The 71,223-nt window shown below is 39.4% G+C and overlaps 4 protein-coding genes, 1 long non-coding RNA gene and 2 other non-coding genes across 12 annotated transcripts; 4 read left to right on the top strand and 3 right to left on the bottom strand.

Annotated features, from left to right (window-relative positions):
• The first annotated feature begins 18,942 nt into the window (after positions 1-18,942).
• On the top strand, positions 18,943-19,759 carry LOC129755848 (uncharacterized). 2 transcript variants are annotated; one of them, XR_008739336.1, is made up of 3 exons: positions 18,943-19,309; positions 19,378-19,554; positions 19,610-19,759. It is a non-coding gene; the product is annotated as an uncharacterized LOC129755848 (long non-coding RNA). The 2 variants fall into 2 exon arrangements; XR_008739335.1 differs by having other exon boundaries at positions 19,375-19,554.
• Positions 19,760-22,836: 3,077 nt separating this feature from the next.
• LOC129755847 (uncharacterized) lies at positions 22,837-23,870 on the top strand. The gene is made up of 3 exons (XM_055752540.1): positions 22,837-23,009; positions 23,120-23,553; positions 23,619-23,870. The coding sequence occupies exons 1-3, from the start codon at positions 22,985-22,987 to the stop codon at positions 23,817-23,819; spliced, it is 660 nt and encodes a 219-aa protein (XP_055608515.1). The 5' UTR covers positions 22,837-22,984; the 3' UTR covers positions 23,820-23,870.
• Positions 23,871-24,358: 488 nt separating this feature from the next.
• LOC129755842 (D-amino-acid oxidase-like) lies at positions 24,359-26,177 on the top strand. Its single transcript, XM_055752533.1, has 4 exons — positions 24,359-25,098; positions 25,163-25,372; positions 25,431-25,924; positions 26,012-26,177. The coding sequence occupies exons 1-4, from the start codon at positions 24,908-24,910 to the stop codon at positions 26,173-26,175; spliced, it is 1,059 nt and encodes a 352-aa protein (XP_055608508.1). The 5' UTR covers positions 24,359-24,907; the 3' UTR covers positions 26,176-26,177.
• Positions 26,178-26,467: 290 nt separating this feature from the next.
• On the top strand, positions 26,468-35,623 carry LOC129755843 (D-aspartate oxidase-like). The gene is made up of 4 exons (XM_055752534.1): positions 26,468-26,807; positions 34,142-34,657; positions 34,716-34,915; positions 35,316-35,623. The coding sequence occupies exons 1-4, from the start codon at positions 26,617-26,619 to the stop codon at positions 35,450-35,452; spliced, it is 1,044 nt and encodes a 347-aa protein (XP_055608509.1). The 5' UTR covers positions 26,468-26,616; the 3' UTR covers positions 35,453-35,623.
• Positions 35,514-54,402, bottom strand: LOC129755841 (protein polybromo-1). Of its 5 annotated transcripts, none has more exons than XM_055752528.1 (13): positions 54,263-54,402; positions 53,100-54,138; positions 52,622-52,848; positions 51,909-52,501; positions 51,712-51,847; positions 47,473-48,165; positions 43,449-44,173; positions 43,209-43,381; positions 42,962-43,134; positions 42,658-42,717; positions 40,781-41,194; positions 40,110-40,644; positions 35,514-36,019 (listed from the first exon to the last, which is right to left on the bottom strand). In XM_055752528.1, exons 2-13 carry the CDS (start codon positions 54,130-54,132, stop codon positions 35,718-35,720), a joined length of 5,064 nt encoding a protein of 1,687 aa, XP_055608503.1. In that variant the 5' UTR covers positions 54,133-54,138; positions 54,263-54,402; the 3' UTR covers positions 35,514-35,717. The 5 variants fall into 5 exon arrangements, with proteins under 5 accessions (XP_055608503.1, XP_055608505.1, XP_055608506.1 ...); XM_055752530.1 differs by having other exon boundaries at positions 40,140-40,644; XM_055752531.1 differs by having other exon boundaries at positions 47,473-48,135.
• Positions 44,351-44,423, bottom strand: Trnaf-gaa (transfer RNA phenylalanine (anticodon GAA)). The gene has a single exon. It is a non-coding gene; the product is annotated as a tRNA-Phe (tRNA).
• Positions 48,223-48,294, bottom strand: Trnae-uuc (transfer RNA glutamic acid (anticodon UUC)). The gene has a single exon. It is a non-coding gene; the product is annotated as a tRNA-Glu (tRNA).
• Positions 54,403-71,223: the final 16,821 nt, after the last annotated feature.

Raw genomic sequence — 71,223 nt, 5'->3', positions numbered from 1 at the left:
TCCGATAGGTGTTGTTGTTGTTTGTTGCTATTTTCTTTCGTAAATTTTCCCTTGGCACTTTAGCACCTGTCAAATCAGGAGCTGGTCGGTATTCATATTTGACTCCTGGCTCGCTTTTTTAACACCCAGGAGCAAGATAACACCTGGTTTGAAACCTTGCGGTGCGCCGTCGAAGTGTCAAAATGGAGTGTTATTATAGCTTTGACACCTGCCCGCTGCTGATACTCTTAGAGTAGCTCACATGCGGCAAGCGAAAAAAACGAGATCTCGTATTTGGTCCACAATGTGTTATTAACATAATTCATTTTTAGTTTCATAACTCTTTTTGAATGATAACAAATGAGGTTAAAATAACTTCATACAAAAGAATCTTTACTTTGGTTGAAGTCTCATTTTTTATTTTGCATTCTAATCATAAATTCATTGTAAACACAAGTTAAACTAGCATTGATATGAGTGCTTTATATTTTTAAATAAGCTAAGACATCTTATATGATTTTGTTAATGAGTTTAATTGTAAGAATTGCAGAATGCTTCTAATTTTTATTTCAATTTTCCATGTTTTACATGTTGATTCGTAAAAAAAATCGGTCCGTTTAATTCCAAGTTATGTCTGTTTGAGTTTGGCAGACCTTTAGTCCTTAAGTTAAGCTTTTCCCGTTGCTAAGATTGCCCGGTTTTATCAGGATTTGCCCGGATATTTAGAACGAAATTAAACAATGCTCCGACCCGGCCCGGTTGCCCAGATTTTGTTGAAAAATGCCCAGATTTCTTCCCTTTATTTGCAAAAATAATCAAAAAACTGAAATCTAAATGAGTAACTATTTTTATTTATATTTGGGTTCGAAAACGAAAATTTTCAGACAAGTTATGTCAAAATAAACATTTTATGGAAGTCTAAAATACAGTTTTGAAAATTCAAAAGAACATAAACTAAGACAAGTTTTAAGTTTTTATAGAAATTCAGCGTCCGCTGGTATTTTGAAACGGTTTTAATGCTTGGGGACTTGGACTTTGAATAACGTAAAACTGCAGTGTTGTAGCTAAATATTATATAAAAACATTTTTGAGTTACAACGAGGTTTCTAAAACAATCAATTTTGTAAACATCGGTTGAGCAACAAAAAAGATATAGCGGTTTTTAGCGATGAGTGTCAAATTGACACTCAAGAAGTAATAAGGAAGTTTTTTTCTGGGCTTCAGGGTGCGTTCATAAAAATAAGATGCAAAATTGAAGGTTTCAAGAGTTAATTGAAGGTCCCCGAAGATTTTGTTTTATTTGGATGCACCCGAATAATGTTACAAGCCGCTAAACTTCCAATAGTGTCTTTATAACACTCAAGAGTGGATTATGGCTAAACGGTGTGAATTTTATAAGAATAATTAAAACGTTGCAAAATCGTGATCCGCATTAATTTAAAGTACTGTGAAAAATCGAACCCAAATGCATTGATTTTAACATTTTCCAAACAAACATGCATCAGTTAAAAAAAATGAAAGAAATTTCCTGTTGCTTGCATCATTTTTAAACCGTCTTCACATAACTACATAACCAAACTGGCAAATCAAAATATTTATTTTAAAAACAAATCAAAATTAAGACAGTTTGTGGAGTTCATATAACTTTTGCATGAGAACCGGTGTCCGTATCCATCGAATCGTTATGAATTTTTCCTATTTCCTCTGAATCGACTGTTGCCTGATGAAGCCACCAACTAGTAGGTAATATGGGAGGAAAAACCTCACCACAACCATCAGGAAGGAAGGATATGCATACGGAAATCAGGAACAAACACATGCCTAACCCAAAGCTAAACACGAAACAAAATATATTCCTAGACTAGACTGGACTAGACTAGTTGGTGGTGTTGATGAAAAAAAAAAACCCGAGTCCCGAATAGATTGCCTACTAGGCCACTAGAACAGTTGGATGGATTAATGTTGACGAGATGTGTTGACGACTGACGTACCTGTTACGGTGGGCAATAATGACTGGCATCCGTTGTCGTCGCTATGGCGGCGGCACGCGATCACTATTATAAAGGCAGGACTTTCTGGGTGCCTCCTTCAGCCGTTAGCCGTTAGCCAAACATCCACCCACTAGTCCTGCTTACCCAAAGTGGGAGAGGACAACACACTAATACCAACACACCCAGCTTTTCCGAAGGTTGGGTGGATTTTTTTTGGTTCTTTATGAACCCAGCAGGCGGGCGGGTGGCTCGGCTCAGCTGTCAGTGGGAAAATGTGTCCGGCTAGGAGATTTTTTTTTCTTTTGTCTCCTCAGTGAAACACGAGGGCTTTTGGTAAGAGTTCAGTATGGATGACTTTGGTTTTTGGCTCGTTATGCATGTACTTTTGGAGTGTTTTGTGCACTTAGCTTTTTACCACTATTACCGAACCAGAACCTGTGGAGGCATTGTAGTTTCTGGAATGGCAACAAAGGATAATAGCGGAAAATTCGATTCACGTTTGGCACTGGTGTGCGTGTAGATGGAAATGGACTCCTCGCAGCACAGACACAAATATATGGGTAGCAACACTTGACACTCGGTATGGCCTACTCCGTCGGGACCAAACGGCGGCTCCTTCTGGCTTCCGATACTAATACCAAAGCGCGGTCTACTTCAGGATGCTTCAGGGAACTCTCGAACGAAACTTGCTTTAGAATCAAAAGTGTATTACATCAAATTTTCACTTTACTCTTGTTTCAAACTGGGACCGCCACTGGGATGTTAATCTTCTCAGAGTCTCGACACCTTTTCCTTCGGCCAAACTTGACCTTTCGATTTGCTCCCAAGAGGTAAAAGAAGGTAGACAGTAATATTCAACTTTAATCAATCACTGAACATTGTCAAAACCCACGTCAGCAGCATCAAAGCTGCCAGGAAGAATCTTCAATGAAAAATACCGTCCTTGAGGTTTAACTCCGTTGCAATCCAGGAAGTCACAAAATGCTGACACTGGGGTCAGCGAAAAATTAAATAAACCAAACGAAAACTGAACCCAAAACAATTTACTAAATCATCCACACGATTTGTTGTCTTCGCCTCTTGCTTTCCGACATACGTGGATGTTCTTGCCCAAAACACTTGACGATTCGGTTTCCCAAACTCATTCATAATCTTTCGGGGAGGCAAGAAAACACCTGTCCGTAGACTCAACAACACCTTGCTCGTTCGCTATGACAAATTATATCCGACAATCCCCAACAACGGCAGCGCCACGGTATTTTCGGAAAAATCCTTGAGACATGGAGCCAGTACATGACCTCGACAGAACTTGTGTGGTTTTTCCCTTATATTTGTACCTTGTACGTTCCCACAGGTAGGAGGGATTCAAACTATCCAAGAAATCACATCCCCCCTTACTGCCCCAAAAAAAAACACTCCTACCACCACTTAACCGAATTGTCAAACGGAAAACGCAACAATGTTACAAAAGAGAGAAAACCGATATTCACATTCTTAGTATCGCGGTTGTCCCCCGAACCAGGACACGGGCCATCGGAAGGCCAACTCAAAAACGAAAAAACGAGGAAAACTGAAAGGAAAAATCCTTGTTCAAGAACACGGTTTTCGTGTGGCAAAACGCGACGGAAACTCCCCGGAACACGACACGATTAACTAACTAGTAGTGACAGTAGCTGTTCATGGTACGGAATGCTGGCACCGACTGAGTTGAGTGTTCGTATGGAAACCGGAGATTTTCACATTCCCACTACTAGGTCGTATTATGGGGAGCACCTGTTTTCACGACTTGCTGTGTAACAGACGTTACGTGAGCGAACGTGAGCAACTGGGAGAGAATCTTCCTCCGCGGAGGAATCATAATTAAATGGAATGCTACTACCAGCAATCAAGCAACTAGCACCAGCAGGAGATGAGCGACGGGAGCGAGTTCTTTGCCCGCAAGCATCCAGAATTGATTGGGGAGAAGATGGAGATGGAGCTAGCTAGAACATCAGCTGCTGATGGATGATGCTCCCCCTCAAGCTGAACTGGAAGATGAAAGTGGGACGTTCAGCAGCAAACACATTTCGAACAGTTAGTCGATCTTAACCCTTTGTGTCAAGTTCTAAATTCTGCATAAAACTGAAATGTAAACTATTTATACCTACACACTAATTTTCCAAATTACAGGAAAATAGTTCGAAATGACACTTGAACTGTCAAAAACATGAGTTTCCCTGGACTACGGAGAGTTAGCTAACCGAATCTCGTGACAATCACTTGATCCTGAAATTCGGAAAATTCTTTTTCGAGTGTTTAGGTAGTTGATCAAATTCAGGAAAGGGATCCTTCACGTGTGTTTTCTAACTTATAGTATACTTATAGTATACTTATAGTATACCGCTTCTTATTAAAATTAAGAAATGATTTAAAAAAAATAAATGTTTTGATAGTTTCTGCGTAATTCAATTCGAATTTCAATGTAAACATCTAAAGAAAACAGCCCTGAGCCTACAGGATAGTCCCGAAATTTCCTGCAAATCACAGGAGAAAGCCGTAGCAAGCCGACACAGATTTTTTTTGCTGGTCTGGTCATATTTATAATTGGAAATTGGTTTGTTCATTTTTCTTGAGCCTCATTTATTTACATTTTTAAAACCAAATGAAATAATATCTGCCAGTGGGTTTGGTCACTTTTGGCCAAGTTTGGACATCATGCTCCACCTAAAATAAAAATAAAATTATTAGTTAATTTATGAAACACTTTATCTGTTCAAAAAATTTACATTTGGTTTAAACACTTTATCGCTGGAATATAGAAGAAATAAAATTCGATTTCTCCACCGTTGCATAAACGAGAAACAAACAAACACTTTTCGCGCGCAACGAAAAATAACTAGCAAAAACAAAATCAAATTCGAGTTTGACAGATCGATTACTGGTTTTTCAGCAATGAAAATAAAAGGCTTTCTGCAATGAGTTGGCACGTCCTTTGACTCTTCTGTTCAATTCATCGTTACATTCGGGATTATTCCCGTTTGTTTGGAAATTGTCGCGAGTTACTGCCATCCACAAAAAGGGATCCAAAAATATTGCAGAAAATTACAGGGGTGTAGCAATATTATCTGCTTTGCAATTTTTTTTTTTTTGAGAAGTTGGTTTATCATCGGCTATATCCAGCGGTAGAGAATAGAATTTCGCCCCATCAGCACGGATTCTTCAGAAAAAGATCGGTGGTCACAAATCTTTGCGAGTTCACCACTCGCGTATTAGATTGGATGGTCAAGGGATTCCAAGTGGACTGCATCTACACCGACATGTCGAAGGCCTTTGTAGCAGAAATCAACGAAATTTTGGATGCATCGGCGCGAATTGATATTGTAGGAAACACCCTACCTTGGATCGAGTCTTATTTGGTGAATAGACAACACCCTTTCAAACGTCTTCCGGAGTACCTCAAAGCAGTCCCTTGGGACCTTTGCTTTTCATTCTTCTAATGAACAATTTGCGGGACTCTCTTTCGGATGCTTTCGTACTGATTTACGCAGATGATGTGAAATTATTTGTAGAATAGAAGATTGTAGAAAACTTTTGAAATGAAGAGTTACTCACTCATTTTATATTCTTTGAGGAAGAATATTTAAGAATTGAAAGATTATAGACGGATAGAAGATTAGAATAAGGTGAAAGATGTTGAAAATGAGCGGAAGGGTAGTTTTAATTTGAAAAACATTTCATCACATTTCATCGTTTTGTTCCTTGCAGTGGTAGATTTGAGATAGATTTGTAGCTACCACCACACAATAGTAGGCTTAGCGTGGTTCGTCCCACAAGTGGAAGATTTGCAGTACGAACGAACCGTCTATAATCTTTCAATTCCTAAATATTCTTCCTCAAAGAATATAAAATTGACCGATATAGCCGATAAAATAATTTCATAATATTGTAGAAAACTTCAGAACGATTTGAATGTGTTCTCTGAGAACCAACATGAAACTAAATAATTCAAAATGCGTAGCAATATCTCTTACAAGAAGCAGTACACTGATCCAGTTTACGTATTCCCTAAGTGGCGAAAGTATTGCAAGAGTTACCTGTGTTAAGGATTTAGGCATCAGATTCTGGATTGAGTTTCAGGGATCACATCAGCAGTGTAGTAGCAGATGGGCTTGTTTTGTTCGGAGTCGTGAGACGTTTCGCTGGGGAATTGAAGGACCCGTATACCATCAAAAGCTTATACGTTAGCTTAGTTAGTTAGAGGAGAGGTCAAGTGTTATAACTACCATCCTCTGGCCCTGTGATATTAGTTGATTGAATACAAATTTGTGTGCTTTGGTTCAAGTGTCACTTAAGACTGACTTTATTCAAAACTTTCTTTTTGTTCCTCACAACGATCGGCGGGCCTTATGCTGTATATTTCTGCAATGCTCAGCATAATCGCTGTCGCCCGTTCGCTGCCCGGGTGGCGTGACTACATTTATGCTGAGCAAAGTGTTTATTTTACTTACTGCGCTGCGCGGTTCTACTTTACAGGGCCGTACTCCACTACACAGGCCTCAAACCTTAAGGCGGAGAGGTTTGTGTGGTCAACCTCGAGTCTTTATGATAAGAGGTCGGGTCTCGAGTCGTAAGAGGAGGGATCTGGCCCTTTATCAACAAGAGGAGGGATACAAGTGGTCACCTCGAGTCATTACGAGGAGAGGTCAGATTTCAAGTCGTTAGAGGAGAGATCGGGCCTTGAATCGTGCAGAGGAGAGGTAAACCTCGAGTCGATGCGAGGAGAGGTCGGATCTCGAGTCGTTAGAGGAGAGATTAGGCCTCAAGTCGCGAAGAGGAGAGGTTTGTGTGGGAATCTCGAGTCATTGCGAGGAGATGTCGGTTCTCAAGTCGTTAGAGGAGAGTTCAGGCGTCGAGTCGTAAGGATGAGAGGTTTTGCTGAAAGTGGTCTCGTTAATGAGTATTGCCTTGGAGCGCATTAGCGCGAATAGACCTCCCACTATAGAAGCATAGTGTACTAAACAGTTCGAGGTGGGAACTAGGTCTGCGGCCCCAGGTGGAGTTTAGGGAGTAGGGGGTATACACGTGTAGCATCCTGAGAATTCAATTTCTTTTCTTTTCAGTTTCGGATCTGCCGTCACACATCTTGCCGAACACAACTCGTTTACACAACATTCCTTCAAAAACTGACGCTGCTCGCGCAATGCTTATTCTTCGTCGTTCAGTTCAGGTAGAAGAACTCTTGCTCTTTTTGCTCTCTCTCAACACTATATGCACACGAAGATTTCATTTGAGACTCTCTCTTTACTTGATCGGAAATGATTGAACGTCCAGTGTGTGCGTGTGTAAAACCAAACCGATTTTACATCCACTATAAAGAGTGCTGAGAGTTATGTTGTGAAGCGTTTCTGCACTGAAACTGATTAACATTTATTTTTTCTCCCATTATTTAATTCGTTCGCCTTATACTCTACATGTCCTTCCTCCCCTACTCTTTATAGAGAGACTACGTTTAAATAATTTAAAAATGTCCTATAGAACAATCTCTTCAAACTTTTTGGATCCCTTTGCATCCTAATTAGGATTTTGATATGACAGATTTATCGGTCAAACATAATTTTCTACGTTTTACCTAAAGACCTTCCAAGTTCTGCCCTTCTGTAGTCCTTGTAGCCGGACCTGGGTCCTTGATGTCATTTGAATATTCTCCATTGACTAAACTGTATCTAAAATATCGAAGACGTAGATGCACCGGAATATTACTGCACTGATTCATTCAGGTTACAGTTTTTCTTTCTGTTCCACAAAGGGTTTAAACATTAATTTTTGAGTTCAAGATGCTCTGAAGTAGTGATATTTTCTATCACTGCCTTAAAAACTGCTGAAAGTTTCGCATTCTCCATTTTCATGCATTTTGTCATTTATATTCTATTTTTTACTTCACATTCTTTTTTAATCAGGCTTTTCATAAAAAAAATAAAGTTTATCAGGTTATCAGAATGAAGTTTAAAAAATTAGGCATATCCTGAAAAAACCACAAAAATTGGCATCTCGAGTTCCCCGGTTTTGGAAGGTGTATTTTTTGGATTTTGTTAGTTTCTGTTACTTCCTGAAAATACAGCCCAATTCAGTTCTTATGAGCGCGCTCGGTCGATGTGGTTATTATATGTTACTCATTTTTCTTCCAGCCCAACGAATCTTCACATTCAAGACTTGCTGTTAAATCAAGTTTGAAACATTTTCTACTAGCTGCTGTTCCTCACGAATTCTTTATTTTTTTTATCGGGATGTTTTTACCTTCATAACGAGACTAACACTTCGCTTCCCTTGAGATATAAAGGCCTTGCCGAGAATATCATACTATTTTTAATTAATTCTTTACCTAACCTCGGAGACATAACGCCCAATTTGGGCGGCCCAAATTAAATAACAGTTTTTTGATGAGAAACTTTTCGTCTTCCTAAGTTCTCGAATGTTAACAGCCGGGCTGCCTTTTTACAGAGAGCAGTTTGTTCGACCATCATCTCATAGCTAAAAATGGTTTTCCAAAAACGCCATTTATAACAAACTTGCCGAGCCGAGCTGCCAAACAGAGCATTTTATTATACATTTCAAAGCTAAATTATTCTTTCTCGAAGGGTACCATTTTTATCAACCTCGCCGAGCTGCAATGTCCCACACATAGGGCTTACATTTTTCATCAACTCTCACACAGAGAATTAAAATCTATCAGCCACCCAGAGCTGATAGTTGTCCCACTCGGAGAACTTAAACTTCCAACAGCTCCCACGCAGGGGAGTTAATTCTATCAGTCACCCAGAGCTGATAGTTGTCCCACTCGGAAGACTTAAACTTCCAACAGCTCCCACGCAGAGGAGTTAATTGTATCAGCAAACCAGAGCTGATTGTTGTCCCACTCGGAGGACTTACATTTTCCATTAGCTCCCACACAGAGGAGTTAATTCTATCAGCCAACCAGAGCTGATAGTTGTCCCACTCGGAGGACTCACATATTCCATCAGCTCCAACACAGAGGAGTTAATTCTATCAGCCACCCAGAGCTGATAGTTGTCCCACTCAGAGGACTTACATTTTTCATCATATCCCACACAGAGGAGTTCATTCTATCAGCCACCCAGAGCTGATAGTTGTCCCACTCGGAGGACTTAAATTTTCCAACAGCTCCCACGCAGAGGAGTTAATTCTATCAGCCACCCAGAGCTGATAGTTGTCCCACTCGGAGGACTCACATATTCCATCAGCTCCAACACAGAGGAGTCAATTCTATCAGCCACCCAGAGCTGATAGTTGTCCCACTCAGAGGACTTAAACTTCCAACAGCTCCCACGCAGAGGAGTTAATTCTATCAGCCACCCAGAGCTGATAGTTGTCCCACTCGGAGGACCTTTAAATTTATAATGCCACCACACAGAGCATACAAATGGAAAACTTGAAGTCACACCAATAACGCGTTCATAGAACAAAATGGCGTCTTGCTAGGCACCGAAGCCAGATGAAACCAAAATTGTCATGGAAACTGCAGCACTCAATTTTTGATCATTTTTATCACTTTAAACAGTTTCTTCACTTTTAGGGAGCACTTTTGTTTGCGCCATTGTAGCATCCTGAGAATTCAATTTCTTTTCTTTTCAGTTTCGGATCTGCCGTCACACATCTTGCCGAACACAACTCGTTTACACAACATTCCTTCAAAAACTGACGCTGCTCGCGCAATGCTTATTCTTCGTCGTTCAGTTCAGGTAGAAGAACTCTTGCTCTTTTTGCTCTCTTTCAACACTATATGCACACGAAGATTTCATTTGAGACTCTCTCTTTACTTGATCGGAAATGATTGAACGTCCAGTGTGTGCGTGTGTAAAACCAAACCGATTTTACATCCACTATAAAGAGTGCTGAGAGTTATGTTGTGAAGCGTTTCTGCACTGAAACTGATTAACATTTATTTTTTCTCCCATTATTTAATTCGTTCGCCTTATACTCTACAACACGGAGTACATCATTAGTCTTCCCATTGTACCCATGGACCCAAAGTAGCAAACTGGGGGGACGCGGTGGCTCGCCGTGCCTTAGAATACAATCCGTAAATCGGGATTTACCACCTGTGGTTACCAACTAAAAAAAAATACGTTAGCTTAGTGCGATCAAGGTTCGATTTCGCGAGTACAGTTTGGAGGCCAAATACACATAAACCGAAAGGAAGCTGTTCAGAAGCGTTTCGTCAAATTTGCTGTGAGGAATCTTGCCTGGGGAGAGAGTTTGCCGGAATATGAATATTTATGTTACCTGCTAGATTTGGGCCTGTTAGAAAGTCGGCACCGCATAAATGATTCAACCTTTTTTTCGAAAAGTAGAGGCATGGTGGACTCAACGTTTTTATGTTCCCGCTTGACAGCGAACACAAGCACTGTGACATTGAGGCGACGCAGGCGTTATGCGCTTGACCAACGCAGGACGAATTACAACCGCAACGAACCAGCTATCCGTTTTATGAGGGAGGTGAATAATGTTAACAGTATAATAGATCTCAATTTAATAATCCCGACAATTAAGAAGCTCTATGTGCTATATTTAAGAAATCAACTCTATGTAAGATAATTTTAAGTAGTTCGGATGACGGGCTCGCCCCATATAACCTTAACAAATAAATAAAAGTGCTGGAAAAATCAGCAAGAAGGAGAATGTTTGCTGGTTCCCAGCAAAAATTTGGATTGCTGGACTTTTCCAGCAATTTTTTTTTTGCTGGAAATCGAGGCAAAAATTTACTGTGTACAGGACAATTTGACAGTTATTTTCCTGAGCTGTTTTGCTGTCCTGAGATCGTCCTGTAATTTCAGCTTTTGAAAATACCGTCCCGACCACAGGAGGAAAGATTATGTGTGTACACTGTACACACTAAGATTGCATTCGAACCACAGGTAAACTGTTCAATTTTGACGAAATTCGTACGAAAACCCACCCGAATTTCGTCCTGACCACAGGAGAAAAGATTAAGTGTGTAAACACTAAGATTGCAATTACATAATCCGCTTGGGATAGTGATTCTTCGAACCACAAGGAAATTGCTCAAATTTTACGAAATTCGAACCTGAATCTCTTGATACTCCATTTCTCCTGTAATTTAGTATGACATTTCTACGAGAATACAGAAACATGAACTTTCCTCGTCAATTTAAGGAAATGTTTTCCTGTATCACGGTACACACTTGCTTGTAAAATTTTCTTTCTTTTTCTTGCCTGTGTTAAAAACAAAATGACGGCTTTTTTCTTTTTCACCAACGCATTAAATTTTTTACCGCCAAACATCTCAACCCGTTTTTTCGGTTACCGTTTGTTGTTATTATAAAGTGGTTGGTAGGTACTCACGCAGATTAAAAGTATTTATTTAAATTTATCTTATTGTGTTTATTGAAATGAAGTTGAGAGCAAGCGTAGAACTTTGTACCTATAAATAATCAGTGTCAGAACGGTGTGGTGAATCTGAACTGAAAGATTCGGATGTTAGATTCTTTCGCCCCGGAGTGGAAGCTTCCGGTTTTTTTTTAGCAAAAAGAACTTGGCTCTGCTATCTTTGGTCCAAAAATGCAAGGATTTAGATGCCATGATCCGCAAAGGGAAGGGAGGTTTCACTGTTTTCCAGCGTTTTCGTAATAAAAATATGTAAGGCACACCGGGGTAAGTGTGGATGCGGCGTAAGTGTGGACGATGGCTATTAAATCAGTTATTATTTCACAAAATCAACATTTATTAAAAAAAATTGTAAATTGATAGGAGCTTCATTCTTGCTTTGTTTAGAAACAGAAATTGTTCCAACAGAGCTGGTATTGAAACAAAAGAGCGAATATAATATTCGCTTTAATTGTGAATCAAATTTGTTTAACGGTATAATTAGCAGGTCATTTCTGAAATTCTTTCTTCTTATTTTGAACCCTGTTGAAACATTTTTTCGTTCGAAATAAAGTATGAATGAAGTTTCTAGCCATATACAACATTCTTTGTGATAAATTTTGGTTTTGTGAAAGAAAAAACCAAGAATACATGGACAAAATCGTATTCCATGCAAACATCCGTCCTAAAAAGAATGAAATCGTCTGCTGGGCGATATTGAACCTCATTTTCAATCCGGCACCATTTTTGATCACGTTCATCGATTTTGAAGAAACTTGGCCTGGTATTAGATTAAACATTTATACATCTTTGGACCAAATTTCAAGATTTTTCAATGAAAATTGTCAAAGATACAGCAAATTTAGTGAACCAATTCCAAATTTCCCTTTTTTACGGGAAAAGCTGAATCTTTGTTTCCCGTCATTGTAAAGACTTCAAATTTTGTGGAGTGTTAGTTGGATAGTTGAACTAAATTGTGTGAAATTTTCATTAAAAAAATATAAATCGAGAAAAAAATCGCAGCTTGTCAAAGTTGGAAGTGGGTGCGCAGCTTCACGCGATTTCATTATTTGTTGAACGCAACTGTATTTATTTCCAGAAACCGATATTTTTTTTTCAATATTCTATAACGCCGGCTCTGGGCTGGCAGCTTTGTGCCAAAGTGTTGATCATCCGCCACCTGTAAAAATAGCTTTGATTAGAATATTTTAGAGAATATCTATCTGTCCAAGAAAAACTCACCCTTGACTTGTTATCTGGTTGCTAGAATATAGAGGAAAATAAAATAATTATATCAATTTAACCAAAATTCGTAAAATAGAATCTCACCTTGGTTCAGCGTACGAAACAAAAACAAACTCCAAATTGACAACTCGATTGCTGATTTTCCAGCAACCTAGAACAAGTCCAGTATTTGAAAACCGATCGCTGATTTTTCAGCAAAATGACAAGAACAGCTGAAAAATCCAGCAATTCGAAAACCGATTGCTGGTTTCCAGGAAAAATTTGGATTGCTGAACGTTTTCAGCAATTTTTTTTTGCTGGAAATCGAGCACTCAGGCAAATTTCTATTATAATTTTCATAAGATACTTCTTATGAACCGCTTTTTAGAGTGTAAAATTGATTTTCATAAGAGTCTTATGAAATACTTTTACTTTTTATACGTAGTTCTTATGAAAAATAGAAGAAACGGCTTTGTGAAAAAATAATGAACACATTCAACACAGTCATTAATTTTTTGTCGTCAGTAGAACTCATCAGTTTAAAATTTACTACTTTTCTTTGATACTTCAATGTGATTTTGGATTCCAAAATGGTAAGTTTTACTTGAAATTTATTTTTTGTTGAAAATATTTGTAAATTCAATAAATACATTTCATGTTTTATTTACTTTTCAGATTGGTTACCGGCAAGAAGCCCGAAGTCGATGGTTCGAGGCGCAATAATTTTTAGTTCTGAAACCGGGTGTTGAAAGCCAGCTGATTATCACCATGATGTTATTTAATTGAAAATAAACGGGAAATAAAACGAAATGAAAAATAATCTTGAATTAATTTGATTTTATGCGACATATCCTTTTCCCATAAGAATATCTTATGAAAAGCAACAACCCCTCATTGGAACCAGTGTTCATCCCTTGAGTTCATTCTACCATAAGACAATCTTATGAATTTCATTAATTTTTCTTATGGCGCCACTTCATAAGAGAATCTTATGGCATACCTAATAGGATTTTTCTGAGTGAGGTAATAATTTACAGTGTATTGATTTTAAAAGTAAATAGAATTTAGAACCAAGAGAAAGAAATGCAAAATTTAGAACAAATCACAATAGAGACCCTTTTCGATCTCACAGGCAAATGTCAAAGCTCCCTGCAAATTACAGGAACATATCGGTTCGAGTCTACAGGCGAGTTCCACAGTTGTTTTTATGAGCTATTTTCCTGTCCTGAAATCGTTCTGTAATTTCAGCTGTTAAAAATACAGACACTCAGGCAAATTCTTATAATAATTTTCATAAGATGCATCTTATGAACCACTTTTAAGATTGTAAAATTGTTTCGCATAAGAGTCTTATGAAATTCTTTCAATTTTTATACGATGTTCTTATGAAAAATAGAAGAAATGGCATTGTGAAAAAATAATGAACACATTCATTCCACCAGTCATCTATTTCATCGTCGTCAGAAGCACTAACCAATTGTAAAGTTTCTTCAATGTCAATTTCTGATATTCTAAATGGTAAGTTTTCGTTGACATTTAATTTTAATGTAGGTTGAGAATACTTGTAAGCTCAAAAGATATATTTTAATTTTTAATTACTTTTTAGATTGGCTACCGATAAGAAGCGCGAAGTCAAAGGGCCGAGGCGGCAATAAAACTGAGTGTTGAAGGGCTGCTGATTGTCGCTATGATGTTATTTCAAACCAATGTTATCAAAAATAAAATGATTTGAAAAACAATCATGAATTATTTTTATTGTACGCGAATTTTTCTTTTCTCATAAGAATATCTTTTTTATAACAACAATCCCTCATTGAAACCGGTGTTCATCCTTTGAGTTCATTTCCATCATAAGACAATCTTATGAATTTCATTATTTTTTCTTATGGCGCCACTTCATAAGAGAATCTTATGGCATATTGAATAGGATTTTGCCGAGTGGACGAAATCGTTCCAACCCCAGAAGAGAAGATTAAATGTGTGTATGATGAATCTCTTACTTCAAGATCTCGTGTCATTAAAAAAAATAATTGCAATGTGTAAAGTTCAAAACAAGATCAACCTAAATCAGAAAAATATGAAATTGCTTATGCACCAAAAATGCAGAATTCCCGAAACATTAAAAAAATTGTTTTTATTATTTTTCTTTTCGGGTACTAATATCATTGCCCCATTATTGTTATTTATGGGCCATAAACCTTAAAAAAAAGTAGAGTGATGGGACAAGAAGCTATGAATATCAGAATTACCGAATCACTCATTACTGTTCCTACTATTCAATTTTCTCGCTTGAAGTAAAAAAAACCGCAGCTTCACGTCCAATTAGCCGCACGTTTCCGACCCCTGTGCTAGAACATCAGCTGCTGATGGATGAACCAGCTTCTGAAGCTTACATATAGAAGTAGAGCGTTCAGTCAGCATCATCGTTTATGTCTCCCCGTTGATCTCGATTCGATTATGAGTTTGAACTCTTCAAAGCGTTCTCACGCTCGGAATACGCGAAATACCGACCGTATTTGCATACAATAGAAACATCCAACGACTGCTGTTATCGCGGTTTCACACCGTGGCATGGACCGGCTGAGTTTTTTGCACGTTTAGTGACGTTATCATCACGGGATGTGTCACCGTTTCTCTTATCTTTTTCGTAACTACCGAATCATAAAACGAGGGGGACGAAACTTTGTCTACTAGATCAAATAAGATAAATAGAATCCTACTGAGATTCTTTGTTTAGTTAGACAGATACACAGACAGGCTGGAGAGACATATATGCAAATGATGGAGGTGCATTGTTATTTGTTCGTCGTTCGTTCGTTCACTCGCTGGTGCGGGGGAGCAATGATTTATTTATCATCCCATCAACAAATTGTACAAGCACCTAGAAATTGCTGATTGATGTTGTTTTGATGGATTTGAAATACAGCGTTACTAAACATTTGTACCGACATACATCCGTTGATTGTTGCCCGATGAGAGTTATACCTCTCAGAATTCCCACAAATATTTAGCATCTTTAAAAGCAATCCGACACATTAGCAGCTACATATTTAGTCGTGGTTAACGACTGTTTATCATACCTACTAAATGCATTTCTTTTCTCTACAGTCATTATTATTATTAGAATAATATAGTGTTACCACATAGACCTCATGTTAAAAAATCAACTTTTAAATAGGTACGTTATTTGCAAGAAAAGTTCAATGAGGAGGGTGATAGCCTTCTCCCTCTCCTCTAACGGCAAAAAAACCATTACAAAATGCACGAAAACGCGTTAATTTCTATAAAAACTTGAAAATTTTCCTAGTTTATGTACTTTTGAATTTTCAATATTTTGCTTTCTGTAGGAGTGTTTATCAAACAATAGAGGCAATCTCAAACAGCTGTAACTAGCAAACCCTGGGCCGAATTTCACAAAATAACTCTAGTTGACACATTCGTATTGTTGAGTTTAGATGTGCTGGTTATTCATCTACTGTAGAAAATTTGAGCTACGTGATAGAATGTAGGGGTAACTTTTTTTTTGAAAAATGGTCACTAATTTCCCAATTCTTCATTTTCTTTAAAATTGTAGGAGGATGAAAAATATGATAAAAAATTATACGAGTTATCAGTTTTCCAGTAGGCACTTTAGAAGAGTAGGACTTTCCACTGGTACTTCAACTTGCTTATCTTTATTTTAAACATGGTTTCATGACGGTTTTTATGAAGCCTTAAATATGATTTAAAATCGTGCCGTGAGCTAGACTCGATCTCATGACCTCTGGCTTAGAAGACTTAAATGCTTTCCTCTTGGCCACGGTCGGCTGCTAACTGAAATCTTAATTTCCTAAATAGATTGCAAATCAGAGTAATGTTTCTTTTGCACGAATTTCTCTCACCTTCAAATGAACATAATTGAAAAATAAGTGCAACCGTGCAACCATAATTTAGAAATTCAAAATAAATAACATTAAGAAATTTAACAATCATTATTTAAATTTTCAATCCAATTTATTATATTTCGTTTCACGTATATCACATAAAATATTAATATTATGGATGAAGAAACGCATGTACTGCAAAACAGAAAATTCTTTCCCGAATTTCTAAATTCTAAATTCACAAGAAATTCCTGGTAAAGATTGTAGAGATGAAAAGAAGAGATTGTGTGTGTTTTGAACTAAATATTTCGTTCATTTAGAGTTTTCAGAGCCAAGGAGGGATAATAAGTATTTATAAATAAATGCTGTTTTAATATGAAGCAATTCATGCTTTGGCAATGTACATTTAAAGTGGTCTCCAGATCTCAAAATACATATTCAGGAATCATACAAGACACATTATTTCACATTTTTCCGAGATGTAAGGAATGTGAAAACTAATTTAGACTAATTTGGGGGCGCTTAATCCAAAATTGTAATTAGTTTTTTTTCTATTAGTTTTTGTTTTCGGTATAGCCTTTTGAGAGTAGTTAAAAATTCATTGAAAAAAATGGCAATGGAAAAGGTGTTAAATATAACAAAGATTTAGGAAATTCAGGCTTTGATTTAATGATCAATTCTTCCGAATTCTTAAGTAAATTTAACTCTTAGATAAAAATTATAGGAGTATTCATTTTGTTTCAATTCCCTGTTACGGGGATTATGAAATCATTTCGAACCAAAATGAATCTTGTTTATTTTTTTAAGCAAAAGTCAAAACGCTGTGCAGTATTTTTCCATGAATAATCATAAGATTATCTTCATTTCCTTCTCAGAAAGTTTTTCCATTACACGAATGATGATGAATGATTTACACGATATGCGCATTCATAAATGTCCCATTTTTAAATGAACTAAGCTGAACTAAGTCTGAATGCAAAATAAATTAATGTAACTTTGTGAATCGTTTCAGAAAAAATTTAATCATAAATATCGTTGAGTGACTTTGGCATGAACGACTTATTATCTATCACGATTGTGTTTGTAAATCAGTCCTGCAATGTATAGCTAATTTGACAAATATTTCACACAAAAGAGATACCTTTACTCCATTCAGAGGTGCCTGTCCTGATTTTTCAGGATTTATCCTGAATGTGATGTTTTTCGATATAAACTGCAAGCCAGCCAACAAGCTGTTCACTTCTGTTGCTTAAATACAGCACCTGTGTTTTCCCATTATTTATGCAATCTACAGATGTCCTGAAAAATCCTTATTTTTTCCTCGATTTCTCGATTTTCTTCTTTTTTGTTAAAAATAACGACTCCGCGATGAAAAAATCATAATTTTTCAGGACACCTCTAGATTGATGGAAGTTTCATTATTTTTTTTTTTTATTTACATAGTATTCCGTCTCACGACATAACTTGACGAACATAATTCCTAAAATTCACTCGGTTCATGGTTGCTATTCTCCAATTTCTCGGACACCCCACGTTCGCCAGATCACGCTCCACTTGGTCTAACCACCTCGCTCGTTGCGCCCCTGATCGTCTTGTTCCTACCGGATTCGTAGCGAACACCTGTTTTGCAGGACAGTCGTCCGGCATTCTCGCAACATGTCCCGCCCAGCGTATCCGGCCAGCCTTCACCACCTTCTGGATACTGGGTTCGCCGTAGAGGCGCGCGAGCTCGTGGTTCATCCTTCGCCTCCACACTCCGTTCTCCTGTACGCCGCCAAAGATGGTTCTTAACACTCGTCGCTCGAATACTCCGAGTGTACGCAGGTCCTCCTCGAGCAATATCCATGTCTCGTGCCCGTAGAGAACAACCGGTCTAATGAGCGTCATATACAGGTTACACTTCGTGCGAGGGCTAAGTCTTCTCGACCGCAGTTGCTTGTGGAGTCCATAGTAGGCACGACTTCCGCTGATAATTCGCCTCCGGATCTCACTGCTGGTGTCATTGTCTGCGGTCACCAGTGAGCCGAGATAGACAAAGTCTTCGACTATCTCCAGCTACCCGCATAATCAAATATCATACCCGTTATCGTTGATATTATTCTGATCTGATTACACGAATAGTGAATATTCGAGTAATCGTTCTAAAATCTTCTAATTTTTACTAACTTTTATATTTTTCATGCGTCTTCGCTTGAAATGAAAATAAATTATTATTGAAAGATACGGGTAATAATCCTTAAAACAAAACTCAAGATGTATTTGAGTGTGTCTTCACTGTCAACAAGAAAAAAAATGGCGTGCGCGACTTTAGATTCGTAATCGTAAGCCCGTAAGATTCCGGAAAATCCTCTTAATTTGGCCAGGCAACCCACGAATGGCATGAGCACTTAAGATTAAGCTGATCAAGGCCCGCACCGCAAACGCGAGGAATAAAGGTAAGGGAAAAGCTTTTTTGTTTGACAATAATTTTATTTTTCCAACCCTCCTACAGCTCATCAAAGTCCAGCAGATGCCGGAACAATCCTCATCAACCGGCCGAACAAACACTGGAGCGGTTCCAGTGCCCCAACACTACGCTCCGTAGAAGCGGCAGCAGCTGTGGTCTGTGTAAAATTGTAAATACAATTGGAGATGGCAGCGATTTGCGGATTTGGTGGTGGTGGCGTCGAAGGAAAAGTTTTCCGGAAACCTTGAATCCCAAAATGCAGTTGTTTAGAGTAATCTAAAATTGACTGAAAGGATGAGGCAAAACAAACGGTTGCACTACGGTGCGCAGAATCTGAGCCTCCCAAAATAAACTGCCGGAATCGGTCCGCAGATACCAGCTCCGGTGATGTGCAGGGTCTACACCGTATTTTGGGACATAGTAAAGTAAGTTTGGCGTTTTATTTTGGATACAAATTTAGATTTTAATACTGATCAACATGTTCCACCAGCAGCAAGATCTTCATCAACCGGAACCTGCAGGGCTGGAGTAAATCATTGTAAAGAAGGTCAACGTATTTTCGTGTCGCCTACGCTTCCAAAGCAGAAATCCTCTTATTTCAACCAAAATTCCCGGAATCGCGTGGCAGGAAACGGCTCCAGTAATGTGCTGGGACACTGTCTTACGCTGGGTAAGTCTTGCTTGGCTTTTTATTTTTTACTTTTTTGCTAATTTTTGTCTTTTAGAGTAAGAAAAGTCCGCCTGAGGAATCTTACAATGTGCACAGTGCCGATACGCCAGCAACGGAGGAAACATGCAAATTGAAGACGGTCCCGAGCTAAAAAAATCCGTTGGGAAGGATTCTAAAACATGGCCTATGATAGAAGAATACTAATCTCTAGAAGATACGAAACTGCAGGTTACAATTAAGTCGAGTTGAAATTCGCGATAGTGACCTTTTGAAATGACAGCTCTTCCAGTGAGGTAGGTGGTAAACTTTTTAAAACAGGAGATATTTGAAGTCAGTTTACTTTATCAGTTTTCCAGAATCAGATTTTGGAAATATAAAACAATTCAAGTGTGAACTTGAAACACATATGTTGAATACAATTTTTTTTTTTCATTATAAAAGTCGAACAAGGAAACATTATTTTGTATTTTTTAATATTTATTTGTAAGGATTTTAACTTCTCTAAGACTTACAATCCTTTCTTATTTATAAGGTTTTTAGAATGAGTATGACAATCTAAAATGTGAACTTTTAACACACCTAATCGAAATTCTGTTTTTGAAAATAAGACTAAAAAGAGTCTTTAATAAGCAATCCGATTCAGAGCCAGTACAAAAAATATCAAATAAACTCTATTATAGAATTTTAGAATAGAATTCGGGATGACTGAATGAATGAATTGTGAATCTTGATCAGAATCTGATTTGGCTTTTAAATCTGCTTGGTGGTGTACCCGATGCATATTTTAAAGTCAAGTTTTATTGCACATAATAATATTCTAAAATCAATTCTAAAATTAAATAATATTGTATATCAAATATTTTCAAATTTCTCTTGAGGGCAGGGCTAATTTTACCCTGGAATGTTGCAATTATATAACAGTGATGTTCATTCAAGGTGATATATATTTACAGTTCTTTTAGCCAAGTCAGTGTTTAATATCAAAAGTTCAAATAATGTTCCTATTAACTTAGCTGATTTTAAAATATCATTTTTCGAAAACTTTAATTTTAACAATATTTTAAGTTTTTATAACAATTCGTTTCATGTTTTCAGGCACTCCATTTGAATCCAGGGTCACTTTTGTTTCCAACTAGGCGACGAAGGTGATAGATGCGTTTATTGAAGGTAAAATGTTCGATTTTTGTATAATTTTCTTACAAATTATTAAGTTTTTATGTTTTGCAGGCCGAGAATCCTGAATACAATTTAATCCTCCTCAGCATTGGGCCTTACAAATGCTGCTCGGGCGTGACTATTTGGCGACTTGAATGTTTTTTTTTGCATAAAGATAATGACCACATTATACATATGTATGATTTTTTTATATTGTAATCATTGTATACCGTATTTGAATAAAAAATACAATCTTTAAGAAATTTATAACATGAATCGTCTCCTTTTTCATTATTGATCGTAAAAAGATCTTATAAAGATACAATGTAGCGTCAAGAACACATGAAACGGACGATATGATAACGATAACACCTATAGTTTTTCTTTTTGCTTCATTTTGTATTTAGAAAAAAGCAAAAAAAATGAATGGTTACTCTACTTAACAACCCGTTCGCTGTATCGTAGAGTGCGTCCAAACGATTCCATTTCATTGAAAAAAGACTACCTCAATCGTACATCAATAATCCAAAACTATAAAGCTAATCTTACGTGTGTCTTGGAAAGAAGATAATGGAAATCGTTATTGTATAATACTGATTCATGCGGGTAGTCGCCGTCGATCGTGACCTTGTTATTACTGGACAAGCGGGTTCGGTCGGTCTCGGATCCGCAGGCCAGCATGTACTTCGTCTTGGACGTATTAATCATCAACCCAATCCTTCCTGCTTCGCGTTTCAGTTTGCGGTAGATCTCCTCCACCGCCGCAGATGATCTGCCGACTATATCAATGTCATCGGCAAAGCAGATAAGTTGACTGGATCTGTTGAAAATCGTGCCCCGCATTTCGCCCACCGCTCTTCGAATAACACCTTCTAGCGCCACGTTGAACATCATGCAGGATAGACCATCACCTTGTCGAAGCCCCCTGCGCGATTCGAATGAACTCGACAATTCACCCGAAATCCACACACAGCACTGCGTTCCATCCATCGTCGCCTTGATCAGTCTGATCAGCTTCCCGGAAAAGCCGTTCTCGTCCATGATTTTCCATAGCTCGTTACGGTCGATCGTGTCGTATGCGGCTTTGAAGTCGATGAATAGATGATGCGTAGGGACTTGGTGTTCACGGCATTTTTGGCGGATTTGCCGCAATGTGAATATCTGGTCCGTCGTAGACCGTCCCTCCATGAAGCCGGCCTGATGACTTCCCACGAATCTGTTTGCTTGTGGCGTTAGGCGGCGGAGTAGGATTCGGGACAACACTTTGTAGGCGGCATTGAGGACAGTGATCGCTCGGTAGTTCTCACAGTCCAATTTGTCGCCCTTCTTGTAGATGGGACATATTACCCCCTCCTTCCACTCCTCCGGTAGCTGTTCTATGTCCCAGATCCGGATTATCAACCGATGTAGGCAATCGGCCAACCTGTCCGGGCCCATTTTGATGAGTTCAGCTGCGATGCCATCCTTCCCAGCCGACTTGTTTCTATTCAGCTGGCGAATGGCTTCCTTAACTTCACTCATCGTTGAAAGTGGCTCCTCTTCGTCGTTGGCTACGCCGGCGATGTACCTTCCCCCCTTCCCCCACCGTCTTGATCTCCTGCATGTGCGCCGTTCAGGTGTTCGATGGAAGTTTCATACAGCTCTGATTAGATTGCATAAATAAAGGCGAAATACAGGTACTGTAAACGCCCTAATTTATGCAACTTAAGCGAGCAGAATCTACGTTGGCCTGCTGACGAAAAACACCATTCAAATATGATCTGAACGAAAGTTTATCACCGTTTAAAGGTGTTAAGCCGATATGCTAATTTATTACATATTTTTATATTAAAAATGATAAAATCACACAATGTTCAAAAATATGAAAATTGGACTTAAGCCTAGTCTACACTCGGCAACTTGAACTATACGATTTCAGTTTCTGAGACTTGTTTATGTTTACATTGGGAACTAGACAAGAGATGCTTGTGTCAAGTCCCTCGACAAGTATTGGAAACTTTCAGCTACCAAAATGTAAACATAAACAAGTCTCATCAACCGAAATTTGATTTTTTTATTTAAATGCGCAGTATTAAAATTTTTTATTGGATATCTGGCAACCCTCGTTCCGGCCTTGCGGTTGTGGTGAATTTCTCATTCTGCGGTGGTGAATTTTAATCAAAACATTGTGTAACCCGAAATGAAACAAATTTTCGAAAAAAGCACTATTTTTCAATAGATTCCAGATAAATTTTGTACTTTCGGTTAATGTGTGATAAAATACTATAGTCTGACCATGCTGGCACGTCGTCCCACTCAAGGTAATATATGTTTTCGTTTTTTTGAGCGTTCAATGTTAATCATTGTTCTTTGTTTTGGTAAAACTCACGTTGCCTTAATAGAAAATTAATTGATATTTATCTGATTGCAGTCCTTGCCGGTCTCGTTAGAAGTTTTTCCAACGTTTCCTTAGGAAAACCAAGTGCTGTTAACTCAACCTTACCGATATCGCTTGTTACCCGAAAACCAGCGGAAGCATCTAGCAGCGTAACAGCACTGAAATTCCTCCCACAAAGCATCAGCCTGGACATCGGTCAGCCACGGATCAGTCCACTGATTCCACGGAAGGAAATCATCGATATACCGCTTATCGATAGGATTATCGAAAATCCGTTACACTCGCGGATAACCGAAATCGGAGATGCCGTTCCACAAAAGCATACCAATATGGACCTCCCGACTAACTCCGGCAAGGTGGACGACAACGGAATTCAATGTGCTCGGTTGATCGTCATCCGACGCAGGAAAATGCGCAAACACAAGCTTAAGAAGCTCCGTAAGAAGATGAAGTTCCTGTGGGCCAAGGTTGGAAATGTTTAAAACACTTGAAGAAAAAAGTTTAAAATAACGGGTTTTGTTTATTCACATAGGTTCGTCAACGGCGTGAACTTCGCAAGGAGAAGGCTTTCCAGGCGGGTCTGATCGCCCAGATCAAGGACGCGGAACGATTCTCAGCAGAAGCCTACGTTGCGGATAAACTTCGGCTGGCTACCGAAACACCTATCCCACGCTTCTGGAAGGGCAAACGGTTGCCACAGTTTATTATCCGTCAGAAATTGGGTCTTCAATAGGCTTGAAATAATGCATTATGTTACTAAATAAATTGGAACTATAAAATTTAATTGCAAGTTGAATTCAGAACAATTCATTAGAATTTTCCGTTGCTTTTCTTAACTTTATTAGAACTAAGAACGATTCTTGGAATATTTTTTCCTTTAAGTTGTCTCTGGAATCACAATCCATAGCAGAAAAATCAATTATTGTTAATAATCTAGCATCTTAGCAATGCGATTTTTCTTTTTAATTAGAGATTGCGGTATACTAAATGTTTAAATTGAATTTAGCCATTTTCCAACAGGAGCTACAAAGTAGCACACAAAGCGCCTGAATGGCTACTATTTAAGATAGAACAAATTCCTGGGGAATTCGAACACGTGTACTTCCGCAAATAGATTTTATATTAGAGCCATTAAATATTGAGAAAAAGAAGAAAATAGCTACTTGCGCATGCGTTCGCTCTCTCTTATTTCTAAGATTAATGAGGTGGCTTGATTTAAAATTTTGAAAAAAATAATGCTTTTCAAGTATAAAATTTCAGAATTAAATTAACTCACAGCTGTATTTCTCCTCATCGGCTTAGTTTCATTGTCATCATTCATATACCTATTTAGAATTTTAAATCAACAGCACGAGTTCAACTTACTGTGGTTTTCGTATGTTTAACGTATCCGGAAGCTTTTGTATGCCTATACAAAGGCGCTCATTTTTGTGGATCTTGTTTTGGAAACTTTCAGAATCTAGATTATAGTATAAACTAAGGCGCTTTCTCACCTAAACCGGAAACAAATTTCTCTAATAGCAATCGATGAGCACGATCGCCACGTGGTTAGCTGTTGAGCACGTGATTATCAAAAAAATTGTCCTTTCAATTTTAAACATAGTATCATGACGTTAAAATTCTCTGAGCAAAATTTAAAAAAAAATAAAATCTTTAAATCGGCTTGAGGGTTGCAAACTGCAACGTCAAAAAATTCTGCCACCCTGCGGTTAATCTTATCACACTCGAGTGCGGCCCCGAGAGTGATATTTAATTCAATATTCTCCACCAAAACAATGTTAACAACACATTAAACGCTTGTTAAAAGTTAATCTGTTTAAAATGGATCAGAATTTTGTGATTTTGGGAGCCGGCATAAACGGTTTGGCCTGTGCCTATCGCATCGCGCGACTTTTCTCAGGAACCAGCATCCAAATAATCGCCGAACGCTTCAGTCCCGATACGACCAGCGACGTAGCAGCGGGACTCTGGGAACCGTACCTTCTCGGAGACACCCCAAGGGAGTCGGTGAGGTTGATTGAGTTTTTTTTTCATAAATGAAGCATGATTTTTTAACGACTTGGTACTTATTTTTAGGAAGTGGTCTCGTGAAACGTATGAATTTTTTCATGGTCTTTGGAAATCCGGTCAAGCAGAAGAGTGTGGCCTATGTCTGATCCCTTACGTGGCCCTAAGCGAGGAAGATTCACTGGATAATTCGTTCTGGTCGGATTTTGTTTTCGGATACAGAGATATATCGGAAGACAGATTACAACAACAAGGCAAGGAACATGGCAAAAATTACAGGTATGGTTTAAACAAAGATTTTTGGATTCTAGAACAGTTACAAAGTCCTGTTTTTTAGATCTGGTGCAGAATTTGTCACATTCACCTGTGAGCCTACTAAGCTAATGCGATACTTCACAAAAGCTCTGATCAAGCATGGTGCTAAATTTCACAAACGGAGAGTAGAAGACTGCATTTCTGAGGATTTAGTAGCTGGAAGCAAACATTCGATCGTCATCAACTGCCTAGGCTTAGGAGCATCTCAATTGGTGCAGGACCCAAAGTTGATTCCATGTCGAGGGCAAATCCGGCGAGTTCGTGCTCCGGGAATGTTTCACGTGCTCATAAACGATACTAAGTATATAATTCCAAACACGGATCGCGTTACTCTGGGTGGAACTCAGCAGATGGGCGATTCGGATTCTCGAGTACGTCAAACAGATACCGATCTTATTGGAGGTGGATGCTGTGAGCTCAACCCTACTTTGTCCAGGGCCTCGGTGCTAGGAGATTTGGTAGGATTCCGACCTGTACGGGATGCTGTCCGTTTGGAACTGGAATGGATGAACTTAGGTTAGGCTTAATTAACGAAATACTTTTTGTTGGACTTACCAAACGATGGTCTATCTGAGTTAAAAGATTTCCCTTTATCAATCTTAGGTAATCAAAAAGCTGCCGTTATTCATAACTACGGTCACGGAGGAAGCGGAATAACGCTCTGTTGGGGATGCGCTGGTGATGTTTTGAATCTGATAACTCAGCTTAACCAGCCAAAGGATGATGAAGTTCAAAAACAAGGCCTCATGACCCTTTCAAAGTTGTAGGCTTGAACCCCGCCATTTTGGAGCAAGGATCCTACTTTCAATGGCTACATTGTATAGTAACATCCTATGAGAATGACTTAGTTATAACTAAACACAACACGCAAAGCTCAATAAACAATTGTTAGGACAAACAACTAGAAGGGTAATAATCTCGCTTCACATTTTCCCTATGATGGCTCCATATAACAAATACAGTATGTAAATATGGAGCTAACTAATCTCGAACCGTCAGGAAGGGAGCAGAAAATCTCACTGAGCCGCAAGCTTCATCAATTCGTGGTGATAAGGGACAAACACGAAGACCATATTCATTAAAATTTGCATACCGCCACCGGTTTCGAAATCAGTCAGCGTTCGTCGGTTATCGATGCAAGTTTGCCAGTATTGTTGCTAAGGTTTATTCAAATATTTTCTACCGAACCTCAAGTCAAGTGAATTATTATGAAACAGATAGTAGTTATAGGGGCGGGAGTGAATGGGCTCAGTGCGGCGGTCCAGTTAGCCGAGCATTACTATGGGGTGGCTACGGTGACCTTGATTTCGGAACATGTTACCCCCAATACTACCGGTGATGGATCGGCGGGTCTGTGGGGTCCGTACTACTGCGGAAAGACACCGGACCATAAGATTGTGTGAGTTACTTCGTAGAGTTTGTTGATATATTGCTTCATCGACACTCGTAGTGTACCTTCAAACGATTCAAAAGAATTATCTCATGTTACATTATCACCTCCTATTTTTTACGCGTTCGTTTACCTTTAAATCGCTTGTTGTCATAATTCTATCCATTTATGCTTAGTAGAGTACGTATGGTATACCTATTCTAGGGCTGCTTCTCCATCTATGTCCTTCAGGATCAGAGGTGCAGTTCTGCTTAAATTGAATAACTAAGGGCGAAATATAGGTGCTGAAGACAGCTCGAATTATACAACTGAAGCGAGACGAGAATAACCTTGGCAGGCCTGCAGTTAACATCGAAAAACACCTTTTAAATATCATTTGAACCGAAGATTATCATTGGTTAAACTGTTAAACTATTTTATTAAAAATTTGTTTTCTCTTTGTTTTCTCATCATTTAACAATAAATTTAGTTATAATTTAGATATTTAAAAAGAATCAGGACAAATCAGGAATGTCAAGGGCCATTTTTGAAAAATTAGGACAATTCAAGCGTTTTTGAAAAATCAGGACGACCTCTCGAAAATCTGGACAAATCCTGAAAAATCAGGACACCTGAGACCCCTGTTCAATATTCCATTCAAGCGCCTCTCTGCAAATCTCGTTCTCATATCTTCGCAGCGTGTGCCCAATACATCTTCTCTTACGTTCCCGAATCTCGATTTCTAGCGCTTTTTGATGACACCGGCCATGTAGTTCCAGCTGCCAGGCCACCAAGTGCGGACGCATTCTGCAAGCAGCGATTCACCAAAACTTGCAGTTTTCGCGTCGTCACCGCATATGTGCACCAGGTTTCGCATCCGTACAGCAATACGATTTGACGTTTGAGTTGATGATTCGGATTCTAGTTCGTAGAGAGATCTGGCGCCAGATGTTTTGGAGACTCACAAACGCAAATCGGGCTTTTCTGATCCGGGTTTCGATGTCTTTCTTGGTACCACCATCAGGCGTTAACTGGCTACCAAGATATAGGAAGCACTTCACTTTCCCAACCGGTTGTCCAGCTACCACGAAATTGGAACAATTTTCTGTGTTGATTTCCATCGACTTGGTCTTTCCGACATTGATTTTGAGACCTGGTTTAGAGCTTCCGGTGAAGTAGTCGAGTATGATCTGCATATCCGGATGTCTTTGGGCGAGCAAAATAATGTCGTCAGCCATGTCAAGGTCGTTTAGCTGCTCCATTGTCGAAGGATTCTCCGGCAATACGCGGTTTGGTCTACAGTCAATCAACACCAGCAAAAAAGAGTCCTGGAATTTGTTGATTTGTTCCAGTATTATTCGTAGCGTTGTGATGTGTTCCACACATGATCGTCCGGATCGAAATCCATGCTTGTTGCTTTCGGAGGTTAGCGTCAATTTTTCTCCTAGATCCGTTCAGGATCACTTTGTAGAGTACTTTGAGGGTTGTACAGATCATCGTTATGCCACTCCAACTACCGCACTCTGTCAGGTCATTTTTCTTCAGTTGAAAAGATAATTATATATTACTACTCTCTGGAGCCACTTTTCTAATTAAACACATTAATAACAGCATCTTAGAGATTTTTTGCAAAAAAAAAGTCGGTTACTCGTATGGATTCAACCCAGTTACACGATTAATTTTAAAATCTAATCGACTTTAGTGAATGGAAAACGTTTTAACCATTAGAAAGACGATGCAGAGAAACTGAACGTTTGCTTCGTTCGACTGAATGTTTAGCTCGGAGATGCAATAGAAAAGAAATCTTATTCCGGAAATGGATTTTATATTTTTTGCATTTCGGATTACGCGATGCATCGGGTTTCAGCACCTTTTGAGGCTGCTTTAAGCCATTTAAAATACACGTGTGATTAAGTTAACGTGTGACAGTGGAATGAATTTTATTTTCTACGCCTACGAGTCAACAAAACTGCAGCTGCTTTCCGTACGGCCAAAGGCTTCGTAAAACCATCAGCCGGTTGATCCGTCGTTGGAATGTATTTCACCTTTACCGCTCCTTCCTTCAGACTCTCGTGCACGAAGTGGTAACGAATGCTCACGTGCTTCGTTCGGGGGTTGTACGCTCCGTTTCCAGCTATGCTGATTGCTCCCTGGTTGCCTCAATGAATCAGCACTTGTTCCTACTCGAAAGTCTGCGACCGCAAGTTCGCCCACCACATGGCCTCTTGTATGGTTCGAGACAGAGCCATGTACTCCGCCTCACAAGATGACAGGGCGACAGTCGGCTGTTTCTTGACGTTCCACGAAATGGCTCCTCCCTGCATCGTGAACACGTAGCCAGTCGTCGACCTTCGGTTGTCCGGATCTCCTCCCCAATCGCAATCGCTAAAACCGACCAGCTCAGATGATCCACGCTTGCTGTACTCCAGCTTATTCGTTGTAGTACCCTTCAAGTAGCGGATGATTTTCTTGACTGCTTCCCAGTGCTGTCGTCCTGGATTCGAACAAAATTGATTAACTGCATTGACCGTATAGGTAATGGCCGGACGAGTTACTTGAGTTGCGAACGACAGACATCCCACCGCTTCTTTGAATGGCACCTTCTTCATTTCAGCTTCTTCTTCCGGACCGCTGGGACCCATGGACTTGCCCAACCTCACGCTCGGATCTACTGGAATGGACACCGGTTTCGCATCTGTCATGCCAAACCGCTGGATAATCTCCTCGACGTACGCTTGCTGATCGAGCCAGAGCTTTCCCTCTTCTCGATCCCTCGTAATTCGAACACCGAGACAGTACTTGGCCTCACCGAGATCCTTCATCTTGAACTGGTCGCACAAGTACGCCTTCAGCTTCTGCTTCAACTTCCGGTCATTGGTGAAGATCAAGAAATCGTCAACTTAGATGATGACGAACATTAACTTTTCCTCACGCACCATCCAGTACAGACAGGGATCGACTGAAGAACGATTCAGTCCGAACCTCTGCAGTACATCATCCAGCTGAGCATTACAAACACGTCTTGACTGCTTCAAGCCGTACAACGCCTTCTTCAGCCGGCAAACCTTGCCGCTCCGGTTCTCCACACCCTGCGGCTGCACCATGTATATTTCCTCGTCCTTCAGCTCGCCCAGTAGAAACGCCGTTACGGCGTCCATCTGATCGATGTCCAGATCATAACGCACCGTCAGCGCCATGAGGTATCGGCCGTCGCGTACCGCACGACGGGGGAATACACCTCATCGTAATCCAGACCTGGCCTCTGGGAACAGCCCTTGACTACGAGACGAGCCTTGTACTGCTGAAAAACTCCATCGGTTCCACGCTTCTTTTTGAAAACCCACTTGTTCCGTATTGCTTTCCGCCCCTCGGGCAGATCGGTCAGCACCCACGTCTCGTTTTCGCTCAACGACTGCAGCTCTTCTTCCATGACTCGAACCCAATGCTCAGTGTCGGACAGACACAGAACCTCGTCGTAGGTAGTTGGATCGTCCATCCGCTTCGCATCATCGGCCGTCTCGGGTGTCAACTGAGGGGAAACACTTTTACCAGAAAAGGATCCATAGCGAACGAAATCAGAATACTTGCCTGGATACCTGCGCTCCCGACCACTGCGCCTCAACCCTTGCTTATTAGCTGGTCTTTGCATTTGTGGTGGAAGCGCATTTTCGGCAGATCCGGCACCGACACCAGCAACTTCATTTCCAGCATTATCGATACCAGGAAGGATAACGGCATTGCCCGGTTGTCGTGCGTCTGGACCAGCACAACCAACGCCTGACTCGAGATTTCCTCCGCGACGCCGTTTTGCTGCGGCGTGTATGGACAAGTCGTTTGATGCCGGATACCCTCGCACTCCAGAACCTTTCGGAAGCCTCGGTTTGCGTGCTCTGTTCCGTTGTCGGCACGCAGGATCTTCAACTTCTTGCCGCTTTGCCGTTCAGCATTTGCCTTGAACTTCTTGAAAGCCTCAAGCGCCTGGTTTTTGCGTTCTAGAAAGTAGACGACAACCTTCTTGCTCGTATCGTCGACAAACGTTGCAAAATAACGACTGCCTCCAAACGATGACACCTCGATGGGCCCACAGAGATCGGAGTGTACCAACTCCAACAGCTCCGTGGCTCTTGATTCGCTGCTAGGAAACGAAAATCGTGCCTGCTTCCCTTTGAGACACGACTCACAATCGACAATCGCTTCATTTTGGAACTCCATACCGTTGACCATTCGCTTCAGTTTCTTCAAGCTGCTCTCATTCAAATGGCCTAGACGTCTGTGCCAAAGTTCGATGCTGTTCGCCAAAAACGTTTCTGCGGCCGATTAACTCGATACAAACCACCTTCTTCAGTTCTGGTGATGACTAGCTCGCCGCTCTCGTCCCAGATCTCGAACTTCTTGGCCATGAAATCACCTTGTTACCTTTCTTGCAAATGGCGCTCACCGATAACAAGTTGGTTGCTAGGTCAGGAATTTTCAACACGTTGGCAACGTCAACTCGTCCTTCGCCAGTTTCCATGCGAACCGTTCCCTTGGCGACAGCTTTCATGTTACCGGTGTTTGATGTCCCAACATCGTGCTCCATGGTAACCACATCAACAAATGGTTGATCAGCGCGAGCCATGTGAACGGTGGCTCCGGAATCCAGATACCATTCATCCGCTTTGACGTCTCCGATGGCAAAAATGCTGCCGAATCCCTTGGGCTTGCTACCTTTTGTCCTCTTGAGTGGACACTTGATCTGCCGTGATATGACGAAGTGACGAAAATCCATTTTTATCGGTTTTTACTTTTTGACGTCATTTTATACAGTTTTCTAAAAGCTTTCAAATGCTCTGAAAAGTTTTTTGATATTCCATATAGTTTTCGAGTAAATTCAGAAAAACGAAGTGACGAATGTGCCATTTTGAAGCCGATGTGACTAATATCCGTTAATCCATGGGAGAGATACGGAAAACTCTAGGAGTTCTAATAATTTTGAAGCGATATTCATAAAATTTAAAACATATACCTATCTTGACATGATGATATTTTAAAAGAAAAGACATCCCTCCCACCTTTATAAATAGGGGGGGGGGGTCCCATATAAATTTTTTTAAAATTTTTTTAAGACAATCATTTTTTATTTTATTAAATTTGATATGTAAATTTATACAAATTTATATATTTTCAGAAATAGGTTTAGCAATTTCACGCAGAAATACTTTGAGTGTGTTATTGTTTGATGATGGAATAAAAGAAGCAAATTTGCAAAAATCAATACATTTTTTAAATATTATTTTCTTAATGAGTTTTTTATGGAAAATATATAATATAATGAAATGAAGGGTTCCAATTATTCGTTAGTGCGCAATGATCTCATATAGAGACATTGCTAGTTTTAAATTAAAATGAAATTGAGTGCATTAATTACGATAAGTTTGTTTATTGAATAAAAGCACAATTTTATTAAGTTAAAATTCATCAAAATACATTCATTCGTCGAGCATCTCCCAAAATTCTTTGTAGCTAAGTGGAGGACTCATCGCGCCTTGGCATATTTTGTTCGCGCTTTTGCAGCCTGTTTTTGTTTTGTTGGTTTAGGTACGTTTGCAGCTGGTGGAAATTCAAAAAAAATTAAGTAGATATAGTTATTTTGTTCTTATCGATGAAATATTTTATTTATCATTTATTGTTCCCAACATCTCTTCAAACTCTCCCATGTTTTCAAAAATACTCACCTCATCAGTCGAATATGCTTCAATAAATTCCAAAGCGCTGGCTATTTTAATGAAATAGCAAAAATTATTCAATTTCTTTGATTCGAAGTTTACACAAGCCTACTAACTACCAAAGTTAGTAGGACATTAGTCACTTCGGCGTATAATCGTTAAAACAAAACTTACGTTTTTACGTCGAAGTGACTAATGTGTTTTAAAAACTTATGTAGGCAAAATAAGGAGTTGTTATCCGAAAGGCTATATTTTAGATACATTTTAGAACAGATTGAACAGATTAAATTTCGTTAAAAATCTTGGAGTAATGAATATTAAGCTAAAAGAGAAAATCGCCTTTATTGAAGAAAACACAAAATGGTTTATTCGTCACTTCGTCATATCACGGCAGTGATGGCTTCCGGCTTTTCGCAATTGTAGCAAAGTTTCTCGTTTTTGCCACCCTCCTTTGATTCGCCTGATTTCTTCCGATTCATTTTACTGTACAGAGCACCGTCCGTGCTGCTGCCGACCGGACCACGTTCCAGCTTCACGTCTTGAAGGATTTTGGCCTTTATTGCATTCGATGTCAACGCCGTTCCGGAAGCTTCGAGCCCCATTATCATAGGCTCGTATTGTTCAGGAAGGCCCATCAGCAAAATCGCCGCTAGCCAGGAATCGTTCACCTCGAATCCCACGTTTCTGAGTTTGTGACTGGTGCTCATCAACTCGTCCCCTCAACGCTGGAACAATTAACGAGCCGCACCGACGTGAATTTTCTCAACAATCCTATCTTCCTTGTAAGCCCAGTATCTTGGAAGGCAGTTTTCAATTTCGCCCACGCGTCCTCGGCACTGACCGCATCCTGCATCAAGCTGTTGTTCTAGCTTTCTAGGCTCAGGCAGATGGTGGCCAAAGCTTGCAGCTTCAAATCTTCCGGCACACCATCACCACCTCCTTCCACAGCAGACCAGCTACCCTCACGGATCAAAATCATGCGCATCGCAAATGCCCACGACGTGTAATTGTCCCTTCCACGCAGCTTCTCAATGGGGGGCTACGCAACGGAACTCCTGCCGACTCGAACGCTTCTTGCTCCGATCGTACCGCTTCCGCCGGGTGCTTCTTTTCTTGAAAACTGCTGATGAGGACCATCTCCTAGGACTTGATGTGTCCTTTCCGATTGCCGTGTTCGTTCAGGGCTTCGAGTGGTCGCGCTTCAATCTTGATGTGACCAAAGAAAATTACTGACTTCCGCTTTGGGTACTTGGGCCCATAAACAATTGAAATATACGTGTGATTAAGTTAACGTGTGACAGTGGAATGTCAACTCTTAAAAGTTGCTCGAGGAAGCCTAAATTTGGCTCTATCTTTCGTGTATGTTGGAAAATTGATCTACAAATTTCCTGGCAACGAAAAACTTGCCCTTTCATTTTTGTCTCGTAACTTTTCAGGATTTTAGTATTAAACATTATATCTTTTGGATCTTCAAAAATGGAAGACAACACGTTTAATGCTTTAGCCCTTTCTCAGATGACCTCTTGATATACACCATGTCCACCCTTCGGATTTTGATTATAACACGCTAAACTAACATCAGTCAACAATTCATTGAATCAATAATTTTATCGCAATAAAGGAACAGCTCAATAAACTAATAATTTCTGAATCCCCCAGTCAATGGTCCAGTGCCACCCATCGGTTCTTCCACGAGCTATGGAAAAACGGCCTAGCCGCTCGAATCGGCATCAGCTTGCAACCGTGCGTCCGCCTTACAACCGATCCCGCCGGCTATCAGGACCCCTGCTGGAAGGATATCGTATTCGGATGCAGTAAATTGAGCCGACAGGAACTAGATCGACTAAGCTTCGAACATGGTCGACCGTATACAGGAGGGTATCAGTTTGCAACTTTTACCTGTGAACCTACTGGTTTGTTGCCGTATTTGTTCAATCGGTTTGTCAATGTGGGCGGCAAGTTTGTGCAGGCCAAAGTGGACAGTTTGGATGGGGTGTCTTCGCTGCAGGGTAGACGCGTCGATATGATCGTCAACTGTACCGGGTTGGGATCGCTGGAAATGCTGGGAGATAGAGAAGTACTTCCGATTAGAGGCCAGGTGGCAAGGGTAGTTGCACCATGGCTTTTTGAGATTGTCTTGGACGATAGCGATGATGGCAATTATGTGATACCGAAGTGAGTTAACGTTGATTCAAAGTTGAGTTTCTTATGCTTATATTAAACAAATTTACAGTACTGAGACCGTTGTTCTTGGAGGAACTCATCAGATGAATGACTTCAACCGAACTCGTAACCTCGAGGATAGCAAATTTATATTGGATGGATGCGAGCGAATGATGCCAAGTTTGAAGAGAGCTACAAAAATTAAAGAATGGGTTGGTTTGAGGCCAGGAAGGAGTAGCGTCAGGCTGGAGTTGGAACACGTGAAAGCCGGTAAGTAACGAAAGAATGTTACCATTTTAATTAGGTGCAATCGACCGAAATCTCTCCAATAAAACAATACACTTCATATCAATCGGTAATCATCGAAATCGATTACTGACTGAACAGAAGGTTATCTCTTGTTGGAAGGCTTCCCCCTGACCGAGCAGCAAATGTTTTGTTTACAACCGGTCGTTATCGCAGATAACGTTGGTCGAGTGAGCATTTATAACACCACTGTTTGCGGGGATCTAACCGGTAAAAACAAATGATGAAACTATTTTAAAAGTGGCCTAGAAATAGTTATGCACTCGGCTGAGCTGGAAATTTCCACTTCACGTTTCGCCATCCGTAGACTGCATGACTCTGTTTATAATTGTTTGTGTATTTAATAAATTTCTTATTGTTCTAGGTAACCAGACCGTTCCAGTCATCCACAATTACGGCCACGGAGGTTGTGGAGTAACTTTGTGCTGGGGCTGTGGAAACGAAGTTCTCGAGTTAAGTAAGGGTCTTAACCTAGACACTGAAACGCGATCAAAATTGTAAATCTGGTTGATTCGGACTGCTTAGAACAACACAATTGCCTTTATAAATACGTTAGAATCGTAAAATTCATATATGTTTGTATTTGTATAATAGACATCGTAGATTATTACAATAAAAATCAAATAAGTATCTCGTTTCTTGGAGATATACATGTGTACGTTCAACTCTAAAGATCGTTTTTTAATCTTCCAGAAAGAAGACAGTCAAAATTGTCTCAAATACTTACTCATTACCATTTACCAAAGAAAAATCCTTTTTCAGAGATTCAAAAACGATCAAATTGGATCACCTCTTTCATGAGGAAACCGCGCATCTGCCACAGGGCATCGACAACGGCTTCCGGTTTTTCCTGGCCCTTCTTGCCTAGCCAGTGAACAGGCAGCCGACTGGGGTCCTGGTTGGGAACCGTTTCCCTGTTGGCCGTCAGGGTCTTCTGCCATGGGGAAATGTACTGAGATCCTTGCTGCAGTCCCTCGATGTACCGGATGTAGGCCTCCGAGTGTAGGACCCGTTGCGGACGCGGTGGAACCGTTACGAAAAGTGGTTCCGCGGGGGGAGCTGGAATGACTGAAGTAGAGTACGATTATAATGCGACTGTTTGATTCTGAAGGAGTTAGAAGCATGCCGATTTATTCTACACACGGAGAACTAACTTTGATTTGGTAAAGGTGTTCTAGCTATTTAGACTGTAGTTACATTTGAGTCATGCATGAGTTGAGCAATTGGGCCTCGAAACGCTGAATAAATTTTAAAAAAAACACCTTTGGACACTAAGATAATTTTTCTACCGCTTAGGTTGACCATCAGAATGTCAGTTTAAAGCTTTTGGAAATTTGACGGCTTGTAACTTTTTTGAAACGCATAAAAATATTTTCTTCTTGAACTCCTAATGAATTTTGAGGATAATTTATTTTGCATCATTACTTTTTCATGGACGCAGAACTTCTCGCAGAAAATTGCTAAATCTCTTTCGTTTCTCAATCGATCTGTACAAAATTTATAGTATTTTTTTTATTATTTAAGTATGTTCATTAACACGTGCGGCAAGATGAAATGCAAGTTAGAAGAATTTGTAAAGGAATGAGGAACAGGCGGATAGGCAAGCATCGAATGGGCTTCGTAGGATAAAGTTTTGGACAGGTGTTGAAAACTGTATTCACAGTATACAATCTGGCCTGTTGTGTTTAGGATTTTTTGTTGTTTTTTATGGAGGTTTATTATGCCGTTAACTTTTTAGCTTAAGTTTTTGTGGGCCGAGGGTCAGTGGTTTTCTTATGGCTAGAGGGGGGAGCGATGAGAGGGAATTTGAGATTTTAAAATTAACTGTTCCCTTGATCGGGAACTGGGGGAACTATTAGTTTTGGTGCGATCATCTGCCTCATGAGGGGTAATTCTTTTCCGAGGGGGAGATGCTGGTTTGAGATTTGCAGTTTGTTGATTTGTCCGCTTCTGTTATGTTGGCTGCTGCTGCTGTTGTATTTTGTCTTCGTTCTGTTTAGGTTCGGTTGGTGGTTGTGGTTTTCTGTCGTCCATTGTTTTCATATTCATATTTATTTATTCATAATTTACATGGCCATCAGCACATAGAGGCTATTCAGGCCGTCCATTGTTTTCGTTTGGTGCTCGTCCGTCGTCTTAACAATGCTGGCGAACAGAGATGCCAATGTGCCTAATTTTTCAGGCGTTGCCTGATTTTTCGAGGCTCCGCCTGACAACCTGATAAGCCATTGATTTTCCCTGATTTTTGAAAATATGCCTGATTTTGCCTGATTTTTGCGAATGTCATGAAAAATGGGTAGTAAGGAACTGGAGTAGGTACCTTAGCTGAAGTGAAAAAGTGAAAATGTGGCTGAATCAAAGCAATCGAAAGATTCCCGTTAATTCTTAATGAAAAAGAGAATTGAAGGGATTGCTTTGATGCAGCAGAATTATTCAACTAAGTAGGCTCACAATACATATTGGAGTGAAAATGTGGAGCGATGACCAAAAAAAAAAAAAAGGTCATCACTTTAAGCGAAATTTCCGTTACTTTTACGTAGCCTGATTTGCCTGATTTTTATTTCGCAAGTTCCCTGATTTTTGAAAATAAATGTTGACAACCCTGCTGGCGAATGTTGGTTGTTTGCTGTTGGTTTGCTAGATCAGTTTTCGGGCGGCTACAATTGACATGTATTGTTCGGTGCCGATTTTTATTGCTGTTGTTTCTGCTAACCAAGTTGGGTATGCGCAATTGATGGGTGAGTGGCCTTCTTTTTCACAGATTGTGCAGTAAGAGGGGAAATTCAGCGAGGAGCTCTTTTTCTTTTATTCCATCAGCTTCGTGACATGTAACGACACATTTGCTTTGGTTTAAACTGTGGTGACATCCGATAACGATAGGAGTACCATCGGTGAGACAAGTTAGTTTTGCCAGTTCTCTAACTTGATCTTTACTCCTACACTTCAGTACCTAACAGTCATTCTTCTTTTCGAAAAACGCGCCATCAATTTTTCCTCCGGCTTTCTGTTCCTCGGATCGTCCAATTGAAAACGGGCTCTGTGGAAGTTTCATCTGCTGCTTTCAGGGTCAAGTAGTACAGTCTTCCGTGCAGGTTTTGTGGATTCATCCATGTTGGTATTGTCCTATCAGGGGGTTCACGCGGCGATGGGCTTCTACAACTTCGCCGCTACAACTTCTCACTTTTCAGTTCAGAAAACAATAGCCTTTGTCGAGGACGAGGACCGAACACAGAAAGCGACCGATCTCGTTCGAGGCTGAAGAGGAACTGCGTGTTTAGGAATGTGTGATCAAAAGCCGATCACGCTTCCTATACAGAGTAGTCTGTTGTACGTCAAAGACGTACCACCGCTATTTTCATGCTTTCCAATACAAAAATGCCCTAGATTTACAGTTCTCGTTCGTAATTTTCTATAGCCCGTCACGGTCGATCGTGTCATTTGCGGCTTTAATGCCAATGAATAGATGGTGCGTGGGGGTTGGTGTTCACGGCATTTTTTGAAGGATTGGCCGTAATGTGAAGATCTGGTCCGTCGTAGACCGTCCCTCCATGAAGCTGGTCTGATGACTCCACGAATCTGTTGCTTGTGACGTTAGGCGGCGGGGTAGGATTCGGAATAGAACTTCGGAATAGCATTTTGCTATTCAGCTGGCGAATGGCTTCCTTAACTTCACTCATCGTTGAGAGTGGCTCCTCTACGTCGTTGACTATGCTGGCTATGTACCCCTACCCACCGCCTTGGTCTACTGCATGTGCGTCGATGAACACCTATCGAAGTGCTGCTTCCACCTTTCAACCGCACAATTGTCCGTCAGGATGCCTCCGTCCTTATCCCGGGACATTTCGGCTTGCGGCACGAAGCCTTCGCGGGATGCATTGAGTTTTTCATATAACACTTGTGTTTTTCTTGAGAACGAAGCAGCTGCTCCACCTCCTCCTTCATGCGGCGCTTTTTCCTGGGTAATTCGGACTCGCTGCCTCTTCTGCAGTCGGTTATTTTATACGTTTCGACGGATGCTTTTATACACTACTGCTGCCCTCGCGGCGTTCTCTTTGTCCATCTCCCTCCTACATCCTCGTCGAATCAGTCGTTCCTTCGAGTTCGTTCTACATGCCTGATGGCATTCTCAGCAACGCTGTTGATGGCTGTCTTGATGGTAACCCAACAGTCCTCCAGAGGAGCTTCGTCTTCCACCTTTTGATCACACTTCACGATTGTCCGTCATAATGTCACCGTCCTTATCCCGGCACATTTCCGCTCACGGCACGAAACCTTTGCGGGACTTGCTGCTTCGAACTATTGCGCGTAGTCTGCAGTGTCCTCAGGATGCTTCAGTCATGGGATATTTATTCGAGACGGGCGAAGGTTTCAAGCGTTGTTCTCAACGGAGAGTTTTGGACGACACTTCACCAGCACCAGATATTGGTTTGACTCGATGTTGAACCCTCGGCAGGATCTGCCGCCAATGATGTCCAAGAAGTGCCGGCTGTCTATCAAAACGTGGTCGATCAGTGATTGCCTTTGGTATGGTGATCTCCAGGTGTCCAGTTAAAACTTCTTGGAAATTGCTCAGCTTTTATTTTTCACGTTTTTATTCTAAACTCTCAGATCACTGTTAAATGTAAGCTGCTTGAAAATAACTATTCATGCATCAATAAAGCGTGAACACTTCTTTTTACTGCTAACTCTAATACTTTTCTTTGGATTTCCAACATGTTTTTGGAACTAAATACAGTAGAATACTCCCACATATTAGGTACTTTACCTGATCGGAGAATTGTTCTTACAACGTTTCAAAGTTATCAAATTTGTACATACTGGTTGAGAAACGAGAGAAATACAGATTCTGGCAATTTTAAGCAAAAGTGTCAAATTGAAATTCCTAGAACTTTAACAAGTAAAAAAAAATCTGGAACGGATGAGGGTTAATTCGATTGATTCTAAATATGATTACGGATTACATTTAAAGCATGCATTGATGATCGGGGGTTGGTAACATTCAAAAAAGAAATAAAAAATGTTACATTCTAGGGGAACAATTAAAAAAAACTTTTTTCTACCGACTGTGTTAATGATCGTAGACGATCTATCCTTCCCGGGAACTTATATATGTAGGTCATGGGTAGCAGGGATAAAATAAAATCAAACCAAAACTCACAATTATAATACGACGCTGGTATGTAATTACTTGACTGATTGTTAGCGCTAGTGGCGGCCGGCTGTCCTCCGCCAGGAATCTGCTGTTGCTGCTGCCCCTGCATCGGTTGTTGATTCGGCGGCAATGGGGTGCTCGATCCACTGGCACTGCTCATTTGACTCACTCCGGGACTGGACTTTCCAACCGGTACCACGTTCTGAGCCTTGCCAGCAGCGGTCGAAGGATGCGGCTGGGTAACCGATTGCCGTTTAGCTGTAACACAGTTTTTGCTGCGATCGGCAGATACCACCAATTTTGGAATAGCTTTGGTCAAATGAACCTCCCGGATGTGTTTGATAAGCCGGGGCATGGTTGGGAAAGGAGGCATATTTCGCCGGACCCGAGCACAACCACGCCATATGCAGAAGAATTCTTGATCTTCGTTTTTGATAAAATATTTGTACACACACCCGGTAACATCCGTAATGGTGTGCTCCATACAATCGAAAGGATCTTCAAACTGGAAGTCACATTTCTCCCAACAACATTCGTAGACCTGAAATGGAAAAAAATTGGATAAATCAAGCTATCAAATTGGTTCAAATAACACATAAGTAACGATCAGTAAACTACACAAAAAAAAACGAATACGAGCTGATCAGTCAAGTAGTCAAAATCCAAACTTCGCATACATAATTGTTTAAGATCTCCTGCACAAACGGTCCATCCTTCCCCAGTGGGCTCGGGCAAATTTCCCCGGCCGCTTCCAGCTTGGCCGTATTCTCTTCGTTGATCTTTGTTGCTCGCTGTTCCCAGGAAGCTTTCTCCGAGTCAGGAAGGTTGCGCCACTCGTTGCCCACCAGCCGGGAAATTTCCCCAAACGTTGATTCCGGATTGTTGGCCGAGATACTCTTGCGGTGCTCGCACGAGTACAGGATGTAACCGGTGACCAGCTTTTTGCCGCCCTTCTTGTCCTTCTTGGTGGCCGTCTGCGGGGTGCCGACGACGCTCGGCGGAACGGGTGAAGCCGTAGCTACTACGTCGGATCCGATCGAAGGTGGCCCGTCGATGGAGTCGTCGATGATGCCGAACTCGTCCTTACACTCCTGATTGTTGGTTGTCGGTAGGCGCAGTAAATATGTGGCGAGAAGGAAAACGAAATAGTGTGTGTTGGTATGTGTGATGGTTGGTTTTATTTTGTTTCCTTTATGTTAACTCTTATAACTTAGATAATGTTTATTACAATGCAACGGTTTTATGGAAGTTCTGATGAGGTGTGACTTAAAAGCTAAAATGGAAACGCGTGTAATTCAGCTGTTAGAGTTGATGGCGAAGTTAAAATTGGCATGCTTGTGCAGGACTAAAATGCAGGAAAAATCATAATGACCAAACCCAGAATAGGTCTTTGGATCAGTGCTGGTAACTTGTTAAGTCATGTTAGCTACATTTTTTTACGGTTAGGTAAGTTCCGTTCGTGAAACATGGAGATGTGAAGACAGTTTATCTGGCGATTTACTATGGTCAGGATATCGGGAGTCGGGACATTGCTCAAGATAACTTATAGTTATGAAAAGTAGCTCTGGTTCAAGAAATTTGCCAGTGATCTTTTTTAGTATGTTCAGGACAAAGATGGGAGATAAAGATTTTTCTCATAAACGTAGTTGACAACGTAATCGAATAAGAAGAAAAGAAGCAGTACGTAGGTTTGATTCAATCTTTCAACAACGCGACGAAGCTAGATTTATTTCAACCAGAAAGTCAATAAACTTTCTTCTCCAATGTTAAACCGCATCTTCATAGTTTCCTTAACCTTATGTAGTACTAAAGAAGGCTATCGTTACTCAATAAAATTACAATTACAATTCAGGGAGATTTCGAATGGATCAAGCAAAGCAGTAGAAAATTTTGTTGAATCCTATCGAGCAACAGCAAAAATAGGAGATGCTCTAAAACCAAAAACATGCTACTCTTAAGAAGCCTCAAATTAAATAACGGAAATAGCGGACTTTTTCCATAATTAAAATCAGTAGTTTGAATCGGTCTACTGTTTCACTACGTTTGATTCTCGGGATTAAGGATTCAGTTTCTGTAAGGCCAATAACCTCAAAACTTTCAGTGCTGGGGATTTTGAATAAATCTCGTCAGTTGAAATTGATTTTAATGCATTAAAACAGTTTTTTTTTTCAGGTTCTCCCGAACAAAAGTCTTAAAATACAACACAAGCTTCCGGATAGTCTCACCTTACAGCTAATGCTAATGCTTAAAGCGTTAAGATAAAGTAATCTTACGGGGTGCAAAAACCAGAAGATTATTTAACGTTAGAAAATATTTTTAGTGAAATTGAACCCAAAAACATGCTCTTTGAATGAGATTAGTAACAGAATTGTGATTATGTTATTGTTAGTCATTTCCCCTTTTTGATTATGACTTCCAATAAATTTATAACTAGAATAAAATAAGTCAATAAGGATATCGAATGAACTGTAAAATGATGCAGCAAAACACATTCTACTCTACAGTACAGCACACGACTACCTACGGGTGTTACAAACCAACTTAGACTATTTACCAGATCGGCCGCAATGTAGGGTCGATTTTCCTGAATCGCAGCGATCTCGCCACAGGTGACCTATATTGGAAGAGACAAAAAAAACGCACGCAAAAAATAAAAGAAATAAAAAAAGGAAAAAAAAACCACACATGGTGTAAGTGATCGATACCACCCAATTGATTACTTGTTGGATTTGTAAAGTTGATTGATTATCGGTGCTAAAACCCGCTTAACACAAACACACATCTAATACTTTGAACTTAAAAAAGTATGACCAAGAAAAGCATCCCACAATTTTTGTCAATTGTTCTATGAGGCATACCTTGGGCGGGTTAATCGGTCGCCGGAAGTGGTAGGTTTCGTCCACGGTCACCATCTGGGAGTGGCTGAACTTTTTCAGTCCACCGGTGCCAACCTTGCGAATTTGTTTCTTCATCTCGTCGAAAATCGACTCACACAGATAGACGTCGGATTCGGTGATTTCCGTTGGACGTCCTGAGAAAAAAAAAACAATTTCAGTAATTAACAATTGAATATCGAAGGAGTTTATAATATTGAGTTGAACTTACTGGTTATGTACTCGTGGTATTCCTGAACGGCGCAACGTCCTACGATGGCTACCGTTGGAGTTGTTTCGTGGACACTTGAGAGCAGAACTTCCTGCCGATAGAACAGACGGCTAATGGTGCCTGGAACTTCCGGCGGTGTCAACAACCAGGGACCTCGGAAAAAGGATTTTCCACTAAAACAAGTTAAAAAAAAAACAGATTGAGAATTGAAATTTTTCAAAGGTGTTTAAAGAAACCTACTCTTTGGTCTCCCAAATCGACTGAATCTGAGCAATGGATTGTTTCCCGGCTTCGGTGGCCACGTACACAAAGTCTCCCGTTTTGACCAGCCCGCCGCAGACTGTGTTGTACTGCTCGTAGTAGACGCTACCCTCCTCGGCCCCATTGACATAGATCGAAACGTTCGGTTTCTCCTTCTCGACCATCGCTTCCTGCATCTGCAGCTCCGACAGTTCTTCCTTGTGCTTTTCCACCCGTTCCTTAAACACCGACATCACTCGCTTGACCTCAAGTGGGACCTCCCGGGGGACCAAATTAGTCGGTTCGGTTCCCTTGGTATTGTTCCAGAACTTCAGTTTCTTGAAAACGCGCCGGGCGGTCACGTAGGAAGATTCACACACATACACGTCGTTCTCGGCAAATCCTTCCGGTCGCATCTTGAAGTAATCCTTGACATACATCACGAAGCACTTGCCCCGAACGTCGGACAATGGAACCGCCTTATGCAGTTCACTCTTGAACACCTCCTTTTCGATGAACTTCCGGGTGGCTAGATGGTAGGTTTCGTAAGGACGCACAAAAATGATACCGGACATCATTTTTACCCCATCGCCATCGGTCCACAGCCGCTCGATGTACATGATGCTCGGGATGGATTTGTTGTCCGGATTATCGATGTACACGAATTCACCCGGCGAAAACACCTTCTGGTCCAGGGTCATGCTTTCACCTTGCGATGGAGGTTGCTGTTGTCGAGATGAAATGGAATAAAAGGTTAAAATTTTAAATATAAAAAAGTATGAAACGTAGTAAATAATAAGGACATAAAAAAATTACTGAAAGTTTAACAATTACTTTTAAATCACTTCCACTTGTTAAACGTTAAAAAAAAGTTCTCGAAAACATTCCTCTCAAAAAAGTTATGCCGAAACCCGGGATTGAACCGGGGACATTTAGATCTTCAGTCTAACGCTCTCCCAACTGAGCTATTTCGGCAGGTGAAGGGAGAGGTCGCCAGTTGGCTATTTTTAGTTAGGCTTGGCTTGGCCTGGTGATTTGGAGAACGAAGACAAGAGCAAGGGGGGTACATAGGGGGTAATTGAATGACCTTGGACAAGAGGAACCTTTTGCGAGCTTTGCTGCAGTGAGCTTTTGGAAGTGCTGCCAGTTGTATAGTTAAAAAAAAAGATTGTAATTTTGATTAACTTTGATGGTTTCTTAAGGATTTTTATCCTCATTTCATAGAGCAAAGTTAGGAGCTTAATCAAACGCAGATTTTGATACATTTAAAGTTAATTGGCTCGAACATCTAATCTACAGAATGTTTTGAAAAGTAGAGAATCGTGTGAAGTCTAAAATTTCTAAGAACATAGACACAAATTTCTTTCAAATCGCTTATAGGAGAAAGTTTTTATCCTGAACAGCTATATAATTTAGGAATGTAGGAAAAAAGTGTCATCATGTCAAAAATTTATGAAAAAGTCTGATTTTCATCAATTCTGATAAAATTTGTAGGAAAAACGATATTTTATCATCAAATTTCTAAGACATAAAATATGTGTGATTATGATGCTATTTTTTGTAGCGTTTACAGTAATTCTAAGAAAACTGTTTTTATTTACTTTTGCCATTCAAACTGCAATATCTCGGAAACAACGAACACCTATTTAGATTTATTATTGAAATTTTGCAAAGTGAATGTTGAAATATAAAGCTAGCATGTCTGAAATTTTTGAAAACTTCTTGAAAATCCCGGGTTCAATATGATAAGTTGATCTATCTGACACTAAAAATTCGGAAAAAAATTTCAGCAGAGTAAAAAGTTACGGAAGTTTAAAGTTGAAGCGAGAGTTCCCGTCCCGTGCTTCCTATTTCTATACAATTACTAGCTGATCCCGTACGAACTTCGTTTCGCTTTAAATCATTGGTACGTCAAAATGAGTTTAGAAAATGAATTCGAAACATTCTTTCGACAATTTTGGGGAAAAAAATCAACAGTCTTTAAAGTCGCTACTATTACTAATACTTGAAATTCAAATTAAACGATTGATTGGCTTTTTATTAAAATTTATGTGAGAGTGTTTTCTTCTCGATCGGTTACAAAATCTAGACATTATGGCAGAAACATGTACTATTTGTTTATGTGCACGACTCTTTTGCTTGACCTTCACACTTAAATTGGTATCAATTAACTGCCTCCAACAAAATTATTGCACAAAACACTGAACTTTCAATGAAACCCTCTTTTTCTGTCCCGTGGCCCGAAATTCGATAATCCAATCCAATTTTACGTTCCTCACAACTCCCTTGTGCCATTTTTTTTTTTTTCAAATTATATGTAAAATAACGTCAGGAACTTGAAAACAGTGAACAGTGAATATAGACGCCCCTTTCGCCGACCCTTGACACGGAACATGCTACCTGGAGTCAATTGCTCATAGTTTATAACCCTCATCTGAACATTTTCATCTCAATCCGATGCATGATCACGACAATATCACGAAAACAGTGAGCAACTAACATGGACGGCCTTTTTTTTGACCACGATTCAAAACTTGACAACTGAAATCAATTATCTTTTCTGTTAACCTCCCATGTGTCAATTTTCATTACAATTCTATGCTCAATCAAGAGAATATCGTAAAATCAGTGAACAGATAATAACCCCTTTTGCCGACCCCTGAGTCAAGATCAAGAGAAACCTGAAAGCAAATGAGCGTCCCTCAAAACTCCTATGCGGAAATTTTCATCTCAATCCAATGTAGAATAACGTCAAAATCGCAAAAACATTAAAGTTGGGTATGGACGACTCCTTCAGCCAACTTCTGATCCGCAATTCGAAACTTGAAATCGATTACTCGTCCCTCAAAACACTCATGTGCAAATTTTCATAACAATCCGGTGTATAATAACGCCAATATCGCAAAAACATTAATCAGTGGATATGGACGACCCCTTTGGACGACCCCTTTGGCCGACCCCTGACCCTAAATTTGATAACTGTAATCGATTGCTCGTCTCTCAAAACACTCATGTGCAAATTTTCATCACAATCCGACGGAAAATAACGTCAATAACGTGAAAACAATATTTGTCTTGTATGGACGACCCCCTTCAGAAGGGGTCGTCCAAAAATCTAAAAACATTTTTCATCATTCCTGGTCCTAATGAGCATCCATGCCAAATTTCAGATCTCTAGCTTTTAAGACGGCTGAGTCTATAGAGGACAAACAAACAAACAAACAAACATACAGATAATTGATTTTTATATATATAGATGAATAGTACTGTATGTTGGTTAAAAAATAATTGTAGAAAAGAATATTTCTAAAAATCATATTTTGGTTATGAGTTATAAGTACAGATATGTACAATGATTTTAATCAGAAGTGTCAAATTGACACTCCTAGAAATTATACGGATAAATAAAAAATCAGGGAGAGAGTTCTACAGGCCTGAGTTTCATGTTAATAATCCCTTTTATAAAAAAAAACTTCGGTCATATTTATTAGACCTTCTATAGTTTTAATGGTGAAAACAAATCCAGAATAAAAAAAAGTGTTTTAAAATGTGTTATTTCCATCGTAATTCTGACTAAAGAATACTAGAGTTCAAAACTCTATTAATTCCGATTAACCGAGAAATTGGTATATTTTACATAAACACGACTCATTTTTTAACTTCACGTTCGCACATATTTTGACAGAGGAAGAATGACCCTGCTTAGCGAAACCCCTCTTTAAATAAATAAAATTTCTTTTTCTTTACTTCAATTAACACAAATATCACAAACAGCGTGATGATAAGAGAAGAGTAAAAGTTCAAATCAATTTTAAAGGACATTATAAGGATTCTAGCCATATAAAGTGCTTCTTTGAGCTTCACAGTACTTCGTTTTTCCAGTCTGGAATGTCGGGTTAACTCCTATTACACCTTGTGGGACGTTCAAGGTTTGCCAAATCATTTTAAATAAACTAGGTTTTGAAACTATCAAATGTAATAGATCGTTCCTGTCCAGGAACAAAACAACGAAAATACCACTTACCACCGAATCCGTTTCCGTGTCCGCTTCCTCCTCTAGCAGCTTGGTTTGCCTTACGGACTCGACAGCCGCATTCAGATGCAATACATTATAGTTCAGAGCCGGCGATTCCAACACATTCCCGTTGCGACAAAGTTCGTCCCGCTTTTTGATGAAGAACGTTTGCAGTTCTATTGAGTCCTCAAACACTTGGGAATCCGTTCGGCTCAGCTTCCTAGCCCTTTCAAAACATGCGAAAATGTCCTCCTGGAACACATCCAGCCGCTTGTACAGACCCTTGTCCAGCCTTCGTTTGATTAGGTCCAACGAAATACCGCGAACCTTGGTCCCATCACCAACATCGTCGTGTTCCGGCAATTCCGACAGAGAATCCGAATAGCAACGGCCTTCCTCGTCCTGGTAGTTATACAACGAGGTAAAAAGCGAAAGCAACAGCTCCTGAACGGCTTGCGGCACATCCGGAACCGTTCCATCGTTACGTAGTGCCTGTTTGGTCTGGATGGTCAGCTGCTGCAGGCAGAGGGCGTCCTTGTAGATCTGCGAATCCGGTTCGTTATATTTGCAGGCATTTTCAAACATCAGCAACAAATCGGCGGCCATCTCGTCCACGCTGTCATAGTCACGCTTCCGCATTCTATGGTCGATCTTTTCGAAATCGATAGGGTTCTTGATGATGTCATAGTAATCCGGATATTCCTACGGGAGGGAGAGGAAGCAAAAAAAAAGTTGAGATTTTGGAATCAACAAAAAAATTTCCCATACCGGGAATCGAACCCGGGCCTTCTGGGTGAAAGCCAGATATCCTAGCCACTAGACCATATGGGACATGTTGAGAGAAGTGCTTTTGAAAGCTGTTTTGATAACGAACTTTGAAAGCAGTGTTACCAGTGCAAGCTTCAAAAGATAAAGTCACAGACAGAAGTTCCTGTTGGAAACGCCGAATCTTAAGAAGTTATGAAAATTGTTAATCATTGTTAGGAAGAAGGTAGAAAATTTTCTTATGAGGTATATTTATAATCTAAGAATTTTGTTTCAATCCGTTAAAATCTGAACCCGTACACTCATCAACATGCGTAATTTTAGTAAAATATCAACAAATATTTAAACAAAATAGGCTATCGATCTTGATATTTTACTTTAAATAATTAGCAACTTTCAAACATTCGAAATGAACATGATAAAAAAGAAGAACTTCAAGCGAATTGAAATTTTTTTTTTGGAAAAACCGATAAATCCAGTATATTAATTTATCTTTCCAGTGGGAATGGCGAATTGACTGGAAAAAACTTCCAAATCAATACAATTTTCGTTAGAAAAAAAAAATATGCATAAAATGTTATAATCTTGTGCAGAAGTGAGGAAACATGTGAACTTTATAGATTTTTTAGAATTAAGAAAAGAAATAACATTATGCAACTCTAACTTTAGAATGATTATACGGATATCTGATTCCAGTTTACTGATTAGAATTTTAATTTTCGAGATCTTAAAGAAGGAATTTTGAATTCAAGAGCATACAATCGTGTAGTATGAAATTTATGACTAAAGTTTAGGAAATCAGATAGAAATTTTATGAACGAGCCGAACAATTTTGGGTCATTTTGGCATATTCTCAAAATTTACGTGACCGAATGCTAGATTCTCATACAAGGAAACAACTACTCTTTTAATATACATAAATCGTTATTTAACATTTGATATCAAAACTGCAAAAAAGATAAGTATGGAATTATAACAGAATGAAATTGCCACACACACAAACCTAAACTTACTTTGTGTGTCTAAAAATTTCTTAAAACTGACTATGGAACAAGCGTAATGAACAACATTTCAATTTAATTTTTTTTTATCTATTCAAACTGTTGGACATTTTATAGGACAAACTGCGGCACCTATTTTAAATTCTGGCAACACAGTTGGCTTCCATTGAAAGCTTCCGGGCTCGAGATTCGATAGAGCTTTCTTCTCCTACTTTATCGACAATTCTTAACACTGAGATAAATCCTTCATTGTTTTTAGAAGAAACATTTCATGAACAGCAAAGTTATACATATTTAAATTATTAATTCGCAGCAGCTAAGTGAATTTTGTTGGCTCAGCTGCATTAAATTGACTGATTTGCCTTGATTTCAAATAAAATCAAACCACTAATATCTACTAGAAAAAAAAACTAAATTGAATAATAAGCTCCTTATTGCCTCTATTTATGTTCAGAATATAACAAAAACTAATTACTTTTTAGGATAGAACTCTGAATCAAAGTTGGGCAATTCAGGAATTTAAATGCTGAAACCTCAAAAAAAAAAAGCTGTCAAAATCCCAGGTTTAAGTTGTTAAATTGTTTGTCAAAACTTAAAGTCAATCTTAAAATATTTAGTTTAAAGTAAGGTTGCCAGAATTTTTTCCACTCCCATCCGGGCCTAGCAATTCCGGGCATTTTTTCAAAAAAACCTGGCAAAATCCGGGCATGGATTTCAATTTTTCAAATCCAAAAACCGGGCAATAACCGGGCAAAATTTAGGTGTTATTATATATAAAAGCAAAGAAAAAATGCAAAAAAAAAATGAAATTAATATTTTATTAATGTAATTGCAGACTTCCTAAAACTTTTTGGAACACTCAAATATTTAAAGGTTTATAAAAGTAAATCAGCGAAATTATTTGAAACAACCGTTGAAAATGTCCATACCGTTAATTGATTTTGCTGAAACTTACTCAAAAACTTTGATTTTTTTTTGGTTTCTTTGTGAAAATTGTGGAAAAATCCGGGCAATATCCGGACTTTTTTCACGATATCCGGGCAACCGGGCCGGACCGGACTTTCTCGAAATTTTGCAACAAATATCCGGGCAAACCCGGATAAAACCGGGCAATCTGGCAAGCTTAGTTTAAAGGGATAAGTGTTAGTATAGATATAATAATTTTTTTTTGAATTATTTTGAAATTCAAATTTCACATTTTATGGAAGAATGTAGACTTGACTTATTCAAAATTTCTATGCTTAGAGGCCTAGATTCCCAACTATGATAATGCAAATAAATTTTCAACAACAGAACTTTTTTTTGCATTTATGTCTCTCAATTTTGTAGATAATTTACTCTAGATAGTTTGATATATTCATCAATTTATAAGATTTAGACTGATTTATATCCAGAATCATTACATCAGGAATACCATCAGGAATAGATGGAATTAATTTAAGTTATTTATTTACTTTCAGACCATAAGATTTTCAATTCTTTTGTTGAGCTTCGACTCCGAACACTGGATTTTAGTCCGGTAATCTGAATATTTTAAAATCTAAATCAGCTAAATTAAAGATTTTTAGAGTGTCTCATAGCTATATATAAGATAATAATTCTGGGTTCTTAGTTGAAATTTATTGAATTCTGCTTTGATCATTCTAATCTTTTGCTCTTTAAAACTCTTATTTCGATCACTTAATTTATTTATTTTTTCATTGGCCTGTGGTTAAGTTAGTTTTTTTTTATATAGTACTTTAAAGGAGTTAATTCGTTTTAATTAGAAAAGGAGTAGAATAAAGTTCGCAACATGAGAGCAATTTTATCTCTCTTTCTCGTACGAAGAGTACTGCCCCAATTCACAAAACTGTCTTATATGTTAACGCTTTTTTTTTCAAGGGAGTTCAAGAGAGAACAACCATGGTCATTCTTCCCTACAATATGTAAACACATAGAATCGAGAACAATGACTTCAAAGTTTTGCTTTGCTATGTAATTGCGAAGAGGGTAACAAACTTTTCTTTTCGAAATGGTATAATGGTAAAAACTGATCAAAAATTTTTAGTCTAAATTGAAGACTGAATTAGAAAACTTCCCAAGAACATCTGTAGAACTGTTAAGATGAGTCTAAAACAGCTTTGCGAGTATTTCAGGGGCAGTGTACCCAACTTGTATCGTTTTTTCTTTGTATTTAAAAATGTCTTCTGGTTTCAATTTTTATAAAATTACCTTGTTTTTTCCGAATGTGTCCGCATCCATCACACAACCGGCAGGAAAATTTGGTTTCGTTTGGTAGAACCGGTATGTGTATATGAAACGGCACACGGAAAAGAAAATAAAAAAAACAACAACCAGAAGAAACGAATAATAAACACAAACGTCCAGTTAAACGACATTAAAATTTGAATATAAGAATTGATGAATCAATTTTCAGACAAATTTTTAAGAACGTTGAGCTGATAATTTTGATATTTTTAGAAAGGAAAACGAAAGTACTTACATTTTTCGAGGGCAACTTCATGAAGATGAACGACAACTGCCGGTTGGCTTTCGGTTCCCGGTACTCCCGCACCGTTTCGTACAGGTGCTTTAGCTTGGATTCAAGTGTTTGCTGTTTGGCCTTCGCTTTTGAGGGCCTAAAAATAAAGATTTTATAATCAAAATTATATCCTAAAGAAAGTTTTGAAGTTAACTTACGCTCGCGGGGTACTGCTCTTGCGACTGAGTCCGGAAAACTCCTTCAGTTTATCGTTCATAGCCTTTTCCAAGGTTTTGGAATCCTCAAAGATCAACGAACCTTCTTCGTTGTACTTTCGGCAGTTCGAAAACATCAACCGATAGTCTCCGACAGCATCGTCAAGCGTTGCATAGCGATCGGTTTTAATGTTACTCTCAATGGTGGTCATATCGATCGGATGCTGAATGACCTGATAGTAATCCGGGTACAACTTTTTAGACGGTTTCTCCATAAACAAAACCATCGGGGTCCTTCCATCGACGTTGTATCCGACCAAATACTCATGCAAGGATAGAAGCTTCTTCTTGAGAACCGTATGTTGATTGGGGCGGGAGCCTCCGGATTTAGTTGCGACCGGGGTGCTTGCGTTGCTCGATTGCGGAGATGATTGAGCCGAAGCAACCGATGGACGTGGTCGGGCCTTCTTTGGCTGTTGGGATTTGGCCGGAGTCGGTACAAGGACTTCGTCATCGTCGTCCTCTTCTTCGGTGTCGTCCAGATCATCGGCATCGATCATTTTTTGATTCAACAGTTTTTGCATTTTAACTGCGTCCTAGAAAAATAAATAAGTCTTATAAAAAAAAATTCAAAGAAAGTATTTGAACGACCAAGTTGGTTAAAATCCATCAGAAATTGAAAAAAAATAGAAAAGAATAGATAGTTTTAGTCCTACCTTGTGAACCTTACTGCTTGGAGGGTTAGCTTTTTTAGCATTGTCCAGCATCACGTACAAATCGGCAATCATATCGGTCAGATTCGAGTACAGACCCTTCTTCAGTTTGTTCCGAATTTGGCCCATTGCGATCGGTTTCTTGATCTGAGAATAATACTCCGGATGGAAGCGCCGAGCCGGCAATTTCCAGAGCGATTCTCCCAGAGGAGCGCCTACAGCATTGGGATCTGTAAGTTGGTTTGTTTGTTGTTCGTTTTTTGGCGAGTGGATGGTGTGGGTTTTTGTTTTTGTTTTCGAGTGCCCGAAAAAAGGGTATTACAACAACAAATTTGGAAATGGATTTGCGCATTCATAAAGCAGGGAATCATGAAAGGATGGTTGGTGGGATAGAAATAAAAATTTGAGATGTTATACAAAATCAAAAATAAGCGAAAAAGGTTTGACAATAGTGTGTTCGCTTTAAGGTGCTGAAAATTACCGTTTGTGTTAGCTGCATTGTAGAGTTGATCGAATAGTTGCCAAAGTGAGCCTTCCCCGTCTGTGTCCATTGAATCGTCTAGCTCTTCATCGGAACTTTCTGCATCTTCTCTCAAAGCAGCCACCATTGCGCTAAGACTAGTAGTACCGGTTCTAGCCTTACGATTCGAACTCTTCCGTAAACGACCGGCTTCGATGTCCGATTTCCGGTTAAGAAAAATTCGCTTCAACGTTTTCGCATCCTTGTAAATCTGCGAACCAGGTTCGTTGAAAGTGCAAGCATTCTTGATCATTTGAAGCAAATCTTTCTCCATCTCGCTCAAGTTGGAATAGGCATTGGTTTGAATCTTTATTGCAATGCATTTCAAATCAATGGGATGGTCAATTACATCGTAATAATCCGGATACAGCTTCTTCGAAGGAAGCAACTGGAACATCCGATGAAGTTCCCTATTTTCATCCGTGGCCGTCATAAGAGCATTGAAAAGCTCCTCATAAGGATCGAAATCATCGCTATCATTGTCATCATCGTTGGCGACCGACTTGCGACCTCTTTGAATCTTCCTGCCCTTAGATTCTCCACCTTCCAATTCCGCGCCTTCAGCCAGCTTGGTCTTATTCGTATTGAAAACATCCCAAAGTTGACACGCATCCCGGTACTCATCCGTATCCGGTTTATAGAACGCCTTAGCATTCTTAACTATTAACTCAACATCCTCTGCCATATCGTCCATATCCTCATAGGCTTCAGTTTTCAACTTCTGCTGCACCTTAAGCAAATCAATCGGATTAGCCACCACCTCATAATACGATGGTTCCTGTCGCCGTTTCGGGGCCCGAATAAAGGTATCGCAAAGTGTCGTCCCGTCTTCCTTCTTGAACGTCCTTAGCGCTTCGTACAGGTGCTGGCATTGCTCAGCCGGATCCAGCTTTTTCTTCTTCCGACCTCCGGCCGGAGTGGTCGATTGCTCGGGCAAGCTATCCTCGTCACTGTCGTCATCCTGGAGCGAACTAGCCCTTCGCCGTTTGCTCATGTTGATCTATAAAAAAAAAGAAAAAAAAAAACAAAACAAAAATTTTCGATTCGGAGAAAGGCGGGTCCGCCATGGTTGAAAAAAAAAACGAAACTAGAATTCAATATTTACTAAAGAATTTCATACTTACGCAATCGATTTTATTGTTGATTCAAACAATGGGTGTTAAACTATCGATTTATGATGTTTTTCACTAAAATATCACTATTTTAACCCTATAAAATTGATTTTTATTTTCACCAGACGACAAAGAACGACAGCACGCACGAATAAAACAAAATGTCAGACAAATTTTGCCATGGCATCCCTCGAGCGTCTAGCAGGGGCGGTTGAAATTTGACCCGATTGTTTACCAACGCGGCGCGGACAAATCGAAGCGGGTTTCGGTCCCGTTTCAATGCAGTGTTGCCAGCGATGTAAACAAAAACCATCTGTTGTGAATTCACGCAAACTGTCAGAAACTTACCGAGTAAGTTATTTTTACGCAACCGAGAGATTTTTGGTATTTTCTTTTGTTTGCATACTTTTTGTTTCTAATTTTGTATGCATCTCAAAAGTTTTTCCCAATTAACTTTCAGGGTGAGTACTTTTGAAGTAGCCATTTTGTTTTTTTCTCAGTCGGTTGTTGATGCTGCGGGTTGTTCCGTCTTTCACATCGAATTACGGAACGTTGTCCGAAGAGTTCTATCGATGGCAGTGTGGACATTACCCAAGGAATAGGTCACCGAGCAATCCAGCCTTCGTTTGGATGTCGATTACAGCTACTCCCGGCGAATCATCGGCATTTTCGAAAATTCATTTTCAATCCTCCGGCACTGAACAAAACTCTAGCGTAACATTTAAAAAGGGCGAAACTAGCAGTTAGCTCGAAACGAGAAAATCGCGTTGGAAATTTCGGAACATCTAATCAAATCCTATTTAAAAAATCGACCACTTTTTGTTCAACAAAATCAAAAAAAGTGCATTATATTCACTTATTGTTCGTTGGTTATCAAAATCTTTAACTTTTTTCACTAAATTTCCGAGATTATCGAGTTTCGCCTTTTTATGTTTTCTATTTCAGTTACGCCTGCAAGTTTCGCCCAATTGATCGTCCGTTTTTGTTTTGGTTTTGAAGTTACGCCCACACGCTCTTTTTTTTAAACTCAAAATTAAGTATGACCGAGGTTAAAAACATAGTTCGATTCTATGAACTTAAAGTTAAGTACCCTTTTTTCCTCCTTGCGATGGATCAAAACGGAGTTCGAACTGCGAACTCAAAATTGATCCCTTTTTTTTCCTTCGGCGAGGGATCAAAGCTGAGTTCGACCTTATGAACTAAAAATTGAACTCTCTTTGTTGGACTGAAAACACTTAGCGAGTTCAGTTCGAACCGGAACAGCAACCAACGAACACGTCGCAAAATTTTGTTGTTCCGGAACAATTACCGGAAGACTATGAATAATGAAATGCATGTTCACCGTGTCAGCGTAAAACTCTGTCCGTCATTGTCATCATATGGTGAGCGGCTTGGAATGTCCGGAAACTTCCGGATGTTGTTTACTTCCCTTAGGAAGTAATATCCGGAAGTTTTCTTTGACCGGAAGTGTCAAAACTTTCCACCGCTCTATAATTGCAATGCAATGTACCGGAACAGCAATATCCGGGTACAACCAATTTTAATCATCCTTTAATTCCCTGAAAATCAACTATACCCTCGAAAAAAAGGATAAATCCGAGTTCGGCTGCCGAACTTAGTAATGAGTATGCCTATCAGAACTCAGTTTTGCTATTGCCCAGTCAAACTCAAAGTTGAGGGAAGCCACCGAAGTGCTGTTTTGAACCAAAACTACTTAATTTTGAGTTTAAAAAAAAGAGCGTGCATGGGTCGATTCACGATGACGTATTCTCCCTTTTGTGGTGACAGTTCGCACGTCCTGTTTACAAAATTTTACGAATGACAAATGGGGTGCGGCGAAATTTTTCATGTAGCTGCACGGTCAAAAAAATTAACTCAAAACTCAGTTCAAGGATAGCAAAAAACCAGGTTCCATTTTGTGAATTATATTTAGCGCATTTTTTGGTTTCTCATGTTTGTCTCTTTAGAAATGAACAGAAAGTTGAAAATTCGAAAAAATTTCGAAAAGGAGGTTTGTTTATTAAAATGTTTCAACATGTTTTCAAAACCCTTCTTCAACACGTTTCTTCTGGACCAACCCACTTTGTATTGAATATTCTGAGAAAGCGCGTCTACATTGCAAAAAATAAATCCCATCGAATGTCCAAATGTGGAAACTTCTAAAGAATTCGACTGTGCCGAATCGATTGTACGGAAATTTCTTCTGTTATTTTGACCGGAAACTGTAAACAAATGCACACACTTGTACGACAACACTATTCAGGGACATAAGAATCCAATATAGGAAAATTCTCCGGAAAACATTCCGAAAGAAAAGGCTGAACTAAAGAGCCTGTAATAAAAACAAAAGAGACGCAATCTGATCCTTTTAAGAATAAATCATTTAGCAACCCTGCTTTCATTTGAGCGCAGCACTGCTTTGCTTCAAACTTCACATGACTTAAATTTTGGTTACGTTTATTTTTTTTTCGGAAGTTGTTTTTGATCTCTGTTGTTTTAACTAAGCTGTTTTTTTTTTGTTATTGGCATCAATTTAAAAAAGTGCAATCATGGAGTGTTTGGCAAAAAATTGTTCTAACAAAACCTGCCCCGGATTTAAAAATGTATTTTTCTTCCGGTTCCCGGCTGAACCAAAAAAAAAAAACGGGAGAAATGGCTTGCATTCTGCCATCTTTCGGGGGATTCTGTACTGGAATCCGCAACTTTCATTGGTAAACTTTCCCTTTCGACTCCGCTGATCCGTCAACATCTTATGCTGGCAATGAAAACTCAAAATAAAAAAATATCCTACATATTAATCATTTAAAAAAATCATAACATACCAATTAAGAACCAAGAAATTAGTCTTCGAGAATCTAGCTTGTAATCGAAATAGAGCATTAAAAAACTGTGTTTTGATTACCCTTTGTTTACAGATTCATATAAATGATAATACTTTCGCTACCGCCGCTTTCGCAATTCCAAATTTTCCCAGTTTGACAAGTCTTTTGCTCGATTGGAATGACACTGACAGAAAATCGAAAATTCCAATCGTGACATTTCGTCTCTTTTGTTTATAGAGGCTCGTTAGGCTGAACTATTATAAATTTTGACGATATGATATTTTCGAGGAATAAAAATAAAGTCAAATAGTTTAACCACTAATCACACTGACATGATACTTAGAACCAAATTCCTCTCAGTTTTTGGCTAGAAGCCTCCTATCGTCGGTATTGCGCGGCAGCAATTCGAACATGAAAATTTCTGATATCGACATTCTCGGTGATTTTCGAGCAGCGTCAAAAATCGAAATCGAGTATCCAGTCAGTGTGGTCAGTGGTTTAACTTTTAGGTTCAAGTCCATTTATTCCAGCTGTATTAACCAACAAATGGATTGATTTTTCATTATTTGATACTTAAAACATCTAATTTTCTTTCAAATTATTTTTTATCTCAAAATTGAGCTGAGAACTTATGCTAAAAACGTGTGAATGAGAATTCAATGAGGATCCAAATGTTTGCTTTGCTTCCTCAGCGTGTAGAATTGGAAAATAAGGAATCAAAACAGGAATCGCGAAATGTCAAAACCAGTGAGGCCAGGCAGTGCGTGAATCGACCTATTGGTCTCACACGCAAAAACTAAATAGGCCGTTTTGTCACACACGGTCAACTACACGAATAGAAAAAATAACCCCATTTTGAATAGGCGTAACTTCACGTTCCAACGAAAATGCATCAACATGAAGTTTCGCCCATTTTAATTTTATCAATTTTTTGAAAGTTTTAAGCGATTTTAAGATGTAACCGCGTTTATTAGGTAAAGTGCAACTGCGTAAATCCGGAATGACCGTTAACTCGATTTGTTTACATTTGGCAGTTTCGCCCTTTTTAAATGTTACGCTAGAACTGTCAAACAAGAATTCCCGTTTATTCACGCAGAAAATGATCGATGGGACATAGAGATTAAAAAAATTATAATCAAATTGAAAACGTTTAATATTAATTATTTAATATTCATTCAATGAACGTTAATTTTTTCAAAGCAATTGAAACATGAGTTATGATTTGACGATGTTAAAATCATTTCGTGCTGACCAGATGTATTAATTGACATTATGTATACATAATGATCATATACATATACAGGGAGAGAATAAACTATCAGAATTTTGTTTAAGTGGAATTCGGCTTAATTTTATAGATTGTATACAGTATAAACGATCAGAATTTTTTAGAGACATTCGCCTTGATTCTATAAATTTGTGGTTTGTGAGATCAGATCAACGATATTGATAGTATACGCACAGGCGTTTTCTGAAGCTCCCTCCAAGCACACATCAACAGGGGTGTTTCGTATTAAATCAGGAAAAAGCAAAGCAAAAAATCAGGGTTTTTCAGGACACCTCTGGACTCATGGAAATCACAAGTATAGCCCTGCTTAGATTGCATAAATAAAGGCGAAATACAGGTGCTGTAAACGCTTTGATTGATGCTGTTTCTTGGATGACCCGCAGTTCATGTCGGAAAAAACACCATTTAAATATCATCAGAACCGCAGATTACCATCTGTTAAATCGGTTGAACTATTTTATTACAGATTTATTTGATTTTCTCAAAATTTAACTGTTTATTCGAATATATTCAAGATGTTTTTATGAAAATCAGGACCATTCAGGACATTTTAGTGTCCAATTTTCAAAAATCAGGACAACGCAAGAGTTTTTGAAAAATCAGAACGGTCCCTCGAAAATCAGGACAAATCCTGATAAATCAGGACACCTGGCACCTCTGCACATCAATTTATTCACTGCAAAAAATCCACATATTAGGAATATGTGTTAGCCTTATAGATTTTTGCAATGTGATTTCCATTTGGAAAATACGTGCCCACAAATATAGAATTTAAGCTTATAACTTTTATTTGCATCACATAAAAGTTATAAAATCCCACACTTAAATATTATAAGCCTGCATTGTACTCAAACGCTTGCCTACTTTAAGGCGTTTTCATACATGCCTACTCAAAGGCGATTTTTTTTTTGTTCCAAAGGGTTTTTCGGACGAAAAAAGAAGTTTTGTGGTTCTGTCAGACATTTATTTTTAATTCCCTATCATATCGACGACAAAGTCTTTAAGATTGGCCGGCCCATTTGCTTCACTATATTCCAACACATTCGCCTGAACACGGGATCGACGGCTTTGGCGGACATTATAGACTCTTGTTCTGTAAAATGAAATAAAAAAAATTTAAACATACGAGAGATCATTAATTGATTAACTTACCTTCTGCATTTTCTCTCGACATCTGCTCCATATCAGATTTCCTTGTCATGCAGTCTTCCTAGGGGAGAGAATAGAAAAAAACGATAAGAATCCATTTTTATATTCTTGATTGAGTATTACTTACCTGATTATTGTTTTTCAGTTGGATCTTAGAACGGCACACCAACTTTTTCTTCAGAGTGGCCATTTTGAATGTTCAAAGGCGAAAATCATAGAATTTAGGTGTCGATTACATATACATTTCATATTTCGATAGTGAATTTTATGTGTGACTTATGAGTATCATATGAAGCATATGAAATCTAAGTGTAGAGTAATTTGGAAGACGTATGTGTGGGGAAAACATACATCCTAAGTGTGAATTTTTTGCAGTCTTCGATTTCATTTAATTACCGAACTATTTTTTGCCTATTCAAAGGCGTAAAATATTGATTGTTGATTGGGAGGGAAATCTCAATACCTCATTGATAGTTTAAACTTAGGCGATATGAGTTTTAGCCAGCAATAAACGGCATTTAGCCGCTTTATCTATTAAAATGCTTTCAGGCTACAGAATATTCACCATTTTGAAATAAATTTAAATGAAAATGATGATTTTTTTAATTTTTTTATTTTATCTTAAACTCCGAAGCATGTTTTTAGAAGAAATTTTATGCATTTAAGGGGGGGGTAGGGTCTAACGGGTATAAAAAAACACCATTTTCACGATTTTTTTTTAGAGCTATCGTTCAAACAAATGTGTTCAAATTTTTTGAATTATACAAAGCATTGTTAAAAGAACATTTAGTAATTTTTTCGTAGAAAAATATTGAAAAATGAGCCGGTGACGGAGCACTTTCGAGGATGCCTTTTAGAAAACAGGATTTGCGGTGGACACTGTATCTCAGCACAGAATCATCTGAGGTCAAAAAATCAGAGCAAAATATTTTTAATAGATGTTTTTCTGGACCCCAACGTTTTTATTTAACTTAAATTTTTTTTATGAAATTTTTGTGGCTGTTTGAAGTAAAAACTACGATTTTTCACGAAAAAATCCGCCATTTTTCACCTGCTAAATCTCCCCAAAGTAAAAAAAAAACAAAAAAGAAAAACGTTGGGGTCTGGTATTTTATATGTAGAAAATATATTCCAAATTTGAAAAGAATCGGATAAGTAGTTTTCAAATGACGATGTCCACGGACTTTAAAAATGTGATTTCGAGAAAAACGCGTTTGAAGTTTCTGCTCTTGCTTTCTTGCAGTATTAGATAGGAGGAGATAAAGGCCTATAATTTCTACAGTTTTGCTTCAATTGACTTGAAAATTTGACACAACATTCTTGAAATGTTTTACAATAAGAAAATAAAAAAATAAAAAAATCGATTTTTTGAAAGTGTTAGACCCTACCCCCCCTTAAACTGTTCCGGGTTTGATAGTCTCAAAGCGGCATTGAATTATAAAAATTGAACTTGTTTTTTTTAAATAAAACTAGCTGACCCGGTAAACTTCGTTTTACCTTCTTAAGTATAAATCGTAATAAATTATTTATTTCATCTACACGTCCTTAACTGAACCGTGTTCACGAATAGATTCTTATGGAAATCGTAACAAATAAAGTTGAATTTGTATTGGGACCACCTTCCATAAAAAGTGAGATCCTTGAAACTATTAAACAAACCATCTCTGACCCAAAAAACCCTCGGATACCAAATTTCTCTTCATTCCGACCAACCATTCATACGTGATGTTGTTACAAAGAAAACGCCTCCATTTTTATATATAAGATGTGAAGAGATCATTTTGTATGGGAGCCCCCCTTCTATAAATAGTGAGATTCTTGAAACTATTATACAAACCATATCTGGCCCCAAAAACCCTCGTATACCAAGTTTCACTTCATTCCGACCGCCCGTTCATACGTGATGTTATCACAAAGATAGCGCCTCCATTTTTATATATAAGATGTGAAAATTGATGGTTTTTATCCAAAAAAAGCCTTCATTGTAGGTCATTCAGCAATTAGAAATCTTTAACATACATATACTGCCGTTGGACGAATAATTGTCAAATATGACATTCCGACGTTTTTGATGCTAATCGTTATAATTTTATACCTTTTTTTTTAATTCTTTGTCAAACAAAACATAAAGTTTATTCTAGAAATTTCGAGAAAAATTCCAAGTGAATTTGTCACACTAGGACAAATGGGCGCATGACTGTCACACTCAAGAAATGAATGTATCATAACTTTGGATCACTGGATGGAATTTTCAAAAGCTGCGCAACGAATTAAAAAAAAAACACCCTTAATGTGTGTTTACGAACATGGTACATTCAAATCTTTATAACAGAAGGAAAAAAAAATAAAATAATTTACTTTATTCATATTTTACTATAGATTCGCTTTTTCTGTAATCATTGTAACAGTCGTTGTGATTAAAATCGTTAAGAACGCATAATTGCCTAACATAAGGCGCTTTCTTCTACGCTACGTTACTTTCCATTTTCAAAAGAAAAAAATAATGTAAATGATACAACAAGCACGCAGGTCGATATCTCTATACGTTGTTGTCGTTAACTTTAAATAGCTCTATTGTTTTTTTTCCGGAATCATGTAAAGCTTTGTGTCGCTACACCACTACACTATAACATAGAATTGAAATTCGATCAACAGAAACACATTGGTGGATATCAGCGTGATGTTAATCAATTTGCTATGTGAGATACATTTGTAAAAACGCCCTAATTTATACTATCCATGGGATACTTAAAAGTTTTTATACCGAACACACTATATTAAACGCCTCTGTATAGGCGTTTGCCATTGTGGAAACCACATAATGCCAAAGTCATCCTTCACCTTCATCGATGCTTACGTATAGACGAGGCCTGTTACAGCAGCGATGCCTAACATCGATGGTGAACGGCAGCGATAGGCAGCATCCATGTGAGCTCCGTTGCATAGAGAGCGCATGCTATATTCATTCATCGTTCATCGTGTTGAGCTCGACCCACACATTCACCCTCCTCTCGTAAGAAAAATTATGAAAAAAAAATTGGTTTCATCTCGACTTCTTCCATTATATTTTAACGGATTGCATAGAAAACATTCCCCTGGTTTTGGACTTAGCTAGCAAAGCATTGTTTTGCGTGCTATGCAGCACTTTTTTTTATCTCGCATTTATGCGCACATCCATCTCGCTTTTGAGGATATTTTTGATTCATCACTCAGAACCTATTGCGACTTCTGCTTTTTTAATTCGTATATTGTATAACAGACAGAACCATTCCTCAAAGTAAAGACTACCACTATCCAGATTTGCGAGTTAGCGTGATTGTCTACGTTGCTGCTTCGCGCGTAGCGTAGCCCAGTTAGCTCGCTCGTAACATTATAACACAGCACAGTTATGCTTTTCTTGCATGAAGCGCATCACATTCAGTTCATATGAAGGAGCTCGCTTCTAGGCTTGGCAAACTAAGCTCTAGATAAACTGCTGCACAGTTTCCTGGAGGCGCAACTCTTTCAAATCTAATTTCGGCACAGAACGATCAGCATGCATACAGGCATCCAGGCATATCCTTTTTACTCGGCATCATTACGGGACACACTTAGCTCCCATTCATCGTAGTATATCAAGCTCACACTAAGTGCAGCACAAAAAGCGCGCATGAAACCCGCTCTAAAGCGCAGTCCATTTGGTATTTGGTGCAGCAACTTACATTAAAAAAAAAAAAGCGCAGCACATAAAGCTCGACGCGCAGCACATACACCTTCCCCTTTTGGCTAGCATAACGCGCAGCATACACAGGTCGCTTCATGCGCAGCCCATTTGGTTCGCAATCATACAAGGCTGGCATTCGGGCGCAGCATACATAATTCGCAATTTGCGCTGCAGTCAGAAGACCTCACAGTCATGCGCCGTCCATCTAGCTCGCAATCGGCGCAGCACACAAAGCTCGCACTTTGCGTAAAGTTCATAGCTAGCATTTAGCCGCAGCACACAAGGCTTGCATTTAGGCGCAGCACACTCGGCTCGCATTCGAGCGCAGCACACTAGGCTCGCATTCATGCGCAGCACACTCGGCTCGCATTCAGGCGCAGCACACTCGGCTCGCATTCAGGCGCAGCACACACGGCTCGCATTCGGGCGCAGCACACACGGCTCGCATTCGGGTGCAGCACACTCGGCTCGCATTCAGGCGCAGCACACACGGCTCGCATTCAGGCGCAGCACACACGGCTTGCATTCAGGCGCAGCACACACGGCTCGCGTGAATCACACATTAGTCATTTTTCTCAGAATAAACCTCTGTCAAGAAAATTATTTTCTGGATTAGTCCATTCTGAAAATTTAAATTTTAATATTAGTAATTATTTTCTCAACTAACTTGGCCAAAAATAGGCTCCTGGAAAGGATCGCCAAATGTGGAAACCACATAATGCCAAAGTCAATAACCTTCACCTCATCGATGCTTACGTATAGACGAGGCCTGTTACAGCAGCGATGCCTAACATCGATGGTGAACGGCAGCGATAGGCAGCATCCATGTGAGCTCCGTTGCATAGAGAGCGCATGCTATATTCATTCATCGTTCATCGTGTTGAGCTCGACCCACACAGCCATCACAATTTAGTTTGACTTAATCCACAAAAAAGAAGAATTGTGTTGCAAAGAATAATGATCCGCCAACTGCAACGTTGAAGTGTTTTTCAGGAGCTCTGAAAAATAAAATTTCATCGCTCAAAATTTCTTAGTAATTTTAAAATTGTGATGTTGAAAGTTGTTAGATTGTGAAAACAAAGTGATAAAATAGTGACAAAACATATGTGCGGAAATTGACGAAGAAAATGTTATGAGAAGAAAAGCACATTTTGTTGAATTTGTGTTGGAAAAGTTGGGGAAATCGTCATCATCATCAGCCTGTACGAAGGATGTAGGTGGAACGTGGATAAGGAACAACACCACAGCTAAGTTTAATTTCTAAATTCATGATATTTTTTTTCTTTATTTAGTAGGAACCTAAAGGAATTCATTACTGATGTAAAATCCGCCGAACTATGCGCTGGAAATCTCCGGTTGTCGAATTGTCCGCGACCAAAACCGTTGACGCTGCTGCCCGTGGATGCTGCCTGTCGTAACCGCGACACTCTTCGAACTGGGGCGGGCCAGTGTGTAGTGTGTGTGAGGGCGAGCATATATAAGAGCGGGGAACATATTTTGACGTAACTAGGGGCGATCGAATGTAAACGTCAATGTACAAACAGGAGCTCACACATTTTGAATTGTCCGTTACTCACAACTGAGTATCCATACTTTCTGTTGAACATGTTTAACGTATATCTAAATGTTCATTCATTTGGTTGCATCAGCCGCCGAGAAAAAAAACATGCTTTACAAATAGCATGGTTCAGTTTTTTTCATAAAATGAAAAAAAAAATTATTTTCTTTTTCTAGTGAATTTTTTAAACTATTTTAGTTGATATCATTTACAGTTTATGTAATCTTTTCTCTGTGGTTGATGTCACAATAGCACACATTCAATTGACCTTCGGGTATTTTTCAGTTTCAGCTTAAATATTTTTATTTTTGAATTTATTTTTGCTGATCATTCAAATTTTTAAAAAAAATTTTTGTTTATATGAAGACATTATCTTTCATCATTAATTTTGATTTTCGAGTTTAAAATCGAAATTGCAGAAAGAGTTTTTTCTTATTTACTTGGCATAGTCTAATATTTTGTTTTGCATAATTTGTGTATGGAGGTGCTGCGAAATTGTCCGAAGCCTACTTGGATTGATTTCTAAAGCCTTGTCGACACTAGGCGGTGGGTGAATAGCTTTGATTGCCTCGACGAGTCGCGGACAGTGGATAGGACATTTGAAATGCTGTTTCGAAACACATTCTTTTATTTAATTGCTACAGTTGTTCTAGGTTCATTTCGTTGTAATCAAAAGTGAGATAATGCCGTGGGGTGCTCATAATGAATTCTCGAGAATTTTTTTAATTAACTTCTTACGTATATCTAATGTTTCTTCATTAAACAAAATACATTAGAAAAAGTTTTTTTTTTTTTTTGTAAATTCTTTATTTGAAACGGCTCATACCTTTAGGCTTTAAGGAGCCAAACTCGTTTTGTTTGATTACAATTGTGTGCTTATATCTAGTTCACTTTTAAAGAAAAAAGAAGATAGATAGGGAAATATGAAAATAAGAAGAAATTATAGACGAAGATCAATAGCTTTTAGGAAAAGATATATTTCGAACATGTAGTCCAAGTCCATCACACCCAGCACATCTCTCACTGGAACATAGGGTGGTTTTCGTCGGGCCCGAAGGGAGTCTATCAAATTCGTTCTAGCGACAAGATGGACCTCGCACGACCAAACAATATGCTCGATGTCGTGGTAACCTTGGCCGCAACTACACAAATTGCTGCTAGCAATATTCAAACGATAGAGTACCGCGTCTAAGGAATAATGATTGGACATGAGACGGGAAAATATACGAATAAAATCTCGACTCAGGTCCAATCTATTAAACCATGGTTTAAGGCTTACCCTTGGGATAATCGAGTGCAGCCACCGACCCTTGTCATCCTCGTCCCATTTGCGCTGCCAGTTGACAAGAGAGTTTCTTCGAACTAAAAAGTAAAATTCGTTGAAGGCAATTTCACGCTGGTACGTGTCGCCTTCCATCGCCCCCACCTTTGCCAGAGAGTCTGCCTTCTCATTACCCTCTATCGAGCAATGAGAGGGAACCCAAACAAAGGTGATAATAAAGCGACGTTTTGATAAAGCACTCAAACTATCCCGTATCTTCTCGAAGAAGTATGGCGAGTGCTTTCCCGGTTTTATTGAGTGGATTGCTTGAACAGAACTCAGACTATCCGTTACAATAAAGTAGTGCCCAACTGGCCTTGAAGCTATACTGTCCAAAGCACAATGAATAGCTGCTAACTCTGCTATATACACAGAGCATGGTGACTCGAGGCTGTAAGAGGCGCTAGATATTTCGTTGAACACTCCAAATCCTGTTGATTCCTCTATAAGTGATCCATCAGTAAAGTACATTTTATCAGCATCGACGTGTCTATATTTAGCTTCGAAAATTCTTGGAATCAGAAGGGAGCGATGAGGGACCGGGATTCCACAAATTTCCTGCTGCATAGACAAATCAAACTGGACAGAAGAATGATCGTAGTCTGGGCTACAAACACGAGTTGGAGAGAATGAAGAAGGGTTTACCTGCATTTACATGAGGACATGGTATATAGACATAAACCTGGTTTGAAAATTTTGCTCAAGTAGCCTGTCAAAATTTACAATCACCAGTGGGTTCATGACTTCACACCTGATGAGGAACCGAAGTGATAGTAGATTGAATCGATCTTTCAAAGGGAGTATTCCTGCCAAAACTTCAAGACTCATGTTGTGCGTTGAGGGCATACAGCCCAAAGCGATGCGAAGACAACGGTATTGGATACGCTCGAGTTTGAGGATGTGAGTTTTGGCAGCTGACTGGAAACAGAAGCTACCATATTCCATCACTGAGAGAATAGTTGTTCGATACAATTTTAAAAGATCTTCTGGATGGGCTCCCCACCAGGTGCCAGTGATTGATCGGAGAAAATTCATTCTTTGTTGGCATTTTCCTTTCAGATACTCAATGTGGGCTCTCCAAGTACACTTGGAATCAAACCAAACCCCAAGATACTTAAAACACCTCGATTGAGTGATCGTTCGGCCTAGAAGTTGAAGCTTAGGTTGAGCAGGTCTACGTTTCTTAGAGAAAACAACCATCTCCGTTTTCTGAGGAGAAAACTCAATCCCAAGCCCCAAAGCCCAGGAAGACAATCTGTCTAAAGTATCTTGTAAAGGTCTGAGCAGATGAGACTCAGTAGAACCTGTGACAGACACCACGCCGTCATCTGCAAGTTGTCTTAGAGTGCAGCCTTCAGAGAGACAACTGTCGATGTCATTTACGTAAAAGTTGTACAAAAGTGGACTCAAACATGAACCCTGTGGGAGGCCCATGTAAGAGGTCCTTTTAATTGCAATATCTCCCTGAGCAAAGTTCAGATGTTTCTCACAAAGCAAGCTGTATAAGATGTTGTTCAATAGAGGAGGCAGACCCCGGGAGTGCAATTTGTCTGACAACACCTCTATTGAAACTGCATCAAAAGCTCCCTTTATGTCTAGAAACACTGAAGCCATTTGCTCACGTTTTGCGTACGCCATTTGTATCTCTGAAGACAGCAAAGCAAGACAATCGTTTGTCCCTTTGCCCCTTCGAAACCCAAATTGAGTATCTGAAAGGAGACCATTTGCTTCTACCCATTTATCCAAACGAAACAAAATCATTTTCTCCATCAACTTTCGTATACAAGACAACATCGCTATAGGACGGTACGAATTCGCATCGGACGCTGGTTTTCCGGGCTTTTGGATAGCGATAACTTTCACTTGTCTCCACTCTTGGGGAACAATGTTATTCTCCAAGAATTGATTAAATAAATTTAACAAGCGAAATTTTGCGGCGTCCGGAAGGTTTTTCAACAAGTTAAATTTGATTTTATCAATTCCCGGAGCTGAATTGTTGCAAGAGAGGAGAGCAAGTGAAAATTCGACCATCGAGAAGCTGGAATCCAGACCACACCTATCAGGAGGCACGTTCCGGATTATTTTTTGCACAGGTGTAAAATCTGGACAGATTTTCCGTGCGAAGTTGAATATCCATCTATGTGTATGTTCTTCACTTTCATTTGTAGACGATCGATTACGCATGCTTCGTGCAACTTTCCATAAGGTACTCAAGGAAGTTTCCCGTGATAAACCACCCACAAAATTCCGCCAATACGCCTTCTTTTTCCCTTTGATTAATTTTTTGAACTGATTTTCAAGGGAAACATAAGCATCAAAAAGGACGAGAGTTCCATATTTCCGAAAATCTTTGAATGCTTTTGATTTGTCATTATAAAGCTTGGAACACTGCTGATCCCACCATGGGTTTGGAGGCCTTCGAGGAACTGATGAATCTGGGATGGGTTTTGTTTGTGCGCAAAGTGCACTTTCATGTATCAAACGTGAAAGAAAGTGGTACTCCTCTAAAGGAGGCAAAACATTCATAGAATCGATGGCTGTTGTTATTTCGTCCGAGTACTTTTTCCAGTCGATGTGTCTTGTAAGGTCATATGTCATATTAGTAGAATTCGAAGAGCTGACCCCATTGGTGATTGTAATTTTGATAGGCAAATGATCACTACCATTGGGATCAGGGACTACCTTCCACTGGCAATCCAATGAAAGTGAATTTGAGCAGAGTGAGAGGTCAATTGCGCTTTGTCTTGCAGGAGGTTTAGGTACTCGTGTTTTTTCACCCGTGTTCAAAATTGTTAAATTGAAACTATCACAAATATCATAGATAAGAGTAGAACGACTGTCATCAAATCGTTCTCCCCAGACAGTTCCATGTGAATTGAAGTCACCCAGGATCAACCTTGGCTCAGGGAGCATTGAGCACAGGTCCTCTAGGTTACTTCGATCCACTGCAACTCTATGAGGCCAGTACAAACTGACAACACATAAATCCTTACCTCTTATAGTTGTATGACATGCAACAGCTTCAATTCCTCCTGATAAAGGGAGGTGGATTCTATAAAAAGAGTGGCGCTTATTGATCCCTAAAAGCACCCCTCCATAAGAATCGTTGCGATCCAAACGGATAATGTTAAAATCGTGGAATGAGATGTTAGATTGAGAAGAAAGCCATGTTTCTGAAAGGGCAAAAATATCGCAACTAGTTTCATGAAGAAGAAATTTGAACGGATCCAGTTTAGGAACTAAACTACGACAATTCCACTGTATAACAGTGATATCTCCGACCTCTCGGCGTAAATTAGCCATCGAGAGAGATAAACATTGAAATGAGGGGCCAAGTTTGCATCAATTGCTTCAAAAATGTCTTTATTACAGGAAGCATTGTTGTTATAATGCTTTTGATGGATTCAGAAACGTTGAAAAACGAAAAAATTCCATTCAGAATGTCAGTCAACTTAAACAATCCCGGCTGGGAAGTTGATTCTGGAAAAACTGCATTCGTCATAGGGGCCTTTGAGGTCCCTGCTGGTGTTGAATCATTCTGTGGTGAAAAAATCGTGCGGAATCCAGGAGGATTTTGTTTTTGTTGTTCTGCAGCATTCGGCTTTTTAGGGACACTGATTGGAGGGCTCATTGTAGGGATTTTCTTTGGTATTTTAGGTGTCTTGGAAGTTGTTTTAGCACGTTTCCGGGAGTTCGCAACGAAAACAAAAGGGTTTTCCTCATCCGTTGTTTCTTCGTTGTCAACTGGCAACACAGAAAAGATGTTATTTGAATGAGGTTGGGCCAGTGGAGAAGCGCTCTTTAAGATAGAGGCATAAGAACGTCTCGATCGTTCTTTTAAAGAGCGCTTCTGTTTATCCCAGCAACTCTTGAATGCCTCGCACGAAGAGATTTCATGGGGTGAGCCCCCACAATAGACACATTTCTGCTCTATTGCTGAGCATGCTCCATCCCCATGATTCTCCCCGCATTGGGGACAGCGTGGCTTATTGCAACAGTGCGACGCTGTGTGCCCCAACTTGATGCAATTTTTACAATGCATGGGTCGAGGCACGAAGAGTCGCACAGGAAGCCTTAAAAATCCGTCAATCAAGACGTAGTGAGGGAGGGCGGTACCCGCGAAGGTCACACGAAATGAAGCTGAAGGCGAGTACTTTGTAACTCCATTTACGACGTTGGCAGTATTGAGTTGACGGCAATCCACGATTTAGACCGAAGTCGAATCGAGGCTCTTGAACTTACCAACGCCGTTGGATTTAACGTACTTCGCATCCAGACTCATTTCTGTGATCACGCCCTCAATCTCTACGTCTCGAGACGGGATGTAAACGTGATACTCTAGAATTAGAAAATTGCTAGCAACAATCTCGTTTGCAGCTTTCGAGTTAGCCACAACAACGCGCAGCTTGTTCGCACGTAATTTTGTAACACTGGTTACAGAGGTCCACCTCGCCAGATCTTTGGTGATCTGTACCACATTAAGAGGTTTACCGTTCTTTTTGGGCCGGATGAAAACCACCCATGGCCCAGAAGAAGATGAGCCTTCAGCATATTTTCGGAGCCGGGTGACTCTACTCTCCACTGGGGATGATCCGACATTGTCATCCATCCGAGAACGATTTGCATCTGAAGGACCAGCATCAGCTGATTCCTCCAGATGCTCCTCATCTTCATAGGTGATATTCGCATCATCCCCAGTTGGAGGGTATAACCCTCCGCCTTCGCTCATATTTTTCAACGGGAAAACGAATGCCCTCCGTGTTGAAAATATGAGCGAAGCACAAAATTATCGAAATATATATTTATTTAAAGGGAAATAAGATAGAGAAAGAAAATGTGAAAAAAGAATGAAAAAAAGAACTCACTATTTTTTTTTGCACTTCTTGAAATGGTTTTTCTTCTAGTGTGGATTGCTCCAACCACGTGGTCCTCCGTTGATCCAACAAGATGGCGACGTCAACCGGAGAAAACAACCAAACGAATGCTTGACCGCTCTGAGATCACTCGGCTACGGCTAATAACAACCGAGTTACCGCCCTGACGGTGTTGAAAATCCGGATTTGGAGGGCGAACTGGAACGCACTTGTTGACGATTATGGCCAGGATGGTGATGGTGACAAAATGCTGTTTCC

The sequence above is a fragment of the Uranotaenia lowii genome, chromosome 3, assembly GCF_029784155.1.
Source record: "Uranotaenia lowii strain MFRU-FL chromosome 3, ASM2978415v1, whole genome shotgun sequence".
Taxonomy (NCBI): domain Eukaryota; kingdom Metazoa; phylum Arthropoda; class Insecta; order Diptera; family Culicidae; genus Uranotaenia; species Uranotaenia lowii.
This window is presented reverse-complemented; position numbering and strand designations above follow the sequence as displayed.

Bases quoted from the DNA above. Each gene is read 5' to 3' on its own strand.
- LOC129755847 (XM_055752540.1), top strand. From the start codon at position 22,985: ATGCTGGCACGTCGTCCCACTCAAG. The intron at 23,010-23,119 runs GTAATATATGTT...ATCTGATTGCAG, and splicing joins GGCACGTCGTCCCACTCAAG to TCCTTGCCGGTCTCGTTAGA. The intron at 23,554-23,618 runs GTTGGAAATGTT...TTATTCACATAG, and splicing joins TGAAGTTCCTGTGGGCCAAG to GTTCGTCAACGGCGTGAACT.
- LOC129755842 (XM_055752533.1), top strand. From the start codon at position 24,908: ATGGATCAGAATTTTGTGATTTTGGGAGCCGGCATAAACGGTTTGGCC. The intron at 25,099-25,162 runs GTTGATTGAGTT...ACTTATTTTTAG, and splicing joins ACCCCAAGGGAGTCGGTGAG to GAAGTGGTCTCGTGAAACGT. The intron at 25,925-26,011 runs GTTAGGCTTAAT...TATCAATCTTAG, and splicing joins ACTGGAATGGATGAACTTAG to GTAATCAAAAAGCTGCCGTT.
- LOC129755843 (XM_055752534.1), top strand. From the start codon at position 26,617: ATGAAACAGATAGTAGTTATAGGGGCGGGAGTGAATGGGCTCAGTGCG. The intron at 26,808-34,141 runs GTGAGTTACTTC...TGAATCCCCCAG, and splicing joins ACACCGGACCATAAGATTGT to TCAATGGTCCAGTGCCACCC. The intron at 34,916-35,315 runs GTAAGTAACGAA...TTATTGTTCTAG, and splicing joins GTTGGAACACGTGAAAGCCG to GTAACCAGACCGTTCCAGTC.
- LOC129755841 (XM_055752528.1), bottom strand. From the start codon at position 54,132: ATGAGCAAACGGCGAAGGGCTAGTTCGCTCCAGGATGACGACAGTGAC. The intron at 48,166-51,711 runs GTAAGTACTTTC...TCCCTCCCGTAG, and splicing joins TGAAGTTGCCCTCGAAAAAT to GAATATCCGGATTACTATGA. The intron at 44,174-47,472 runs GTAAGTGGTATT...TCTCGACAACAG, and splicing joins ACACGGAAACGGATTCGGTG to CAACCTCCATCGCAAGGTGA.